Raw genomic sequence first — 60,948 nt, forward strand, 5'->3', positions numbered from 1 at the left:
ATAAGTGTGCCTTGACCTCATGAGGTAAGGAGTTGCCTTATTCTGACTTCATCAACTTCATTGACCAGGCAGAATAATATCCTCTGGAAATTAAAATCAAAATAGTCTGCTGGTTATAAACAAAGGGAGGGATAGCCTCTCTTCTGAGTCTTGGCTGGGCTAGGGAGCAGGTTTAATTCTTTCACCTTGCTAGAAATCACTTTAACATCTATTTGTCTGTGAAGAAACCCCTACACGTTTGTGACTGAATGCCAGCATGTTATTGCAGAAGATTCTAGGAAATACAAACGCCGTTCTTATGGGATGTGATCTGGTAAGAGGTGCCACCACATGGAATGAGAGTGTGCTTGAAAACAGGCCAGCTCCCACATGTCTGCGTGTTACAGTGAATCTCTCAAGGAAGTTAGTACATTACTAAGCATTACTAATGCTCATTCAGGATTCTAACACATATAAATAATGGTAATACAATGGTATAATGGTAATACAATATATATAATGGTAATACATAGGTAATACAAAGGAGGGGTAGTACCCAAATCCAAATACTCAAATCAAGCTAAAGACATTGAGTTTCTCTACACACGACATCTTATATGGGGATGCTCAAGGGAAAGATTGTTCTCCCATTGTGGATACACATCACCACTAAGGAGACAGAGTACACTTGAATATAAGACCACACCGAAAGTGAATCACTTGAGCATCCCTGTATAAGATGTCTTGTGTAGGGAGACTCCATTAAACAAAATCATTTTCATCTGCCTAATATTAAGCAGAGTAGGCAGCAGGGAAAAATTCATGGTGAGGGCACTCCATAATTGGGACACAACATTAGAAGGTCCTGTGTCTACTGGATATATACCTCACTTTTACAGGTTAAATCTTAATTTCTGGACAGCCTTATATGAGCCTGCAGATGATGGTACGGCTCACCTGTCAGAAGCTGTAACACCTAGTTACTTGGAAGCCTCCACAGTCTTCTCTGCTTGTAGTGTGTCATTGTCTGGATTGCAAAGAATGGGACAGGGTGTATGGGCTTGGTTAGTTTTGTAACTTTAAATGGGAGAAGCACTGCTATTTTTCCCCTGAAAACATTTCTGTGCTTGTATCAGTTATGTGATAGGAGTCTTGGGGTCTTCGGGGGCCCTTTTTGGGTGGAAAAGGCAGCATAGAAATGTTTTAAATAAATAAGGTGAGTAGAATTTTTTTTCCTCCCGTAATAATAGAACTTGAGGGATACTTACTGAAGTTAATGGGCAGTAGATTCAAAAGAGGAAATGTTTCTTCATTCTGAAAATAATTGACTTGTGTAATTCACTTCCATAGGATGTAGTGATGTCTATTAGTTTAGATGGCTTGAAAGGGGGATTAGATGTATTTGTGAAGGATTAGCCATGGAGCCTCCATGTTCAGAAGAAGTAACCCTTTGGATACCAGTGCTGGAGGGAGGGGCAAAAACAGAGACTCTGTATACTGCTTATAGGCCTTCCAGGCTGTCCCCTGTGTGAAATAGGATACTGGGCTAGATTAACCATTGATCTGACTATGGGCAAAGGTTGTTGCAATCTTGACACAGCCTGCCTCACAGGGTTTTTATGAGGATAAAATGGAGGACAGGAGAACAGTGTAAGCCACTTTGGATCCCCATTGGGAAGAATGGCAGGGTATAAACGAAGTAAATAAATAAAATACATAGCTGTTTTTTTAAAGGAATATGAGGACCATATGAAAGACAGACCAATCCCCAAACATAAAAATATATAAGAAAAAGACAATAAAATTCATAATTTCCAACAAAAACAAATAAAAATTAGTGTAATTTATCACCTAACTGGACACAATTTTAGCTCCAAGCTTCATAGCTGCCAGTACATAGAAAAACACCATGTAAGTTACATAAGGGTCTGTATCAGATTTTCTCCACCACTGAGCTCAATTTTAAACCAACTGAAATGGTCTCAAGAAATTTATGTCTAGTTTTGGAATATAGAGGATAGTATAAAATGTAGTGTAATAGATCCTCTAATTCTAGGGGTCCACAGATAGATAAATGCTGAGCAATAGGTATTTGAGTGTACCAACCCATTAACATAGTTGTTGGCATGGTTTGGAAACAAATTGCTATACAGACTAATCTGAGTTTATAATACTGGTCAAATAGGATGTTCTGTTATGATCCTTTCTGAATAGCTTTAAACTATCAGGAAAATCTGCAACCAGATTATTATTTGCCTGTCTAATATGGCATTGTGATTAAATATCCAATATTGAAGTATAATGCCAAACAGGAAAAAAAACCTTGAAGATACAGACGAATGAAACATCATCAAAGATTTATATTATAGCCTGCAACCAGAATAGTATCTTTTCTGCATTAAACTAAGATCTTTCTTGGCTGACTGGGATGTTCTTCTGCTTCTTTAGGCTCCATGTTTTTATGTTCTTATGTTTCTATAATGTCCAGTGTGATCTCAGATTCCTGCTTCATATGATGAGTGCATATCCCAGATCATGTAATACAGCGAACACCACATTTTCACCATTATTTTGTACTCAGCATCAAAGTTGTTAAAGCATTGGAGAAAGATAGGGTTTGATCATACACTGAATGCATGTGCGTAGTGAAATGAAAATTCTGATTAGCCATCTGAGCCAATAAGGCACTCTACATTCTTAAACAAAAGAATATACTGAAGAACACTTAATACAAATTAGTTATGCTTTAGCTATGAGCTCTTTCTTTGCAAATTTAACACACATTGGTGAGCCAAAGGGATTCTATTTTTTTATTACTGTGAAGTACTGATCTCAGCCCACTGCCCATCTCTTGAGTAGGCACTCATTTGACCCATTCCCGTGCATGTCCCCCCACCTTCAGAAATATCCTGGGTTCATTACAGGAAGCAGATAGTTTTACTTGGGGGGGGGGGGGTGGATTCGATTCCCAAACCATCAGTATCACTCTGATTATGCTCATACAACACTTGTTTAAAACTAGTAAAAGGCATTCCCTCACTATCTTTTTCACTCCTCCCAAGAAAGCACGCATAGGGTTGCAATCCCAAATCCCAGGGACTACACATGGAATAGTGTGTATAGGATTCTTCTTCCAAGTAAGTGCCTCAGAGAATTGCAGTCTTGATCCAAAGCAAGGAGAGACGGTCTTGGCCACCAAATAGCATTCATCATCATTCTCTCTCCTCCCCACCCCCATCCAGCCATAAGGTGAACCCCATTTAGGAAAAGCTCCGAGCTTTCCCATTAATCTACAGAGCCATTAAGGGCGGATAAAGCAACTTCCCACAATTTCTTCCTGCTTGTCTCAATGGCAGCGAAGCATTTTATACTGGCGCCGGCTGCTTCTTGCCATCAACAAGCCCAAGGTGTAAAGTTACTGTTTGCTGTTGCTGGTTGGGTGCTTTGTGTCACACAAACCAGTCTTTTACACAGGACAATGAATCCAATATGGGACAGAATGAGAAATACCAGTGAGACAGTGACTGTCCCTGCCAGTAACTTATGGCTGTGGATTTGGGGAAGGGCGTAAGTTCACAGAAAGCACAAGTTCCATTATAAATGCAGATCAGCTGGGAAGATGCCTTTGGTTGTTCCTGAGTTCCTATTTATGCCATAAGATGGCATGGGGGAAAAGCAGGTTGGAGAAACCAAGTGGTGAAGATGTACAAGGATAAGAAGATGGCAGAACAATAAGAAGAAAAAGATCTTTCAAATGTCCAGAGGGAATACACTCCAGTAGATAATTGATGAGCTTTGACTTAGGAGATCCAGTTCTGCTTTAGGTCCCTATTCAGGCACAAATTGACTGACTCTGTGGTCATACATGCATCATTTTTCTTCCCAGAAATGCTGAAACCAGTTTCATAAGATACATCAGACTGGGATGGTTAAGCCGCACGTCCACCTCCATCAGATGCTATATGTTTTTTATATGGTGAGCAGGTGTTTTATTAGAAAGCTGTGTTAATTGATTGTGATTTTTGTGTGTGTATTTTATCTTCTGTTGTGACCCGCCCTGAGCCCGCTTGTGGGGAGGGCGGGATATAAATATAATAAATAATAATAATAATGTCCCTCTTTGGCCCTTCTGATCTTTGTGGTGTTCATTTCAGAACCTCTTTTCTTTCAGTTGATCGCTCATCGGAAAAATCAAAAGTTTAGAAGTCAGTACGTAAGGAATGAAGGTGCAGTGTGTGGGGGGGGGGGTGGCACTTGCATGCTAGTAGCTTTACCCCGCCCCCCATGAGCCAGCTGTGCATTTCTTGCAATATTCGGCATCTGATGTGAAATCAAGCCACAGAGCAGGGCAGGTGCCTGAATAGGGATTTGAAGCAGAATTAGATCTCCTAAGTCAAAACTAATCAATTATCTATTGGAGTGTATTCCCTCTGGACATTTGAAAGATCTTTTTCTTCTCATTGTTCTTCTATCTTCTTATCCTTGTACATCTTCACCACTTGGTTTCTCCAACCTGCTTTTTGCCCATGCCATCTTATGGCATAAATAGGAACTCTGGAACAACTCTAAGCCCTGTCCAGAATTATCGTATATTGACTATATAGATACTTCTGGACAGGGCTTAGAGTTGACTGTAGGGTTGCCAGCTCCAGGTTGGGAAATTTGTGGAGATTTGGGGGTTAGACCTGGAGAGGGTGGGATTTGGGGAGGGAGGGACCTCAGCATGGCATAATTCCACCATCCAAAGCAACCATTTTCTCCAGGGGAACTGATCTCTGTGGCCTGGAGATCAGTTGTGATTCTGGGAGATCTCCAGTCACCACCTGGAGGCTGGCAACCCTACTTCACTGGGATGGGGCAAGGGGAACACTGCAGCTCCATTACCTAATATGGAGTTTTTTCTTTCATAACTTTTGAACGTGGGCATCTAAAATTAGTTAGGGTGGGTGTGTTCTATGTTATTCTTGGGCCCTGTTCTTGTGATTCTAAATTTACTGATTTTTGATATAGAGAAGGAAAAATAAATAGCTTTGAGATCTTATAATACAGACATTTTTCTGCCTACTGGAAATTTCTCCATTGGGAATGCATAGAAGGAGTGATATGGGTATGATAAATAGACGCTCTCCGGGGATATTTCAGATCAGGAGAACAGTGCAGTGGGAAAGGCTCTGTGGCCACAATCTGAATCCAACCCCTATGCATCTGGTTTCTAGAGAAAAAGAAATGCTAGAGACTCCATTCTGGTTGAGCCCATCAGTAAAGATCGGGCCCCAAGTCTTCCCAGTCCTGTCCCGATATTCTATCCACTCGTTATATTTATTAAAGCAAAATAGCAGATATCAAGATGTTATTCAGAAAGGCTTGTAGTGAGAGTTTAATAAGAAGTGTTCAACACAGGGGCCCAACCCAGACCTTGTGAATTAATCACAAACATTGCATTGTCTCTGGATGCATGCAGAGTGTTTTCCTTTATCATTAATTAATCACAATTAGGTATTATGTATTCAGGATTGTGAGACTTCCAGCCAAGCCTGTGACATGCCTGTTTAAGAAATTAATCCGTGTTCACAATAAGCTATAGGTTTTAAAAAGCAAAGCAGGAGGGATTAAGTAATTCTGCAATTTTTCAAATGCCTCTGATTGAAAATTCAGCATTTGGAAAGGTTGTTCCTGGCAGCAATGGGGTTAAAGCAGAAGTTGGCACAGTAAAGCGCTCTTTCATTGGCATGATGTGCCAGGAAGGTAACAGGAGATCAGATGTAAGGATTATATTCAGACTAGGGAAGAAGGATCAAGTAGCATTGTTTAAGGGAGATTAGTAGCAGAGGGTCTGAGCTGATCACTGCCAATTCAATGGTAGGCAAACATAAGCCTTTGAGTTTGCATGAATACACAAAGTAAAACAAGAGGTTGAATGGGAAAAAAATATACATAATTGGCCAACAGAGCTCTGTACCAACCTGATCCACAATCCAATTTTGGCTAAATTCCATTCTTAATGTTTTTTTTTTAAGTAAGTGCCACTGAAATCAGCAGGACATTGCCAAAGAGCAGTGCTTAGAATCAGGGCTTTGGTGGCAGTGCTTTGATCTAGTGATGTTTATAAAGTTCACAAATAATCACTGTATCAAATAGTAAAGTGGCTGGACCCTTTGCTACTCACAAAGACACAAAACCAGGCCACACACTGACAAAACTGGCATCTCTGCATAGACAGGGGATATAGAAATGTATGGAAACCAAGCAAAAGAAAATTGGGGGAGGGGGAGTGATATTATTCAAAAAGGCTTTTGTACTGTAGGGAGGGGCTCTCAGATGCTTCGCTAATGATGAGTTAAGGACCATAGACTTGACCACTATGTTGCCTACCTACTAACTGTTGTCTTAAATATGTGCTCCTATGAGCTACTTGTGCTTCATGTGGTCTAATGTCAGTTCTAGAATTGCTTATGATCTGTTTCAATATTTCTTCAACTCTGTATGGATCCTTACTAATGCTATGTCTTTGTAAATTGTGTTCATTTACCCTATGGCATTGTTTATGGAAATGTCCTTGAAATTGACTGTACTAATCTCATACTGTGTAATCCGCTTGAGTCTAGAAAGGCAGACTATAAATGACATAAATAAAATAAAAATAAATAAAATATCTCAGATAAGGACTGGGCATGTTCCAGGCATATGGAATGTTGAGTCAGTTAAAGGATATAGCTAAAAGGGGGAATCATTCTGCTAAGAGGTTGTAGAATAGTGAGGGGGGGGTCTTGGGGTGGAGAGATTTCCAAATTAATCCCCCCCCCTTCCTTGCAGGCTCTCTGAAGCTTGTGGGCTCATAATATGAATTTTCACTGCTTGCCATTGCAGGATTAATTTATTAGGAGTCAAGTGAAACTTGTTCAATTTGTAATTAAGAATAAGACTAATTTCAAGTGAAAGCTGTTACACTCGCATGATCAGCATTCATCAGAACAGCCAGAACAGTCAATCAAGACTTGATTACTTTTCACATTTTACAGTCTGCATGCAGAATTGTCCGTCCTTCCCAGTAGCTGAAAGTGAAAATGGCGCTGTGATTTAGAAAACAATGCCCCAGCTCCCTCTGCAGTCCAATAAGCTAATTTTCATGTAATTGTTCATGCAATTGCTTGGGCTGAGTTGCTGCATTACCGATGCAGTCCCCAACAGTTACACCCTCTGATGTTTAGGAATGCACTGTACAATTTCCATGTCACACCATAAGAAAGGACTAAAACAGTATGGGCCAATTTAGAACTCTTGGGGACAGGGAATGCAATGTTTATCAGCTGTTTGAAGAGGAAAGGGCCCAAACACAACTCAAGATGGGGGGTGGGGTTGCTCATCACCCCTTTTCTCATTTATATTTTAATTCTTGTTTTATACATGTGTATTAAAGTTGGTTTTTAATGTTTTTTTAATTTTGCCAATTTGAGGGCACAAATTGGGTGGGAAGGCAGGATACAAATGAGTGGAAAGACAGGATTTAAGACAGGGTGGCACCTTGAATCAAGGCTAACATCATAGACGTTTTTTAAAACTTGCAAGGTAGAAAAGCAAAGTAATATTGACTGTGTTTATGCTACTTTCTTCAAAATCAGATGCTTTGCAGACTTTTCCACAGAATGCCATAATCCAGTTCCCAGAGGTCAGTGCCTATGAAAGAAGCATTCTTAATACGTTCAGAGTCTCTAACAGTTCACATTCCAGAGAGGAGTCCTGGCACAGGAAACAGGCTACGTAGTGACAGTTATAATTTAGAGACGCATCCCTTTGAGGAACACAAAGGAAGGAGGTTCACAATGGATCCCTGCTGGCAAGAGTGGAGGAGTTTGGAACAGGGAAGAAAAATGTGTGGTGTAGACAGTACAGAGTGATGCGCTGGTAACTTCTCAGCAAAAAATTTGGATATAAAGTGATAGGTATGGTTTTGTGTTAAATATTTAATAATGCTTTCATTTGGGAGAAAAAAAGAGATGATTGTTGTAATTCAAATATACAATCTTAAAAGGAAGACAGAGAGAAGGAGCATACAGAGGAACTGGCTAGAAGGGAGGCGCTGCAGGCTCACATAACGAACATCAGGGAAGCTAGGAGAATACTGTTTGTTTTGCAATAAATGATTACTTTTCCTCTGGCGTATTCCTCACTTGTTTGAACCCCTCGTGTATCACAGGCTAGAAGGTGCATTCCTGGTAAATAGGCTTAATGGGAAATCAAGTTTTATTTCGTTTTTTAGAAAATGTGTGTGCCATTTCTTCAGAACCAGTCCACAATGAAAGAATAAAACCTTTCTAACAAAAAAAGTCAAACCAACAACACATTAATAGAAGTCAAGCCAGTTAAACCAGGTCAAACATAAAAGTAGAATAAAATAAAATGTTGATAAAAGAATCCTCAGACAAGCAACAGACATCTAAAAAGCTGTGTCCCCTCAGTTAAAAGTACGGGGAAAGAAAAATATTGTAGCCTGGTATCTAAAGAAAAGAAAAATAGACACCAGGTGTGTCTCAAAGTGGCAGACATTATATCAACTTCTGCATTATCTTCAAAGGCAGCCCCATGTAGAGGGCATTGCAGTAGTCTAATCTAGATGTTACCAAGGCATGCACCACAGTGACATCTTTTCAGCCTAGGAAAGACTGGAGCAAAGCTGGTGAAAGCCACCACTGCCACCTGTATCCAACAAGAAACCCATCTCCAGCAGCACCTCAAGCTACAAACTTGCTCCTTCAGGGATCTTCTTGCACCACTGACGTTATCCCCCCCTCCCAGATTTTCCAGCCACAGAGATGGTTCTTTCCTGATCTGGACTCCCCTCCCACTGTTCATCAACCTCAGTCAAGGTATGCCTCTCCAAACATTTGTTTAAACTAAACCAATTTGCACTATTACTTCAGCTCCTTCCACAAGGAGGTTTTTTTTCTCTACTTCAGTGCCCCCCACCCATGTCATCAGGGTCTAGTGGTGCTCCACTCATCCTTTCCCCATCCTTGGTAACTATTTCCCAAACCTGCTTTTCTCCAACCTTGTAGGAGAGGGAAGAGCGCAGTGCAAACGTGTTATCAGTCAGTCTGAACAGAAAGATGCTCATTATCTAAGGTACCATCCGCATCAACACCGTTTCCCTTCCACCAGCTAACATTTTATCTGCCATGTCACCAGACAACTATTTTCAAGCTTTTTAAAAAAAATTAATCATTGCTAGATCACTATGATATTTAAATGTTATGAGTGGGGGACCCTCAAGGACTTAAGAGGGGGCATTTCATTTTCCCCTCCCCACACTATTTCCTCTTTCCCATTTCTTGGCTGCTCCCATATTCTCACCTTTCCCTGCTTTCTTCTCTCCTTCCCACTCAATAACCTATTTTTTATTTGGCCCCTCATTTTAAGCTATATTTACTTGATTTATACCCCACCTTTCTCTACAGTGGGGATCCAAAGCAGCTTACATCATTCTCCTCTCATCCATTTTGCCTTACCCTGTGAGGTAGGTTAAGCTGAGAGCGGAACTACAAGTGACAAAAGGCACAGATTGGACACTTGTCAGCTTCCCTCAAGTTTTGATGGGAAAAGGCAGCTTGGCGGAATGTTGGACAAGTGACAGTTGAAAAGTCGATTGGACAGCAGTCAGAGAGCCAAGCTGCAAGACTAGGATGCCTACATTTCCCATCAAAACTTGAGGGAAGCTGACAAGTGTCCATTCTGTGCCTTTTGTCACTTGTAGTTCTGCTCTGAGAGAGTGTGACTGGCTCAAAGTCACCCTATGAGTTTCCGCAGCAGGGTAGAGATCCAAACCTGGGTCTCCCAGGTCCAAGTCTGAGACTCTAAACATTACACTGCGCTGGCTTTCATGGTGTGGCTGCAGTTGAACAGTAGCAAGCAGCTAGGCCTGAGTGAGTCATGCAAGTCATGTGGTAGCAAGTCACCAGGTGGTTGTTGTTGAGCCTGGCCCCAATGAGTCCTCCCTCAAAGGCCAAAACAGCCTGGAAAGGAGTCTGCCCCTGTCCCTCTCTTTTCAAGACAGAAACCAAGACTTTAAGGCTGGAAATAATGTAGTTGTTGCCTAGCAATGGCCTCTGAGGACATCTGTTTCTTAAAGCTCTAGGTGCTCCTTTTATCATTTGGGGGCATTTAAATCCCCAATGATTTGTTTAAAGATTTCAAATTTTTCTGCAAACCTGAGGCTTTCCTCAGGTTCGTAGAATGATCTGTCTTGTCTATACATAGCCCCAATATCTAAATTTAAGTGTCCTCAAATGGGGTCCTTTTGTGAATTAGATATATTGATGATAATGATCTATTGACACAACTACTAGGTCCTCTGAATTCCCAGCTTTTGTTTTTAAAAAGTCTCCAGTCTTTTACATCACACCTTTCCTGTTATATCTCCACAACAAAAAGAGCTGGAAATTTACTTTTAAAAAACAAAATCATGGAATTCAGAGAAGCTAGAAGATCCAGCTAATAGAGCATCGAAGTGTTGTAATGCTATAGCAATCTAGCAAATATTAGGGTTTTTAAAGCAGTAAAACAGACCCTCCAAGACTACACCTTAGTTTCCACTAACTTTCGCTAGAAACACCAAGTTTTCCTTCTCAGTTTCAATTTTTTTCATTGGCTCTAATTCTTAATATCATTATAAAGCCAATATTTTTTTAAAAAAAATCCAACTGCTGCATGTTTCTGCACTGCCCGAAAGTTACACTTAAGACCTATTTGTCTTATACATTCTTATTCTGCCCTTCCTCCAGAGAGATCAGGGCAACATACATTATATCCTGACAACGACCCTGTGGGATAGGTTAGGCTCTGAAAGTATGACTGACCTAATGTCACCCAAATCCCCATAGCAGTGTAGGGGTTCAGACCAAGGTCTCCCAGATCCTAGGTCACCACTCTGTTATTCTAGGCTATGTGTGAAATAGTGTGTAGTGCCAATGAGATTTGTAAAAAAAACAAAAGAGAGCCATGGCAGTCGTTCCTGCACTTCTGGGAACTAACAGGGCAGGAAGTTGCAATGAATCAAATGGACTGACCAGAATACTGGTGGGGCAGGGCAAGCTGTTTCACAGCATGCTCCCAAAGCAGCATGTTGAGCTGCATCAAAGCACACACTATTCCATTGTGGTGTAATAGTAGCATAAAGACCATTTATACCAAGGAAATTTGCTTCCGTTCCAGAAAAATGGGGGTGGGTGGAAATCGCAACCAATCACCTCTTAGAAAAATTGGGAATGTGATAAGGTAGGAGGCAAATGGGAGAAATGCCTATAGTTACCAGTATAACCTGGAATCACCATTATAACCATGTTGTGAAAATAGCCACACGAAAGAAACCCAACCCTCTAAACCTGCTTTAAGCACTTTCTATGAAGGAGGCTTCCAAGTCCAACTTGCAGACATATTTCAGAAGGATATAGCCAAGTTGGAACGTATCCAGAGAAGGGCAACAAAGATGGTGAGGGGTCTGGAAACCAAGTCCTATGAAGAAAGGCTGAAGGAGCTTGGTATGTTTAACTTGGAGAGGAGACTACTGAGAGGTGATATGATAACCATCTTCAAGTACTTGAAGGGCTGTCATATAGAGGATGGCGCAGAGTTGTTTTCTGCTGCCCCAGAAGGCTGGACCAGAACCAACCAGTTGAAATTAAAAAGAGTTTTCAGTTAAACATTAGGAAGAACTTCCTGACAGTTAAAGTGGTTCCTCAGTGGAACAGGCTTCCTTGGGAGGTGGTGGGCTCTCCTTCTTTGAAGGTTTTTAAGCAGAGGCTAGAGGTCCATAGCAATGCCAATTCTGTGAACCTAGGCAGATCATGAGGGGGAAGGCGGAAGGGTTACATCAGTGCTTAGTTCTCGTGGCCTCTTCTTACATGCCCAGGGTAAGGCCAATTACTACTTTGGGGTCAGGTAGCAATATTCCCCAAGCCAGTTTGGCTAGGGATCTTGATGGAATTTTACCATCTCCTGGGCATGGAGTAAGGGTCACTGTGTGGGGAGGAGGGGGTTGTTTGGGAATTTCCTGCATTTTGCAGGGGGTTGGACTAGATGATCCTAGAGGTACCTTCCAACCCTGTGACTCTATTATTCTATCTGCACCCTGCATTTAAGAGGTGAGCACTGTAAGAAGGACAGATTTAGATTAAGGCATCTGCTCAGCATCCTTATCTGCTCTCTACTACTGCATTTGTGCTGCTACATGTAGGGCTGGTCAAGGAAGACACCTGAATGTCCAAGGTGGAGCATCTAAATGGGACATTGCGCACTAATTAAAATGGCTCCCATCAACGGGAAGTTCTCCAGTACAATTTGCATTGAAATGAAATTATCTCCTGCAATTCCTGTTCAATTGGCCCTGCAGGAAAAATTCCTGGCAGATTGTGCCCAATGGACCAGATCTATCTGTTTCCCAGTCAGCTGCCCTTAATGGTTACTTGAATCCTTCACTTGAGGTGGCTGATTCACCTTGATTCATGTTAGGGCAACCACTGGTAAGCTGGTGATGGGGGGAAGGAGTACATAACTCAGTGGCAGAATACATTCCAAAGATCCAAATGTCGATGCTGAGCATCTCTAGTTAAAGCAGACCTCAAGTAGTGAAGTTGGACACACCTCTGCCCATAAGAGTAGAGAGAACTGGGCTTGAAAGATCAATTGTCAGACTCAGTATAAAGCAGCTTCATATGTGTGTTGGGAAAGACTAGGAAAGCAACCAGCTCCTGAACTTTCATGGAGGGGCATGAACTGTAGAATCATGAGATCTAGTCCCCTAATAGAAAAAAAGGAAGATCCAACACAAGATGGATTGGCTCAATAAAGGAAGCCCTGGCCTTCAGTTTGCAAGATCTGAGCAAGGCTGTCAATGATAGGCCGTTTTGGAGTCTGTTAATTCATAGGGTCACCAGAAGTAAATTGATGGCACATTTCTCTCTCACGCACACAGACACACATAGTTCCCTCTCATAGTCCCTCAGCCATTGTGTTCATTTCATCTCTAATGGCCTCCCTCAGCCTGCATTTTCTTTGCCTTTGTTGGAGTGATTTATTTATTTAGCTTTCTCTAGTAGTCCAATTTAGCTATTTTGGTGGTAGGCAGAGATACAGGCATAACCAAAGCAAAAATGAAAAAGGACCTAGCTTTGGTCTGTCAGACCTATCAGCAAACACCAGCCTTCTGAAACCAGCCTGGAATTTTAATTGAAATGGATGTTTGGTCTCAACTAAGCAAACGTAACGAACGGCCAAGATAAGGGAACACGAGATCAGACTTTAAGACGAAGAGTTTATCGGCATATTGTCTCACAGCTCAGCAAGTTAACTTAATGTGATCTACTATGCTTTGTAGTCAAAAAGTCATCGGAATTTAAACATGGGACAGCAGCCATATAGCCCCTGCCACGGGAGACCCTAACAAAGCAATCCCAAGCAGAGCCACACTCTTCTGTAAAGTCCATTGACGTCAGTGGGCATAGCTCTGATTAGTAGATCTCTCATTAAGAATACATTATAAATGCCCAAATTTATGTCTGTATAATCCTGTACCTGCCCTGACCTGGATAGCCCAGACTAGCTTGTTCTCATCACATCTTGAAAGCTAAGCAAGGCCAGCTTTGGTTAGAAATTGGATGGGAGACGTTCAAGGAAGACCAGGGTTGCTAGCAGAGGCAGGCAATGGCAAGCCACCTCTGTTAGTCTCTTGCCATGAAAGCCCCACCGGGGTCACCATGACCTAGGCCTGATCAGCAGGTTGCAATGTTCATCAGCATGTATTAAGTTTCACACACCACGTTCTGTATATGCAGCTCCACAACAGGACAAAAAGCACCTCTTCTGGGCCATTTCAGCTCAGGAAAATGTTATGGGGAGAAGGATTGAGCCTCTCCTCCCTCAGTGCTCCTCCCTCAGTCCCAATCCAAATTGTGTCCTTCAGCACTTAGGGGAGTGCAAAGTCCTTGCAGACAGCTTGTAAGAACATAATGAGAACATTGTAGGATAAGACTAAAGATCCACCCAGTCCTGTATCCTTTTTCTCACAGGGAAAACTAATGTCTCAAGGATACTCACAAGCAGGGCTTTTTTTCTGGGAAAAGAGGTGGTGGAACTCAGTGGGTTGCCCTCGAAGAAAATGGTCACATGGCTGTTGGCCCCACCCCCTGATCTCCAGACAGAGGGGAGTTGAGATTGCCCTCTGTGCCGCCGATCAGAGAGATCAGGGGGTGGGGCCAACAGCCATGTGACCATTTTCAAGAGGTTCCAGAACTCCGTTCCACCGCGTTCCTGCTGAAAAAAAGCCCTGCTCACAAGCAAGGCAAGGCAAGAAGGTAACTGGTATTGAGAAGCATCTTGCCTCTGAACATTAGCTATCATGGCTAATAGCCAACAAAAGATCTACATGAATTTGTCCAGTCTCCTTTTAAAACAACCTATGCTAGTGACCATCATGTGTGATGGTAAATCATACACCATGTGAAGAAGTATTTCATTCTACCTGTTTTGAATCTGCTCACATAAATCTCAGTGTATGCCTCCCCCTCCATGTTCTGTTACGGGAGAGAAAACAAATGTTCTCCCCATTTTCTCCACACCCTGCATAATAAAAGTATTAATAAATGCATGGTATGGGAGGAAATGAAGAGAGAAGCTGCTTCCATGCAGGGGTGGGGAAAAGCTCCTCTCCCAGGGAAGCAACAGCAGCAAGAGACATGGGGACAGGTGGCAATAGAGTCCACATGCCCCATCCCTAGGCTGGACTGTCCAAGAGCAAGGGTGGTCCCCATGTCTCAGCCCCTGCATCTCATCCACCTTATCTCTCAAATCCAAGACTCATGGATGCTGGTTCAGTGCTTATTGCAGCTTAGCCCACCTCTCCTCATTCTTTACAAAGGGAGGAAAGGGGGGCAGGAGGAAGGGGACAGTGGATGGCCTGCCTCTTTAAATCTGAGTCTCGACATCTCGTTGCTTAAGAGCTTTTTGATAAGGAAAACAAACTTGTCAAAAGGGTGAGCTGAAACATTTAAAGGAGTCGTGAGAGTTCGCAAACCCCAGGGAAGACAGGAAAGGATGCTAATGATTGTGAGACACTCTCTAGAAATAACTTTTAACACTTGCACAGATACAAACTGATGCTATCTTTTGGTATCTGATGAAAGGAGCTTTTTGACTCTTGAAAGCTTATCCCATGGAAATCTTGAAGAAGGGTCTGAAGAAGGGAGCTCTGACTCTCAAAAGCATAGACCTTGGGGGCGTGGCGTCGCAGCGGAGAGGAATGGACGCATGTTGAGAGTGCTCCAGCCCTCCCGACCCAAAACCTCGATAATAATCACTACAAAGAAAATCAATTTGGAAAAAATAATGCTCACAAACTCTACAAAGAAAAAGAAAAACAATCCGAAGGCAGTGAAAGACTTACAAACGTTTTTTGCGGCTTCAGGAAGACCGGCGGGGAAAGAACGCAGCGGAACGGAGGAGAACAAAATGGCGGAACTCACTGCAAACGAAGATATTATTAAGGTAAACCCCTCAGAAAGCTATCTAGACCCCCAACTTGCGAAATTAAGGCAAGATATTGTGGACCAAATGGCTAAATTAATCAATCCTATCACTACACAACTCACGGACATAAAAAGAGATCTACAAACGGCTAATTATAAAGCCGATAAAGCTTTGGAGGTGAGCGTGAAGACCCAACAAGATGTCGCCGACATGCAAAATATAATTATGGAACAGCAAGACAGATTAATGAAACTTGAATTAAATGCCAGGCAAAATCATGTTAAGATACGAGGGATAGATGAACAGTACACGCACAATACAGATCTTACATGTTTCATTGCTAACTGGCTAGCTAAACAATTAGAGCTTGAGGAGGGAGTTTACCCTTACATCACAAAAGCCTACCGAGTGGGACCTTATCAACAAAATAAAAATAAGGATCGCCCGAGGGATATAATTATCGAGATACCCGACCAAAGGACAAGAAAGAAAATAATGGAGACAGCTAGAACACGGGGATCATTCAAATGCGAAGGTAAACTGATATACATCTTCACTGATCTCCCAAAGGAAATACTTGCTAAAAGAAGAGATCTTAAGCCAATCTCTGAGACTCTGCAAAAAGCGAACATGAGATACAAATGGCAAGATCAATGCAAACTTATGGTCTTTCACCAAGGCAGAAGATACATGGCAACGGATATCGATACGGGACTAGAGCTACTGAATGCAATCGGACTGGAAACTCCGATGGAGACGAGCAAACAAAATCAGAAAAGAAAATCTTCGGAACTATTATCTCCCCAGAAAGGGAGCAAGATCCCAATTAGAAACACTTAAATCTTCTTATTCCGGACTCTCAGCAAGTTGGTAAAAAGAAATAACAATTAAGTGACTTGATTGAATATATGGTAGTGTGCTTGTAAATAGAAGTATAAATATAGAGGTTTTTGGGAAAGGGGGGAGGAACCCTCAACAGAGCTCACATAGTTTCTTTTAGCTCTCATAAGTGGACGAAAAGGGAGGTAGACGTCCACAACCGGTGAGTGAAGGTAACTCACCAGTTTGAGAGAGCTAAATTTGAAAAGTCTTTAAAGTATAAAGGTGATTTTTGGGTGGGAGGAAGGGTGGGAAGGGGAAGGGGTAGGGTTAGTTAGTTAGTTGCATATATTACCTAAATAGATTTATATAACGTTAATTAAATCAATAATAGAAAATAAAAAAAAAAGACAAAAGAAAATAAGAGGGTAAAAAAAAAAAAAAAATCAAAAATCAATAAAAAAATCGATATAGATAGTTATTATAGCTTATTAGCATAGAAGAGAGGAGCGGAGGGTGTAGGACAAGATAGAGGGTTAGGGTGGACATAGGGAAGGGGAGGGGGAAAAAAGAAAATTATAAAGTAGAGTAGAGATTGCAACAAGCTAAAGGAAAAAAGGAAAGGAAATAAAATAATAGCAGGAAAAGAAAGGAAGGGGAGATAGTATAATAATACAGTGTGCAAACACAGAGAGAAGCTGTGTTAATTCAAGGAGTTGAAGAGGTATAACTTGTTAACATCTGAAAAGATTGAACTCTAGGTAAGATCTATTGTGTAAGAAATAAGAGAACTCTTTAAACTTTGGTATTTGTACATAGACCTAAGGAGTGTGGTTTAAATATAGAACTCAAGAAAAAGCTTTATAAGAAATATTATTGTGATATTCTAATTATCATATTCATAGCTATATCGTAACAACTACTTAAGGAATCACAAGTTAAATTACGAAATTGGTACATTGCTTGTTTGTTACATATAGTGAATTTAGAATTTATAGAGGTAAGGGGAAAAGGAAAAAAAAAAAAGGGAGGGGAGAAAAAAAAAAAAAAAGCACAAGCAATTGTTACAATCAAAACGGAAAATGTGCTCTAAAATCAAAGTTTTAACTTTTAATGTTAGAGGTTTGGGCAACCCAATTAAACGAAGGAGAGTAATTTCAAAATTAGCCCAAACTAGATCACAAATTATATTCCTGCAAGAGACCCACCTACGATATAACAATACAGACTCATTAAAAGCTAGGTGGCTACAAACTCAATACCACGCAGCTGGAAATTCTAAATCAAGGGGAGTAGCCATATTGATTGCAAAGGATTTACAATTTCAACATACTAAAACACTCAAAGACAAAAGAGGCAGGTATGTCTTTGTTAAAGGGAAAGTAGGGGAACACACACTTACGTTGGCTGCATTATATGCCCCCAACATGAATCAATTAAACTTTATAGAAGAAGTACTGCAAAAATTGATTTCATTTCAGGAAGGATATTTAATAATTGGAGGAGACCTAAATTATATAGTGAATCACCAATTAGACAAATCAAACTTCAACAAAACACACATGACAAAAAAAAATAAACCAACAAAATTAGCAGCTATTCTACAGAAACATCACTTAATAGACACATGGAGGCATTATCATGAAGGACAAAAGGACTATACATATTTCTCACAAAGACACAACACATACACTAGAATAGACTACCTTTTAAGCTCTAGTAATATAATAGATAAAGTAGAGAAAATAGAAATAGGGAGCAATACAATTTCAGACCATGCATGGGTGGCCATGACACTCAATCTAGGCGTTAGAACACAGAACAATACTCAATGGTGCCTACCAAAACACTTATTATTCAATCAATTTGCAACTAGAGAAATTGGGAAAATAATAGAAACAGCTATTACAGACAACTTATCACAAGAAATTGAGACACACATATTCTGGGACACAATTAAAACAGTGACTAGAGGTCATATAATTGCCCTCGCAGCTAAAATTAATAGAGAAAAAATGAAACAAAAACGTGAGTTAATGAGTAATATAAAGGCATTAGAAAACAAACATAAATTGACAGGCAGTAAAAAAATATATAGGGATCTCTTAACACAAAGAAAAATTCTAGAAACCTTGGAAAGTCATACTGTATACAAAAATTTATTAGCTATCAAACAGACACATTGGAACAACACACCTAAAAATCTACGCATTCTAGCAAATAAAGCAAAACAAAAGAGAACCCAAAACAACGTCAACAGAATACATAACAGTAAGAACGTAATGCAGTACAAACCAGAATCAATTCTTAAGGTCTTTAAAGACTTTTATACACAATTATATTCCTCAAAAAATCCGGACCAAACTAAAATATCCCAATTTTTAAATTCACTAAAAAATCTTAAGAAATTAAAGGTAGAACACTGTAATCTTCTAGAAAAACCCATCACTATCCAGGAGACAACGGATGCAATTAAAGCTGCCAAAAATAACAAAGCTACAGGGCCGGACGGATTTCCGGCAGAATTTTATAAAAAGTATATGAATTTGTTAGCAACTCATCTAACTGATTTAGCCAATTCGATTCTGGATAAGAGTATAATGCCACCCACATGGGAGAGAGCTGACATCATAGTAATCCATAAACAGGGAAAAGATCCACTAAAAGCAGCATCATATCGTCCTATTTCATTGCTTAACCATGATTATAAAATCTTTGCCTCCATTATAGTAAATCGTTTAAATACATTCATATCCAAATATATACACACAGACCAATCAGGATTTATACCAAAAAGAGACATTACAGATAACATTTTCAAAACACTAAACTTAATAGACCACTGCAACCAAAACAATACGGAAGCCATCTTTTTATCGCTCGATGTCGAAAAAGCCTTCGATTCGGTAGAAACATCATACCTATTTAAAACATTGAGACATATGCAATTTGGAGAAAAATTTTTGAATATAATAAGAGCAATATACCACCGACCCATAGCAAACATCAAATTAAATGCTATGAACTCAGAAAATATTTTTATTAAAAGAGGTACAAGGCAAGGTTGTCCCCTATCCCCTCTCTTATTTGCAATAGCCCTAGAACCCCTCGCAACTGCCCTTAGAGAACACAACCAGATAAAAGGAATACATGTTGACTCCACAGAATTTAAAATTAGCTTGTTTGCAGACGACATGATGTTATATTTGACCAAACCACTTAACTCATTGTCCTATCTTTCATCTTTACTCATAAAATTTGGAGAAATATCAGGATTACTAATCAACCAAACAAAATCTTACTATCTTGCCATTAACATCCACAGCAAAATGATCCAACAAATTAATAAAATATACAGTTTCCAATGGTCCCCAACACATCTTACTTACTTAGGAGTTCAAATCACCCCCAGTTCGACAGATCTGATAAAATTGAATCATCTTAAATTAATAAATCAAATTAAACTAGATATTATCAAATGGAATAAGATAAAATTTACGTGGTATGACAGATTCCATTTAATAAAAGCATTTATATTACCAAAATTTCTTTTTATGTTCAGAGCACTCCCTCTCACTATTAACAGAACTCAAATAGTTCAATGGCAAATACTAATTAATAAATTTCTTTGGCAGAATAAACATCCGAGAATCGCATTCACCACTATGAGACGGAAATCAATAAATGGTGGTTTTAATTACCCAGATTTACATCTGTATCAATTAGCAGCAAGACTGGTTAACCTCTTGCAAATGACCTCAAACTCCCCTCAACCAGATTGGGTTAAGATCATACAACCTCCTTCACAACTCTGTGACATAAAAGATATGGTTTGGAATAAACCAAGTAACAGGCCACAAAACTTCAAAAAAAGCTTCTTGATTCCATCTATCTTAAAGACATGGGACCAAATCAAGACCAAAATCGTTCCAAAAATATCTAGATTCTCAACCTTTATTAATCAAGAATGGTTTAAGCCAGGTTGGGACCAATCACTTATCACAACTTTACAGCAAGCAAAAATGACTAGATTAATTGACATCGCCACCAAATCGGGTCTCCTAAAGAAAGTGGATATAGAGAATAAAATGAAACAGACACTACATTGGTTTAAGTACCTACAACTTTCACACATGGCAGAAAAAATAAAGCTAAGTAACATCATGAAAGAACCCTTAACAGAATTTGAACAAATCCTAAACTCATCTTCACATCAAAAAAAAGGAATGATAGCTAAACTATATAACTTACTTCTAAACACCACTGTGAACAAGAAATTAAGCTGTCAATCTAGCTGGGGCAGAGACTGTGCAATTGAACAATCCTCGGAGAACTGGAAGAAAATATGGTCGTCTAGAATATTTACCTCAAAAATCATAGTAACTAAACTACAAACATTTAAAGTGATTCACAGATGGTACCTGACACCCAAAAAGCTAGCACAAATATCAGCTAGATCATCCCCAAAATGCTGGAAAAACTGTGGAGAAGAGGGAACCTTTGCTCATTGTTGGTGGGAATGTAATGGAATTAGACAATTTTGGGAGGAGATACTAATGAAAATTAAAGACATCACTAAATATAAAATCCCCTTTGACCCGAAAATGATCTTTTTAGACCTGTGGGAAAATGTACACATCCCTAAAATCAGAAAGGAACTTGTTGCCTCATTCTTTATAGCAGCTAAGAGTGCTATAGCGACAGTATGGAAATCAAAAAGACTACCAACTATTGAGTCCTGGTTCTCTAAAGTTTGGAACCATTTTATATTAGAAAAAATAAGCAATGACATACAAAATGCAGAACACTTCATAGAAAATACTGGTTTTATTGAAAAATGGCTCCCATTTCTGGAATACATAGAAGAGAATAATCTGCAACCTAAATCAAAAATCTTACAAGTTATGACAAACAATGGATATCTCTCTTTCTACTAAATTAATAGTATAATAATGTAAACACATGGTTATATTTATGACAACTAATAAGAATACAAGAATATCTCTGTAGTGTATACTGATCTTATAATCAGTTTTGTAATGATGTTTACTGTTTGTAAGCTATTGGTTGCAACAAATGTTTCAATAAAATTTATTATATTAAAAAAAAAAAAAAAAAAAAAAGCATAGACCTTGAAAATCTTGCTGCTCTCTAAGGTGCCACTGCAGACCAACAAGGATACCCACTGAAAACTACTGTGAAAATCTTGTTGGTCTTTCAGGAGCTACTGGACTTGAATCTTGTTTTTCAACTGGAGAGCAACACAGCTATCCCCCTGAAACTAGCTATGGACTGGTAACTCTATGGAACCCTCCCAATTATTAAATCTTATTGATTAAGTATTAGAGAGCTATACTAGAGTAGAGGGAAGGTGTCCAGGCAGAGCAATACTAGCTCAGCTGCAACTGCCAGAGGCAAATCGTATGTCCAGCCGGCTCTTCTGGGTCCCATTACCCCTTCAGGGAATTTTATCAAAAGCATTTCAGCAGCGGCTAGCCTGGGAGAGGAGGAAGGTTGTCACATGACTCTCAAAAAAACGATAGGGCTAAGGAACATCCCTGTCTTCTCATTCATTCGGAATCTAAATGTTGCCTCTATGGCAGCACAGTCGATTCCCAAACGCTCAAAGCTGCAAGTTCGAGCCCACTGACGGCCATCACATGTCACCTCGAAAATATCCTATTTTCCTCATCAAAGAATACAATTATCAGGTTGTGCGAATATCCACATTTGGAGTCTGGTGGGCCGAATCAGGCCGTCTTCCTGCTACAAAAGGCCAACGATGCTGTCCAGCCCCATAAGTCCCAACACCCCTTTCTCGGTCAAAGACATTTTAAAGCTGAAACAGCAAAGCAGCTTCGCCTCACCAAGACTGCTGCGAGAGACCCCCGGCCTCCCGTTCGCACCCCCGGCTTTTATGCATAAAGACCCACCGGTTGCCTTCAGCCCCTTCGAAAGGAGAGAGGATTATCGGCGAGGGAAAGGGGGCACCGAGGAAGAGGAGCCCCAGAGGGACGGAGATGCGCGCCTAAGTAAGTGTGGGTGGCTGAAGGCTCGGGCGAGAGATCCGGGAAGCGGCGGGTTTCTAAGGTCCACATAGAAAATGAATGAAACTAGGAGCGCAGTTCAGACGCCCGAGGAGTGCAGTTCAGACGGTCGCTTTCAAAGAAATGCAAATCCTAGCCGCGATCCTCGGAGCAGTTGCTCCGAATCAGCCTCGGTTTGTGCTGCGCTTCAGTTTGCGCAAGTTTGTAAAAGGCGGCATTTCTTATTAGGCGCCTCGTACACCTTGGAACGTCTTGAAGGCTCTTTCATCTCGCACTCCTCGGGTTCCTAAAACCCTGCTCTTGCCCTAAACTCAGCGAGCCTGTTCTGGAGGGAGCGGTTCGCGCCGTCCTGTAGAGTTCGAGCCTATCGATTCCAGTGGCTACTGCGGCCCCGTTGACAGGCTTAATAGGAAGTTTTCCCCATTGAAGAAAGTCGGGCTCGCTTCTTAAGTCAAGGTGTGGGAATCTGAGCAGCGCTAGACCTGTGCAGAATTCAAGTGTGCGGAGGAAAGGGGGGGGGGTCAAACCACCTCATCTATTTTGATAAGCCTTCTGACTAAATGTGAGGACTGCCTGGGCTTCCTTCACCTGGCACGAGGACGCGCAAGGATGGGAAGATGCAATGGTAGCGTAGAATCCGTCAAAAGTCCCCCTTGATTTTAACAATCTTTTCCCAGTGGAACTTACTCACGATTGCCCCTATTTGCATACAACGCCTGGATTTCAAACAGCTGCCGCTGCCGCCGTCATAAAGACAGTTAGCACTGCAGTCCCGAGAAAATGTGACATTTTGATTCAATGGTTGACCAGTGGCACTTTTCCGAAGCAGATTCCAGACTCTGGAGCCTTAAGCTTGAACGGAAACATGTTACACTCTAGAGCATGTTAATGCTCTAGAATCCATTTGCAACTAAGACTTCGGTCCTGAGCATACTTGGGGCGCGGGATCTATTGACTACTTGGTGGGACTTACTTCCGAATGAATAGGCCTATTGGTTGGACTGCGGTTTTCGGATCGTATTTAACTTGAAAAGAAGTTCTAGCCAAAGCCAGTAGGGGAATTACTCCCTCCATATCTTTCGGAGCAGAGGCGAGCGGTTCGCTTTCTTTAGAATCCCCTTTAGGGTATGAAACGGATTTGTAGACCGCGTAGCAAGTGAATGAAATCCCGGCGACGCGCTCGGCCTTAAGCAGACGCGCAACATAATCAGCGAACGGGCCGTGAAGCCATTCGCTCTCTGGCCCGTTCCCAAATGAGGCGTGATTTGGAATTCCTAGGAAGGAAAAAGCTCGCCATCGAATCCACTCGACAAGAACGTTTCCAAACCACATTCTTACGAATTTGGGAGTTTATTAATTTTCCACATCTAGGCCCACTCTCCGATTTTGTTTCCTTCGCTGGATATTTACAGGGGTGTAACGTAGCCTAGGTTTGGAAGCGGGAGGGAGTGGTCTTTGTTGTCGATGCAGAATGCCAAAGCAATGGAAATGCGTTTTATTCCATAGTCAGTTGGCTTAGCAACAGGGCAAATCACACTCGGTGCGTGTGTTTTCGCGAGGTCCACACGCACCCCCTTTCGGGCGATCCAGACCGGCCCGTGCGGCTGCTTTGGGTGGGAGGGGGAACTGCCTCTCGCAGATGCCCCAGTGTCTCGTGTCACAACGATCAGCTGTTCAGGGGTAATAAACTCTCCTGTAAAGCCCCGACACGCAACAGGAGATTCCGCGGTAGGTCTGTCTGTCAGGCGTCCTTATTGTGCGTCCTGATTTCCCCCTACAGGGCGGGGGCTTTCGACTGGCAAAGCGGCGCAGGGAGGAGTTGGTTAGGCCATCGCTTTACAGAGTAGTACAACATCTGGCATTGCAAGCAGCAAGAATCGAGGGCCGTTTGCTTGGAGCTAGAGAGTGCACGACTTCAGGATGGCGCTGCGTGTTGGCGAGAAAGGAGGGATCTCTAGAGGGGCGAGAGGATGGATCAAGCGTTTGTGCCTGTTGTACAGGGCACGATAGTGGCTATCGACCAGTGCTGAGCCTGCCTCCAAAGCTGCTTCGGAATCTGAACTGAACTCAAGGCTAAAATCTCTCGGTTGCTTTGAACCAAAACCAACCCCCTAACAGCTGCCTTAGAGTTTGGGTTCAGGTTCGGTTCCTGTTCGCGGAGCGCCATCCTGAAGTCCTGCCCTCTCCGCGGCTGACAGCAAACGATCCTCGATTCTTGCTACTTGCAATGACCAGATTTTTTTTTACTACTCTGTAAAGCGATGGCGTGATAATAACTTCTTTTAAAGTTTGGAGCTTCGTTCTTTAATGCGACTACGCGTTTGTCTCAGTATTTACAGAGCTGCGGTGTTTTGCATACAGGAAAGAGCGAACCTCCGGAAAGTTTCAGGGCGGCCAAAGAGCCCGGAAAAGACACGAGGAACGCGGCGGGGCGGGGGGCAGTATTAAGGGCCTGTTTTGCGAGCTTGGAATCTGTCCCACTGATAACCTGCATAAAGAACAGCATATTACCAAGAGCACTCTCTTGGAAGTATAAAGATCAGTGGAATCAGCGGAACCAACTCCGGAGCAAACAGGACTTCTGACAGTCTGCCATGACTTCTTCCATACTGCACTGCTTCGAAAACACGGAGAGAAAACTCAGGAAATGGAGATTCAGAAAGAAGGAATTCCGGCGTGTCATCTGACAGCTCAATGAGCCCGGTTCGGGTCCAGCAACACTTTAAAGAGCAACTAGATTCGACTCTAGATCCTGGGAATCTAGTTGGTCTTTAAGATGCTACTGGACCCGAATCTGGCTCTTCTGCTACAGACCCACAGGGCTACCCACCTGAAACTGGCAGCTCAGTAAATCTGTTAAGGCCACTGATCACTTGGCGCAAGAGCCACACAAAGGAAGCCACGCGCAGGGCAATCCTAAAACCGTTTTTTTCTGGGAGCGGACCTGAGTAGGATTCCGAGTAAACCTGCTTAGGATTGCTCTCAGGCAGCCCCCTTGATTTTAATGGGAGGGTTAATTAGCACTCTTGCAGGGCTTCGGTTGGGACAGGGCGGCCTGAGCTCCAAGGACACTTGATGGGGTTTTCTTCAAGGTAAGTGTGCAGAGAACTGTAGCTGTGTTGAAGTGCTGAGCCCTTTGTTTGTGGGTAGTTCCATATATTCCACTAAAGCCAAAATCTTGTTATATGCAAATGCATCAAGCTTAACTGTGTTTTTTTTAAAAAACCCAGTAATTATAAATAGTTTAAAATCCATTCAAGTGAGCAAGCACAATTCAGTCAACACTGAGTATGTCTATTTCTCTGGGATAATGAAGAAATAATGAGGTTCAAAATATCATGATCATTATTCATGAGAGAGGTCAAGTGTTAAAAAAAAGGGAGGGAAGTTTGTAGAGGAGAATGTGTGATGCTGAGATGAGGGTGCAGACTTTCGAGGGGTGAGGCTCTGGGCCACCTCTGGAAAGGTCTGGAGTGTTCATTCAGGAGAACTTAGAATCATAAGTTGAAAGGGATCTCTAGGGTCATCTAGACCAACCTCCTGCACAATGCAGGAAATTCACAAATACCTCCCCTCCCCTACAAACACACACAGTGAGCCTTACTCTATGCCCAGAAGATGGAAAATTGATGGAGTGAGTGTAAATAATGCAGTGGAATTACGCTGTGCTGATTAGAGAGGCAAAAAAAGTTTTATTTGAGGAAGTTACATACTTGATAGTAAAGAGGAGAGAGATCCTTGCTATCTGACTACATCTTGCAGAGAGAGAGAAGAAGTGTGGCAGGAGAGAGAAGAAGCAGGATATTGCCCTGTTTAGCCCAATAGGAGACAAGACAAGGAAATGACCCCCAGGAAACAAGAGAGGTGCTGCTCTCACTGTCCTAACTAAGTGATCCTTGCTGCCCCCTGCATGGTAGGCTCTTCTTCCTTCTTGCTGCTGCAGTACACCAGACATTGCTATTTCCAACAAAAATCACCATCAGGATCCCTAGCCAAACTGGCCTGGGGGAAATTCTGGCAGCTTGGAAACTCATCCTAAATCATCAGGCTTTACGGGGACTGGGCTTGGCTAGTGCATAGCAAAAAATCATTGTCCCTCCTTACAGTTTTATATACACTACTCATCTAACTTTGCCAGTTCATCTGCAGTTGAAAGTGGTCCACATCCATTCTAACCAGGATCCTTTATTCTTGCCTCTGGATCTTGTTTTCACTGCAGGATCCTGGAAGACTTCCATGTCTTGGAATCTTGGCTCTTTAGTCTTCCTCTCCCTTCTGTTCCTATGTATTTCCATGTGCTAGCTGCATGCAACATTTAATGCATCTGATGATGCAGGCTCACGAAACCTTTACCACAATAAATGTTAGACTTTAGGGTGACACAAGACTCTTGTTGTTTGGTTGCAGTTTGGGGTACCAACTTCCTGGAGGGGGGGAATTCTCTCTCTTTAATAGAGGCTTAAGGAGGTGCTATTAACCAGGTGAAGATAATTGTATTTATTTATTTTATGTATTTATGTTATTTGTAGTTTGCCTTTCTCACTGAGACACAAGGTAATTTACACTGTGTGAGTCAGTACAATCAGTTTCAAACACATTTAAATGAAAAATACAAATTTGCAGACTTTTAAAACTGACAAGAATCCAATACAGAGTTGAAGAAATGCTAAAACAGAGCATATGCAATTTTAAACAATACAGAAACTATCCAGTAGGATCATACTTTCAGCAGCAAACAGTACATAGTAGTAAAGTCTATGGTCCCTGTCCCTTTACTTATGCAACTATTTGAGACCACTTTCTTACAGTACATGGAAAAGCTATGGAAAAACTTCAGCAGAACATTTCCACACATTAAGCCTGTATTAAAAGGACAGAATATTTTCCTTCAATGTGTCAGCAAGATCCTGCCTGCACCAGAGCAAAACAGTTAAAACCACCTTCACCACCCCCAACTCCTAGGGATTTCAGCATAATACTTTCACTTTTTGCAAAAACAGCTTCTCTGCATCTTGTTTGCATTCCCCACCCCCACCCCCGCATGATGGACTTCCAAGAATATGCCATTTGGTTCTAGTTGTGAGTACCTTTGCAATCATACTTTTTATACAGTAATTTAAATGAGATATAAATTCCCTCAGTTGCACAATCAATCCAAATAATTAGTAGTAGTAGTAGTCGTCCAGAATTAGCCACATTTGAATCATATTTATTTTAGTGGGGATGTGAACCATAAACTATAGATGGGACTGAGGGATGTGTCTGAAATGAGTGTATCTAAAGAAGAAGGGATGCAGCTACATGGTCAACTGTACTGCATAGGATTGTTTTTCTTACTTTCACTGCTGTATGTTAGGAACTACTGCATTCTGCAATGGCACAAAAGACAGGCCCACTGTAATTGTGATGCCAATATCTAGCACTTTAGTTTTTTGTTTGATGCAGGGTTAAGAGTGGCAGGACTCTAATCGGGAGAGCCAGGTTTGATTCCCCACTCCTCCACTTGAAATGAGCTGGGTCACCTTGGGTCAGTCATAGCTCTCTCAGAGCTCTCTCAGCTCCACCCTCCTCACAGGGTGATTGTTGTTGCGGGGATAATAATAAAATACTTTGTACACCGCTCTGAGTGGTGTTAAGTTGTCCTGAAGAGCGGTATATAAATTGAATGTTGATATTATTATTATTATTATTATTATTATTATTATTATTATTATTTGTCCTGTCTCTCATATCCTCAAGGCCATTGACCTTCCCTAATGACATTTTAAACAGAGCTTTCAGAAGCTTCAACTAGTTATTAACATTTGTTTCTCTTTTTGCTTTTTTATCCATTATTCATGCTGGATCTCTACTGATGCTGTTTATAGTTCTACATAACTGTTAGTTTTAACTATTTCCCTGGTATGTTGCCTTGTGGATCAGTTCAGTCAAAAAGTCAGAGCCCAGGCCTTTCGATAAATGAAATAAAAACCGCATCATGCGGCCCCATGAAGCCTCCTGTGCATTTTAACTCTGCTTCTTCTCTTTGCAGGCAGTCAGGTGACCGTGGGATCCATGGAAGGCAGCCATTCAGAGGGCCTCCCTGACTGCCCCAGGCCAAGGCAGCACAGGAAGCCCCGGGTTTTGTTTTCCCAGGTGCAGGTATTTGAGCTAGAGAGACACTTCAAGCAGCAGAAGTACTTGTCTGCCCCTGAGAGGGACCATCTGGCCAGCCTCTTGAAACTCACCTCCACCCAAGTCAAGATCTGGTTCCAAAACAGGAGGTACAAAAGCAAGAGGCAGTGCCAGGATAACACCTGGAAGCTCTCGGCTCCTCCTCTTTCTCATTCCCTCCCACCCCGAAAGGTGGCTGTCCCTGTCCTGGTAAGGGATGGCAGGCCATGCCTTGGGGATTGCCAGGCTTACTCAGCCCCATCCAGCCTGGCAGTCAGCCCTTATGCCAGCTACCTCAGTGCCTGCAGCAATTTGCCCTGCAGTGCTAACTACAGCTGTAGTTACCCCATGGGATCCTCTTTGCTGTGAGCATCAGCCCAGCCTCTCACATCATGAACATGAGTTTTGCAATGGCTAGCAGTGTTATTTTTAAAAAGACTGGTAACATGCTACAAATTATTAACACAAGCAAGGGACAAATATTTCCAGTGGACTAATAACTCTTGTGGACTTATTTATAAGGAGACACTTTTGGGATACTGTAACCCACCCTTCTGAGAAAGAAAAAGCCATTTGTGTGTCTCATTGATTCTCAAAGCCCATCATGTAGGCCATGATGTGAATTGTTAAAAACATCCCATTTGTTATCAGCCGCTTCCTTTTGGCCCTTGGCTGAGTTACCGAATGCTTCTGGTGATATTTTCATGGTAAGTCTGGAGTTGCACAAAGAACTTTTGTATCCCTGGAGAGTTCTGGGCAGCCCGAAAATGTGTAACATTGACAGTTTTGACACCTGTAACCTGAGTCACTCTTGTCTTATTTGCTAACCTCCATTCATTCCGGTTTTCCCAAATGAGGTAAGCAGAAAGGAGCACAAGTTCTGGCAAACCAAATGTAAGTTGATGGGAAGGCAAGCAAAAAGAGAATTTGAGGAGCGGATCGCTAATACATTAAGACAAACAATCAGCATTTCTTCAAACATATCAGGAGCAGGAAAGCGGCAAGGGGGGCAGCTTTTGGATGGCAAAAGGATTGCTTAAGGACAATAGGCAGAGAAACTGAATGAAATCTTTATGTTGGTTTTCACTGTAGAGAAAGTGGGGGAATAGCCATGCCAGAGCCACTGCTTTTGGGAAGGGTGTCTGACGAACTGAGTCAAATTGAGGTGACAAGAGGTGACACTCGAGACCTACTAGGCCAACTAAAAACCATTCAGTCTCTAGGTCTAGATGACACACACCTGAGGGTTCCTAAGGCACTCAGATTTTAAAGTGTTGGTCAGCTACTTAAATCAGCCTCTGTACTGGAGGAGTGAAAAGTAGCAAATGTTGCATTTTTTAAAAAAAAGGGAGGGGGTCCAGATAGGATGCAAAAAATTGCAGGCCAGTTAGCTTAACATCTGTTCCAGGGCCAAACTACATGTATCTGGCAGTGCTGTATGGCTGTGGGGAAAGTGAGTTAGGCCAAGCGTTTCTCAGTCTAAATTGGGTCCCTGTGGCACTTGGGAATGGAGTTTCCACAGGGAACCTGCAACTGTCATCTGACTGCATCATCTTCAAAAACCGTTGTGCAAGGACAGACCAAGAGGACAAAATTTTGACTTTTTACTTCAGTGAGAAGTATAAACAACAGTCATTTTAAAATATCATTGGCAGGAAGAAGTGAATATTTATGGAAATGTGACTCATTGTGGGGAGCTCCATAGTGAACATTTAAATACCTCCATTTTGTATTCTGCATTTGTCAGCTTGGTTGTGGAGAGAAGTCGAGGAGCAAGGATAAGATGAAATAATTTAATGCAATAAATAAACCAGTTTCCCATTAGTGAAATGTAGATTTGGAAGGGGCATGTCTGTCATTTTCAGGTTATGATATTCATTTTAAACCATGTTCTATAAAATGAGTAATACGTTTATAGTTTTAATAACATTAATCCTGCGTCTACTGGTGTTGCAGTTGTTGCTTCGTCATGCTTCTGTGTATGACTTGGTGTTAAATTGGTTGGATATAAAACTTTTGCTCACTGAGGGGCAACATATATGAAGCACTTTGAATGCTCAAAGGTATTATATAAATTCTGAATACATAGAAGACTGGGGAGCTAACAGAAGACTGGGGAGCTAACAGCCCATTAGGTTTATGTAGCATTTACCTTGAGGTATCAGCCTGAATAATTATTTAAATCCTCCTCAAACCCATTGTGTCAAAAGGAAAGCATGTGGCATCTCCAATGCTCAGAAATGGTAGATTTCAAGCGATTGATGGTGTAATGCACCTCCTGGCCATTAAGAGGCAGTCATGCAGAGAATGTTCTGTACCTGAAGCAGAAAGTTCCTGTGGGCTTCCTGTAGCTTGTGCTAAATTGGGCAGAATATGCAGGGCTAGGCACCAACGATGGCTCCAGACTACAACAGCATTCCATTGAAGACAATAGTAAACCCCCTTTTGAAATATGCACATGCTCGAGCTGGCCTTTTGTATGAATTGAAGTGTAAATTATTCTCAGGCCCACCCCCCTCCCGCAACATGCTTCAATGATCTGGACAGCCCAAAATGAAGCCCACATGCCACCTTCCACCCCCCCCCCCCACTAATTTCTGCGGTGTGCTGATAATGGCCAAAAGATGAAGATGCCTTCACTGAAGGCAGGATAGAGTTGGGATATTCCTGGAGATTTGGGGGTGGAACCTGGGGAGGACGGGGTTTGGGGAGGAGAAAGACCTTGAAAGGATATAATGTCATAAAGTCCACCCTCCAAAGCTGCCATTTTTCCAGGGAAACTGATCTCTGTAGACTAGAGACTCATTCCAGGAGAGGCCCCACCCACTGCTTAGCAACCCTAAGAGAGGAGCCTGTCTATAAAAGTGGGGCACTAGATGAATAGTCACAGTTTCTTTTCCCCCACCTTGAGAATCCTGGAAATTGAACTTTGGATCTCTTTTACAAGATCTCTCCCAACCCCAAACTACAATTCCCAAAGTTCCCTAGTAGGGACTGGTTTACTTATGTTGGTCAGATGTGCCCATTATAGCCAAGCATTTCTGCTCTGGAAGCACTTGCTACAGGGTTAATCTCTTTAAAAGAGAACTGCTTCATATTTCAGCCTTCTGTCCTGGGAGTTCTGTCCCCACCCAAGTGACATACCCTGAGACAAAGAGCATTATTGGGCTCTACCTGCACATGCATGTGTACACACACACACTCTCTCTCTCTCTCTCTCCTTTTGCATGCATACAAAGAAAATGCACTGAGCTGTGTCCTACATCTCTGCTCAGCGAACAGTGAAAGCTTTCCATGCCAAAGGAACACACCACCATCAGCTGAGCACAGAGGCAGAAGACAGACTATTATTTCAAAATTGTGACCGTATATAACTGCATTGCACGTCTTCTCTTCCCTCCCTTCCCCTGCCCGCAGCAAGATTTCAATAAATGCACCCTGTTCAAAATCATGTGTGTATTTAACATTATTTACATTTATTTGCATGCTGCTCTCAGCTCTTTTGACTTATTCAACATAAAAGAGTACAGATCTTTTATTTGCTCTTTTTGTGTTAGCAAACACACGTCCTACCAGGATCTACTGTTCTTACACATTCCTCTCTATTGGATCAGATAAAAAACCATTTTGATCATTCTTGACTCATAGTAGTTTTTTTACCGATTTAATCTTATCCACTATGAGAAAAATGTCAAGAAATTGTATTTGGGGTATATTCATTACCCCAAGCCAAATTCAAATTGCCACAAAGCAAATCTGTTGTGGCAAAAATAAGCATTTCACAATACCCAGACATTGAACCCAAGATATTAGAAAACCAACACACGCCTTCCCCCATGCTAAATGGCCCTATTTGCCCCATAGGGAGTAAGCATGTGTAACTCATCATTACACAGGAAAACCCACCCACCCCACCCCAATAGGGCAAATAATGCTGCTGGGGCCATTTTGGGCTAGGAAGACAGCACTGGTGGGGAGGCTGAAGCCCCCACTACCCCCGTGCCACTTTTTCATTCCAAATCAGGCCCCGGTGTGTTTGGGGACTGAGCTCCTACGGGAAACTTGCGGCCGTTTTCACACTGCTTACCAGCTATGGAACATCGTGCTGAGCTCCCAGAACGACAGCGTCGTCCTGGCACGATTTCGCTGCTGTTCTCATGCGAAATCACGCCAGGAAGACGCTGTCATTCCGGGAGCTCAGCACGATGTTCAGTGGCTGGTAAGCAGTGTGAAAATGGCCTGCATCTGCTGTCTGACTGGAAGTCCCTGGGGCATGTCATGTTAACCACAGTGTCTAGCTTGGACCTTGCAGGACCATCCTAAGCAAAGTTACACCCCTTCTAATTGCCTAATTCCAATTATACCCAATTAGGTTCAATGGACTTAGAAGGGTGTAACTCTGCTTATGACTACATTTGTAAACTATGCGGTACCTATGCCAAGTGGGTAGTTATCTTATGTATTGCATTACTATCACATCCTCCTTCCAAGAGCTCAGGGTGGTATTTTTAGCCTCACAACAACCTAATGAGGTAGGTTAGGAGACAGACTTCTCCCTTTACTGGCAGGTACTTAGAAATGTGTAGCTGAGGAGAGCTGGTAACGCTTTGTGATAAGGAGCTAAAGGCGATTAACTCTGTGTGGTTATCACAAAGCTCCTGGTGAATCTGTCTGGAGCATCTTCCAGAGACATGGAGGAACAAACACTGAGTTGCCAATGAATGGATGACCCAATGAATGGAACAAAGATGAAATTATCTTAAATTTCCTACCTGTACTCCCTCTGTCAGGGTGGGGTAAGGGTCTCAAAGCAGGAGATGAGAGGTATTTCTTTCTTACTGGAATGTTGTGCCAGCCTAGTTTCCCCTCTGGAATGGATCCATCTTGGGCAAGCAGTAATGCTAGCATCCTTGTTTCACTCCAACAAAGTTGGATGGATGGCTGTAGCTGCAGCCGGTCTCCAGTTACTCACATCAGCTTCCCAAGTCCCAAACTCACAATCCTGGCAGGGTGTGAGAAGGTCACTTCCCCCAGCCCTAAAACAAACATTTGCCATGTGCATTACAGGAGAACAAGTGCAGTTAAGCTGTTGAGCACATTGGCAAGACAGCATCGTGTAGCCCACCCAGTTTGTACTTCATCTAATCGTTTTGGCAGCCAGCAACAGGTCTTAATTGGCTCTCCAGAAGCTGGGGTGGGGGAAAGGGTTGGGATAGCTTCATGGTAAAGTCCACTCCAAATAATACTGTTGGTTTCCTATTGCTTCATAAATCTTTCCTTTGCGGCTGCTAAGGGGTGGGGATGGAGTCAAAGTTATTATTCACTCCTGAAGTTTCTGAAACATGTTGCTCAGAATGCAAAACTGATGGTCAGGGGAGAGAAATCCACATGAACTTGTTAGGGAGGTATTATGGACAGAGTCCGTTCATAATAGAAACTGATACAAGCCAGAAAAAGCCAGTGTGGTTGTGCGGTAAGAGTGTCAGATTAGGGTCTAAGAGATCCAAATAGGAATCTCCGCTCTACTGCTGAAGCTTGTCGCATGACTTCAGTGTAACTTATCTTACAGGATTGTCATGAGGATAAAATGGAGAAAACAACGGTGTACGATTTGGGTTCTCATTGGGGAGCAAGCAGTGTATAAATGAAGCAAATAAATACATCTCCAGTTCAAGCTAGCTGGAACCGTTTTGCAAAGCTATATTGACATCAATGGACTTAGGCCAACTGATGCTTGCTGTGATTCCCAAAGCACGGGAGGTGGATTGCAGATCACTGGAACCAAAACGCCAACTCTTCAGTCAGCCTGAGCCTCTTCAAGTGCATCACAAATAACAGTGGAAAATCTCAGTCTGCTCATCTGCTCACTCCCACAATGAAACTCCCTCAATCAAATTCATAGCCAGCAACCATGCATGCATATTTTTATTTGACTTCATCTGTACCTGGCCTTTCTCCCAATTGGCACCGAAAGCAGCTTACATCATTCTCCTCTCCTCCATTTTTTCCTCGCAACAGCCCTGTGGGGTAGGTTAGGTTGAAAGTACTCCCCTGGCCCAAGGTCACCCAGCAAGCTTCCTAGGCAGAGCAGGGAATTTCTGTATCCCAAGAATCACGTTCAGAAGTGACTCATACTGAACGAAAAGGCAGCCACTTTTGTCAGTCACATTTATAATTAGGAATGGACCTGTACCTATTAGTCAGAAACAATCAACGGAGAAGGGGTGCTGCCTTCATGTCACAATTGTGAGTAACCAGCCGATCACTTCGAAAGGAGGGTTCTTGATGAACTCAGGGGTCCAATCCAGCAGAGTTCTTATATTCACGACAATGATACTTTTTTTGGGTGAGTGCCACATTTGTTGCTGGGCTAGATCAAACGCAATAGCACCTGTCCTGCAATCAAACCAGTCTTGTTTGGTACACCTCATTGTCTCCAAGCCAAAGGTGCAGTCTATAGGGGTCTATAGGGGGCCCTTTGGTGGTAACATTCACGTCTAATGCAAAGGTACAGCCTGCTTTGGGGACTCTGCTGCTGAGCCTGTGAACCAGACCCCTGGACCTCCGCCCCAAACGGCAGGCACCACTGCCCCAGACTTGCCAATGGGCTGGTTCGAAATTCAAAAAAACAGGAAGCTGAAGAAAATTTCAGCCGGTTCCTTTTGCAACTTAGGCTGCTTCCACATGGCAGAGCAGAACAGCCCCCCCCACACACACACACACATACCGAGGAAGCCGCAGCGAGCGGGGTGAAGTGGCTGGACGTATGTCCACACGTGCTATGGGGCATTATAGATTTACAGGGTGGTTGTAAGGGTAACTAGAACGCGTGCTGAAGTGCTTTGAAAAATGGAAGTGCTGTGTAAACATCAAGCATCATGTTCACTGCTGAGCATGCAGTACATGTTTTTGATATGGCCCATTTGACAAGAGGACTGTCACGATTCGGTTCCTTAGCGAATACTTGAGAGCCCATCTCTGAACTGACACTGGCCTGCAGTCCTGCCTTCTCTCTTTGGAGAGGTTTTTTGTTTTCAAGGCGACTTTTTGGAGGGAAGTACTCCCAGCCTCCTTGGAGTCACGCATCGTCCCAAAAGCGCACACTGGGCAGTCCGCAGGGCCTCCTCTCAAGTAGACGTCCACAGCAAGATCGCCGCCGCGAGCTTCCGACATCCAGCGCGCAACGGGGCCGGAGCGCCGGCTGGCTGGGTCTCCGACAGGCCGGCTTCGCAGGAGGCCGGAAGGCGTTCCCGGCGCCCGAGGCACCAATGCCGAGCCAGGGGGGCAGCCTCCCCCTCCGCCGGGCTTTATATGCGGCGCTCCCGCCTCCGAAGAAGCAAGACACCGGGCCAAACTTCTCCGGAGCGCCGGGCGCACAGCGCGCCCCCTTCTGGGAACGCGGCGTAAAAACCCCTGCCGGAGCCCATGCAGGCGGCCGCTCCGCGCATCCCCGTCGGCGGCCCGCGGCGCTTGTGGGCCAGTCCTGCCGCCGCCGCCGCCTCCAAGCAGCTGACCTCTTTTCTCATCCGAGACATTTTGCGCCATGGAGGCGCTGGGGAGGCGCGGGCTGCCGAGGGGCCTCCCGGCTCCCGACTGGAGGAAGCAAGAAGAGCGGCGGAGGAGCAGCGACAGGAGGCTTCGCCCTTGGACGCAGCCCAGAGGGATCTTCTTCCTGCCGGACCCGGCCAGGCGCTGGAGAAGCCCTGCGAGATGGAGGAGGCCGCAGGTAAAGGGCTACGGGCGGGTGGCGAGCTGGCTCACAACTTGGCGCCTGCAGTAAGGCAAAAAAAGTTTTCTCCAGTAGCAACTCACGGGGGATCGGATGTTCCTGTGGCAGTCGACCAGAGCGACAGCGTCTGGCACAGGCAGGCAGGGTGCGGGCTGCACCTCTGGGGTCTGCAAGTGACGGATCCCAGCTTTGGATGTTCCTTTGCCTCTGTGTAAATAGCAAACTAGCCTAGCACAGAGAGATGTGGTGCCAGGGAGGACTTTGCACAAGCTGCACTCAGACAGCATCTGGTTCAAACTGGGCTGCCCCTACTTGTACCAATGCCATCTGTTTGCTCCCCTAACCAAGAGCAAGATTCGGGTCCAGTAGCACCTTAGCAGCCAACTAGATTTCTAAGGTATGTGCTTTTGAGAGGCAGAGCTCCCTTCGTCAGATACCCTAACCAAAAACATCAGAAAAACCGAGTCTGAAGTATTATGGGGAGCAAAGAGGTTCCTAGCAATGGGCTCAGTAATAGTGTCCTGGCGATGCACTGAGGTCTGACAGCTGAGCCAGGGGAGACTTCTCTCCACTGTTAGGAAGGTGTTTCTTTAAGTCGTCCAGCATCAAAAGTGTTTCTTTGAATTCTTTTTTAAAGGCCCCATTATGTAATATTTCACTGGAATTATTTTTCAGGGTGCTAAGGAAAGAAGGGGCCCCATGGCGCAGAGTGGTAAGCTGCAGTACTGCAGCCCAAGTTCTGCTCACAATCTGAGAGCCAAGCTACAAGTGACGAAATACACTTGCCTGGCAAGTGAACAGACTCACGTGTATTCCTCCCTCACGTAGTGATCAAGTGGAGGGCAAGTGAACAGGGAGGAATACACATGAGTCTGTTCACTTGCCAGGCAAGTGTAATTTGTCACTTGTAGCTTGGCTATCAGTTCAGTCCTGGCGGAAGCCGGGTTCAAATAGCCGGCTCAAGGCTGACTCAGCCTTCTATCCTTCTGAGGTCGGTAAAATGAGTACCCAGTAAATGTAAAGCGTAAATGACTGGGGAAGGCAATGGCAAACCACCCCATAACAAAAGTCTGCCAAGAAAACATTTTGATGTGACATCCCCCCATGGGTCAGTAATGACTCGGTGCTTGCACAGGGGACTACCTCTACCTTTACCTTTTTAAGGAAAGCAACCTGGAATAGCTATCTGAAAGGCTTAAGCTGGCCTTTACTGCAAATACAGCATGGATTTGGAGAATACTTGTCCCCTATAAACCATAGTGAAACTATGTCCTATGCATGTTTACTTTGTTCAGTGGGATTTACACTCAAGTAAATGGGCAGAGAATGCTTTCAAACTGGGCTATGGGGGACTTTGGGACTCCTTGAAAAGTAAAGCCTTTTCTTTGTAACAGGGGCACAAACATCCCTCAAGGAAGCTTGTCTGACCATATTGTTCTTTCCCTTAAAATATATAGCCAAGAGAAAATGTAAGGTATGGTTTGGGAAGCATGTAAAGCTGCCCTATGCAAATCAGACCATTGGGTCCATGATCTTGGCCAGGTGCCTCCCTAAGGTCTGCTTTACACGTGCAATAGAATGAGATGGTAGAACGCTTTGTGCCACTTCATTCTACAGGTGAAGAATTACATTTTTAAAAATTTATTGCAAGTTAAAAACAAGCAGAGGATGCAGAGGGCTGGACTAGAATCTTACTCTCTGATGTGCTAATTGTTTTTTTATTTGCAGAGAGTTTTTATAGGGGGAGGTATTAAAATGTGATGGTTCCACACCAATAGTCAGAACTGGCAAAGCCCATCTTGTCTCTTGGCCTGAAATTCTGATCCATCTCTAGAGGCAGGGGCGGCAAATAACACATCAGAAGTTCCAGTCATGGAACCCCATCAACATGTGTTTAATTTGGGTTTACACTAACATGGGTTGACAGCAAGAGTCAATAAGCTCAGTCACTACAGAGGATATGCGTGGCCATGCCCAAGGTAACTTTGGCAATACACTGGGCTTCCAGGGCAGCTGCTTAATGACGCTGCAGCAGAATTGTCTTTGTGGATATTCTCTGAAGGCAGGGAGTCTAAAAACCACCACTGTAGGCCAGTCAGCTGCTGAGTCATGCTGAATCAGAATTTCAGGCAAAGAGACTTGAGGTAAATATACTGGGATTCCTTTCTTTAAAAACATATATAACGAATTGTGCAAATTACCCAAGAAGCAGCCCATACAATTTTGATTTCCTTCCCACTTTCCTTTGGATAATGAGGAGTCACATCTAAAATATTTGCTTTGAGTGGACTCTGTTTTCTTCATAGTCAAAAACCTCACTGCCGTGTTTCAGGGCCAAGGAGACAATCAGGCAAGTAATACTGGGAAGCTGTGTGTTGGGGGGGGGGGGGTTCTGTGTGGCTAGGGTGAACTTGGCAGAAGTCATCTAGATTTTATTATTTGTTTATTGATAATGATCTGCATGGTCCTTTACAGAGTACAAGATCCATCCTTTCCTCAAGGAGCTTACAATATGAAAATTAAGACAAGGAAGATGGCAAAGAGAAGAGAGGGAGGGAGGAATGAATGGGGGGAGGATATGAGCAGTGGCTGAGTTCTAAACAGAGGCGAGGGACCCAAGGTGTGATAAATGAAGACTAGAGAGGTTGCAGAAACCAAATCCAGAGATGGTAGGAGCTTGATCTAGATGAGCCATTCTGCCCATGACACGAGCTGTTAGAGGGACAGAAGGTTTCCAGGGTGGGGGGAGTGATAACCTGGGTCCAAATCCTGCAATTAAGTTTGCTGGGTGACCTCAAGCCTGTCTCAACCTAACCTACTTCACAGGTTTGTTGTGAGGAAAAAAGAGGTGAAACAATGATTGTGTATGAAGGAAAGGCAGATAAGATACACCAGATACATGAACAAGACTTTCAAATGCCTCTGCTACTTTGGGTTCCCTGAAACAATTGGCAATGTTGCTGTTAAGAATGTTATTTTCACTCTTTGTACCTCCTAGATCCACCTGCTGAGGCCTGCCTGCCAACCCCTTCCAAATCCCTCCCGAACCACCTGAGGCCCCTGAAGCAGCAGAAGCGCTCCCGTGCTGCCTTTTCTCACACTCAGGTCATAGAGTTGGAAAGGAAGTTCAGTCACCAGAAGTACCTGTCTGCCCCAGAGCGAGCCCACCTGGCCAAGAACCTGAAGTTGACCGAAACCCAGGTGAAAATTTGGTTCCAGAACCGACGGTATAAGACCAAGAGGAAGCAGCTGGCCTCCGAACTCAGCGGACTGGATAAGAACTCTGTTATGCCAGCCTTGAAAGACCGTGACTTGTCCAGGGCTTCCTTTGCCCTCTCTGTGTATCACAGCTACCAGTACAATCCATATCTATACTGCCTGAATGGCTGGAGTCCCATCTTCTGGTAACTAGCATGATTTAAAAAATACTCAGTGCATCAGTGCCTAAGGAGTGGCTGTGCTATGGTGGAATAGGTGGGCACTCTGACTTGCCAGGGGCACTTGGTATCCCACACCCACACCCGTGCCTTCACACGTCAAGGGAAAGTGCCTGGTGCTTTAGATCTCTGAAGATTTTGGCCACCATGATGGTTGATGCTGTGCACAAAGGAAGGACTTTGCCCATAATTAGCTTTTAATGCAAATAGCTATGCAGTATGCAGCCATTATGTGAGCATAGGGCAACTGCCTTGAGTTATTGGACAGGACTGTGTTCTTTGTTACAGCCACGTGTTCTTTCCTAGGGGCCATTGACCGACAATTGTCTGTCTTTTATGTGACTGATCAATTACGTTTCAATAAATGTGTACATTTCTGAAAACCTCAACAGAGGTGCCTTTTCTGAATTACTGAAGGAAGTGTGTGAGTGAAAGCTCTAATGCAATAAACGGTTACCTTTAGTATTTTCTGTTCCATTGCTTATTGACATACTCACTGGAATTAAAACAGTCTTAAAATGAATAAAGAAGTGCATCCTTATCCTCATTAATTCTTTTCCATTTTCATTCCTTCTTTCCTCCAACCCTTCCTCCAGTCCCAACAACAATCCTGTGGGGTAGGTCAGGCTGAGATAAAGACTGGCCCAAAGTCCCCCAGTGAGCTTCAAGTGGCCCACAGTGAATAATTAACCTCAAAAACTGGGAGAGGTCCTTATTGAGATCATTTGTGGCAGGGAATCTTCCCTCTGCAATGTACAGCCACTATTTAGGGTGTTTTATATTCAAGTATGAAGTTGTCGTATAACAAGTCAAATCACTAATCCGTTTATTCTACTCTGACCTGCAGTAGCTTTTCACACTTTCTAGTCTTTCCCATCACCTGTTACCTGTGGTCATTTGATTATACCAGATTTTGAACCTGGGATTTTCTGCCTCTAAAGCACATACGCTACCTCTGCAACAATGCCCCTCGCCATATTGGAGGGGCAGGCTTGGTCATTCCTTTGCTGAACTTAACATGTATGCCAAGAACATGCCACAAAATACGATCCCATACAACATGCTGAGATTTATCTGAAGACAGGGAAACTTCTCCAAAGGCAGAAAGGTTGAAAATAATTAAACAGACGTTTTGGTGACTGACCATGCAGTTCTAAGCAGAGTCGCACAGGTAGAATTCCACTGTTAGTTACCAACCTTGAGTTCTAGTTAGTTGGGAGAAAGGAGGGTTTATAAATGTTTCAGGTAAAATAATTACTGTTAAAATTTGTGGACGAATTGTGTGTGTTCTACGATAATTCCATTTTCAGAATTCTATGTAGTTTTTAAATAAAGGTATGATTTAAGACTAAAATTTGTGTGGCACTGAGGATCTTTGATCGTATCTCCAAACATGTGTTTTAGTTGCATAATAAAGCAGCCAGGGTGGAAGATTGTAGATCAGGGTCATGATTCTGGGAAGAGGTATTTAACCTCCTCCTTCCTAAGCCATTTCTCTGATTGGCAACCATCATACACACACCCCAACACAACTGCAAAGGAGTAGCTATGTTTGTCTGTTACAGCAAAATAAAACAAAAGCCCTGTGGTACCTTAAAGACAGGCAACATTTATTTCAATATGCTTCATGAGTTCTGGCTCAGAAACAGTAATGATATGTTTCTTTTTTTCCCTGTTGGGACTCAAAGCAGTGTGGGGGGCCATTTTTGATCGAAAAAATGACTTGGGGCAAAAAGACCCACCCTCTTTTCCTAGTACTACAGCTGCCAGTCAATATTGATCCAGGTTTTTTGCAATTAATTGACACAGCTGCAGACTTGCATAATTTGGCTCCAAAGTAATGTCTATACCAACATCTTTATTAAACCATTTTCGTAGAATTTCCTGGCAAAAGGGACTTTCTTTTTTCGCTCTCCAGAATACTGACTCCTGCCTGCTTCTGGATAGTTTGTTCCCCAATCAATAATTTCAAAAAAGGGGACACACATGTTCCACGAATGATGTCTGTCCTAAGTTCAATAATTTGGGGAATCAGGTTTCCTGCTTCCCCACAGCATCATGGTGTGTTCATACCCCTCCAGGGTATCCCTGGCTTTTCTACAATCTTTTTCAAGCCTGTTTTAATCTGAAGTTGTGGACATATTGCAGTAAAGGCTGAAGGCTGTTGTATGGTTGGTAAATTTGGGTTCTCTGGCCCATATGGCAGCCATTTTCCCAGACTCTGTCCTGGGGTTGCCAGCCTCCAGGTAGTGACTGGAGATCTCCAAGAATTACAAGTGATCTCCAGGCAACATAGATCAGTTCCCCTGGAGAAAATGAATGCTTTGTATGGTGAACTCTTTGGGATTATACCCTATTGAGGTCCTTCCTCTCCCCAAATCCCACCATCTCCAGACTCCACCCCCCAAATCTCCAGGAATTTCCTAAACTGGAGCTGGCAACGCTACTCTGTCCCTACGGCAGCCATTTTCTACCCTACCACCAGGGGGCTTTTTATTCTCTAAATTCCCAGCTTTCATTTTTTAAAAGTTTCTATCCCCTTCTGGTGAGGAGATATATGGAAAAGAATGTATCTTTGTGAGGGAAACGATTAGAAACTTTTTTAAAAAATGAAAGTTGGGAATTCCAAGAACAAGCTACACCTATTGTTACAACTGTATATCAATATAATGATATGTTTGCACCATTTTTTTTTAACTGCAAAAGCCTTCATGGTCCAGAAGGGGAAGTGACCATTTCTGGTGGACTGGGGCAGGGAAACTGCGGGGAAATTTGCCATGTGAAGGATCCATTGCCGCTGTGCTTCATTTGCAGTTGTACCAGCAACAGGGAAACCACAAAATCCTGTCCCCTTGTGGAAGACACCTAACTATCCGCTTGGTATCCCGGTGGCTTGGAACATCAATAAAGGATAATTAAAATGATCAAGGATTTAGCATGTTTTCCTGGTAAAGAAAAGTTGGAGGGGGAGTTTCTAATTTAGGGGGGAAAGACTTATCAAGAGAAGACAGGACACAGAGAGGGAGAGTCTCTCATAACTACAGAACTCATAAAACACCAAACACCCAATGAAATTTATTGGCAGTCAGTTTGGAGCAGACAAATGAAAGTAATTCTTCATAAAATAAATGTATAGTAACTACCACAAGATGTGGCAATGCAATAAACTTTAGAAAAGATCAGACACATTCATAAGACCCCACTTATCCATTACCTATTTAAAGATATTTTAAAATTACATCTAAAAATGTAAACTGCAGATAGCTGCTTAAAACTCACATGTGGAGTGTACATCAAGTATATTCATCATCACAGGGCTGGCTCTAGCTCACTGGTGGAAATCTGCATTTGTTGCTGTATATTGTTTGGAATGACCCATTGAGGGATAGACGTGTCAACAGCTGTTATCCATGTTCATTTTATGGAACCTCCAGTACATCTCTGACTCCAAGCAACAGAATAGGGTAATCATCTTCACACTCTGTTTAAGAACAAACCCAGAACTACACCAGGACACAATCCTGGTCTCAGCTTGGGAGGAGAGCTTTAGTGAGTTCCAGCTCACCTAGGCATGAATTGTTGGCACACTAAGCAAGCCATAGTCCATGAATGCTGCAGCAAATTGGAATTCAAGTCCGGTTAAATTATATCTGAATGTAGTCAGAGTCAAACAAGATGTGACAAGAGGATCTATGGACACTTATTCACGTGTCATTCCATGCATGTGCAAGACAAGAAGTAGGAAGGTCCATTTTTAGCTCAAAACAGAGCAGAACATGGCTAAAAGAAGTTAAACCTTGTGCTCCCTTTCTCCCTCGTCTTACCTTGAGGTACACTCTTGCTTTAATTTTGTCCTTGCCTGGCTACAAAATGATCCAGGTTAGAGTGCCAGGAGGCAAGATAAGGAAAGGAATATGGTATTACTCTCCTCTCCTGTGTACTTCATTTTCACCTACACACACCTTTATTTTATAAGTAAACAGGCATGTTTTGGCTTTAAAAAGAGATTAGACAGAGTCATGGAAGATACTACCAGTGGCTACTAGACATGGTAAGTAAAGGGAACCTCCATATTCAGAGGCACTGAACCTCTGAATACCAGTGGCAGGAGGCAACTTCAGGGCAAGGCCTTAGCCTCTATGTCCTGTTGTTAGCCCTCCAGAGAAACTGGTTGGCTGCTGTGTGAGACAGGATGCTGGAATAGATAGATCAATGGTCTGATTGAACAGCGCTATTGACCCTATTGTTCTGTGCATAGAATAGAACTTCTATGCACAGAGGCAATCTACCTCTAAAGACCAGAGGATAGGCCATAAACAAAAGGACAGAGCTATTGCTTTCATGCTTCATTGCTAAGCTTCCCAGAAGTCAGAAAATTGGCCACTACTGGGGACAAAATGCTAGATCTGGGTTGATCCTGCAGACCAGCTGTTGCCATCTTTATATGAAGCACTCCATCCTCATAGTAACGTAGGTTGAATGCAGCACACACTTGTGTTATAATGAGAAATTAGGAGGATCCTTCCAGATTCCACAAAGAACTGATCCCAGCCAGCTGTCACGGGACAGAAAAGTTTTTATTTCCAAATATACATGCTGGAGCCTAAAGTCCCTGTGCAGTAACTCAAGCAGCTATCTTAACAACCACAACACAGCTTTTTCTGTCTCAAACACCACCTGGAGGCAGGTGGACTCTCCTCCAAACATTAACTCTTCCTTAACTGTATCATTCTTTACTACAATTTGGAACCGGGCATGGATCTTACGCTTGTTCTCCCATTGTGGATGCACATGCACTGCTAGGGAGACAGAGGACACTTGAATACAAGACCACACAGAAAGTAAGTCACTTGAGCGTCCCCATGTAAGATGTCTTGTGTAGAAAGACTCTACACATGTCACTGAAGGCAGAGAAAAAAAGCTTTGTGTGGAGTTCATTGTGAACAGTCTATAAAGAAACAATTGTTGTTTTCTAGCATGCCTCAGTGTAACTTATCCTATCTCCTATTAAGTTTTTCCCAGTTCTTGTATCTTGTTATTTAAAGCCCCATTTATGCTGACAGCCAGCCCCCACACTTCATCGGTATTAAGAGGAGAAGGTCATCTCCAAACAGTTAGCAAAATGTGTCAAAGCCAAGCCTGCTGCTTATCCACTTTCTGAAACGTGATCATGTAGTTCAGAGCCAAAAAGTTTCTTAATAAGCCTTCCACATAAATGATTGTATCTTAAATGCAAGGAGCTATGAGATCAGGCTCAAGGCAGAAATTTATTTGGCCAGATACTTACTTCCTGGAATTCCTATAGCAGGGAAAGGTGTGTGCATTAGACTCAACCAGGTTAGAAAGCTAAATTCCCCATCTAGCAGATGATTAACTACCAGCAGGCATATAATTTTTCATCTTAAAAAGTCCTCCACAAAATCATTGCTACACGCTTCCTCCATCACTATGGAAAAAAGAATGAGCTTTCATATAAGGCTTCAAAAGTTACTAGCTCTCAGTGTTACTTCGCCATCTATTCATAGTCATTTATAGCATATTGTCAGTTTGAAAGAACAAGTCTTCTTCTAATTTATCTGATCTTTTCAGGAATGTGAAGGCAATTGTCACTCACTACAGGAGATCAGATAAACATTTATTTAAAAACATATGACAGTGTTTTAAACACATTATTCATTTTATCCAAGCAATTCTAAATTGTGGTCTTGAATAATTTTAAGTTTTAGGTGGGTAACCACATTGGTCTGCAGTAGAAGAGCAAGATTTGAGTCAAGTAGCTCCTTAAAGGCCAACAAGATTTCCAGGGTATAAGCTTTTGAGAGTCAAGCTCCCTTCACTTGTATCTGAAAAAGGCAGCTTGACTGATTCCACTCTCCTGTGAGCATCATGTTCATTTACATCTACACTGTTAATTAGAGGGAATGAGAGAGACTGATTTGCAACACAGCCAATGGCAAGGGCAACTCGACTTTGTCTCTTGGCCTTATAACAACCATCAGGCCATCTAGCTCAGGGCCAATTTATAGGTTATGAAGTTTACATCTCCCTCTTGTGGACTCAACAGATGTGTTCCATGAGTTCCTCCCTGGGGACTTTGTTCTCAGGCATACATGAGCCTGATTCAAATTGGGACCACGGTGTCTTGATAAAAGGGGGTTAAGCCTCCCCTGGAACCATTTCCCTGACCTAAAATGACATCTGGGAGCCATTATGTCTCCGTTGCCTACACATAAGTTTCTACAGTGGGGCAACTAGTGGCTCCAATCCTCACGGACATTTCTGGTTGAGAAAATGGTGCAAAAGTAAGACCTAAGCCCCTGTGGTTCCAATCCAAATCCCCTCCTCTGGTGCACTTGGGAAATGAGTTTCCAGCACAGAATTTCAGGTACACATCTGACCCAAAGTTCTTGTGGCAACCATGCTGGTCTATTTTCAGATTTGCAAGGATGCAATGTTATCTAGACTTTCTTCAGAGTACATCCCATTGCATTCAATGGGATTTCCAAATACACATAGCAGAATCTGGTTGACTGGAACCTGGCTGATCTTGCCAAGGCCAAATCCAGTTGATCAGAAGTGAGCAATGACAGAATGTGAAGTTTACAGGCTTTTTCAGTTCCACTGCTTGCTAACTAACAAGACAGTTTGGCTGACCAGCTGCTTGGCCACCTGTGCTTAAACTGTAACAAAAAATGTATCCAGCTTCAGACTGGCTAAGGAGTATTTCCTTTTTGGCTAGGCCTGCCTCCAGTCCCTTGTGTCTTTTGGAAAATGGTGGTGAGAGAAATGCATTCTGGAAATACTTAGAATTACCACCTTCTTTTATCACAATGTCCCAAGTTCCAGGGCTTTGGAAAAGATTCAGAAGTTGAATCCCACCTCGTATTAACCATTTTGTTAATCTTAGCCCACCTTTTCCCCAAGAGGTCATTAAAATGTTGGTGTATGGTTCCAACAAAATCCTTACAAATGGCGAAACTCTACAAGTGAACAAATCAGCAAGGAAGATAGCAGAGTAACAGGCGAGCCAGGCACGGAGCTTGACCAGGATAAATTATGGGAAAAGTTAATTTTCAAGAATTAATTTCCAGGTTATTTGGCCTATGCTGCTCTACCAAAGACTTTTCTTGACTTATAAATGTGCCTACTAAGGGATGTAGTATTTTGCTGACCTTTCTATTGCAAGATTTGAAAATCCAAGCGCATTCCTATGTAAGAGAACAAAGTACCCAGTTCAAATTGATATTCTCCTGGGTGTATAAATTGGAGAAAATAGTTTCTCTAGATTTTTTAATGCATTGGAAGGAAGGTTGCCAACCTCCAGGTAGGGCCTAGAGATCTCCTGGAATTACATCTGATCTCTAGACCGCAAAGATTAGTTTCCCTGGAGAAAATGGCTGCGTTGGAGGGTGGACTGTATGGCATTATATCCCTCCCCAAACTGCTCTCTCCTCAGGTTGCACCTCCAAATCTCAAGGAATTTTCCAGCCCAGAGAGAGCAATTTTAATAGCTAGATGCTTGCTTAAACAAACACTGATGGCTTTTATCACTTGTAGCTCCTAGCTATTGGAGCACCCTAGCTGGAGAGAAATAATTTGGCAACTGAAACACAATAATGGAGAATCAAGCATCAGTTTCACAGCTACCTTGCAAGAAAAAAGGGGTTCTAGAATAAGCTATTGTTTTGGAGGGAGAAGTGGATGGTGCTTTTCTGACCATAGTCATCTGCCTGAATGCTTGCCTGATTCCACAGGTTCTATCTGTAGTGTTGTAGATAAAAAATACCAAAATCTCGAGAACCTTGTGAAGAAAATAACAATGCAACATTTAATTGATTAAGCAGTTACATTAACCAATTAAACACTAATTTATCAATTAAACAGGACCCCTGATTAATAAGGAATCCAATTTGTAAGCAATGTAAAATTATATTTTTATTATATTATTATTTTGCAAAATACAATGCTACAGTACAATTGAGCATACTTTGAATGTATTAACAACTTTAGTTAAGCAGTATAAGAAGATAGCACTCATGCTTGATGAGACCAAAGGCCCCTCGAGTCCAGCATTCTGATTCTCACAACAGCCAAATGTGCCTCAGAAGCCCACCAGCAAGGAACTGCAGCCAAATTTTTCCTCAGTTATTTTTCCACAGCAAAAGGTGCTTCAGAATGTAGGTTTAATCATCATGAATAATAGCCATGAATTTATCTAATCCCCTTGGGCCACCACTGCATCTTGTGGCAGTGAGTTCCACAAGTTAATTCTAAACTGTTGTGAGAAAGTACTTTCTTCTCTCTGTCTTGAATTTACTGCCCATCAACTTCCTTGGATGTCCCTAAGTTTTATTACCTTAGGAGGAAAAGCAGCCTTTATCTATTTTCTTCACACTGCATAATTTTATAACCACATACAGATTTAACAATTTATCAATTAAAAACGCTATAATTAATTAAACAGAATATATTTAATTGGACAATAGATCCAGGGGAACTGACTGTTTAAAAAGCAGCCCTTAGATTTCCTCCTGGTTGTGGAAGCAGGGAGTGTGAAATGATCTTTTAATCACGAAGGACAAGCGTAAAGCTGGGAGGAGTTTACATCACAAAAAGAGGCTTGTGCTTTGATAGATAAATCATCCTGAAGAGTTAATCAAGGCATCAATCGCAACAATGAGAATGGAAAGGCGAACTGTTGCCGTGAGTGATCTACTTCCCCCTGATTAGCAATGTACAAAAGGAAAACCGCCCCTAAGATGGAGGGAGATGTGAAAGCTTTAATCGGCTGCAAGACAACAGAGTCCTATTTATGTGCTACTGGAAACGGGGGGCATCATTTAACGTCTGTCAGTGAGCGTTACACTCCATTGCCAACGTCTCTATCAAGATGAAATGGTGTCAAAGGCTGACATAACATTTACACTTGTTCCTGCCAAATCGTTTATTTCAAGCTGCAGAAGGGGAAAAAAATCTGGCTGCTTTTGGATAACGTTCGACTAACATTTGCATGCAATCATCCACATACTTGGCAGCCAGGCTGAGCAGCAGAGCCAAGTAAAAGCTCGTACTTGACCTAAGGAACTCTTGTGGAAAAAGAGGGATGGGACCAAGTTAATAGGAATTAGGTTAAAATGATTCCTCAACCTCCTTGGCACCCTACAGTGGGTCCACAGTGCCTACAGGACTAGGATCTCAGGGAACAATCTCTGCCACCAAGTAGAACTTCTGCTTCTTTCACAGAAGTGACAGTCATCATCAACAATCAACAATTGGGACACCTCAGTCCCAACAGTGTGTTTTTGTAACATCACAGAAACTAAGCCAATGGTCTGAGAAGTCCCTTTTGTTGAAGCTAACAGGCAGTGGATCTGATCAGAGCTTGAATGGGAGACCCCTGGGAGACCCATATAAGTGGATTGGAATTTCCAACTTGGATATGTGGGTGTGTGCCGTCAAGTCACAACTGACTTATGGCAACCCCAGCAAGGGGCTGTCAAGGCAGGTGAGAAGCAGAGATGGTTTGCCATTGCCTTCCTCTGCAGAGTCTTCCTTGGTGGTCACCTATTCAAGTACTAACCCTGTTTAGCTTCCAAGATCTGATGATATCAGGCAATACCATACTGCCTTCCTCCCTTCCAGCAAGGAAACAAAAATAATAATAGCTTTCAGACAGGAGAACATTGTCACTATATAGGAATTATAAAGAGGTAACCGTACATCTGGTTACCATTTGGAATATACAAGTTCAAGGTTGAGGCCAGGTGTTGGCGAGTGAAGTCCAGCTGCCAGCTTCTTTTGCCAACCTCTTGGTGAAGTTGAGCCCAGGAGGGACCCTTGGCAATGCTTTTAAAATGCCCTTCAGACCTAGAGGAACTGCAAGAGCTTGCAGAATTTCTACAATACTATAACAGAGAGCACCATTCATATGTGCTGTTGCTGTTATGCAGTGCTTACCTATATAAACAGTGCTTTGTCATCCCTTTTTCAAGCTTTCTGAACATACTTGCTGGAGCTCTCTTTGGACCATGGATGAGACTCCTGTTGTGTTCTGCCTTGACTTCTGTGGGAGCTACCTGTTGCTATGGACTGTTCAACATCTTTGGAAAACAATTTGTCATCTACTATTGTCCTGATAAAGTAGCTATGCTCCAAAGAAAGGTGGAAGAGAACAGAAGTTCCTTGTTTTAATTCTTGTTGTTTCTGAGGCCATTCCCTATGAGCCCAAATCAATTTCTGAATCTCAAATCTACCATCTTGAACATCACCGTGGCTCTGTTTTTCATCTCTGTTTTCATAGGTCTCATGCCATATAACTTCATCAGTGTCCAGACAGGTTCAATCCTTTCACAGATCACCTCCCTCAATGCCATTTTCTCCTGGACCACTTTATTCAAGATGCTAGCTATAGCCATGGTGGCATTAATTCCTTCAAGTCTGAGGCATACAAGGAGTTACAGCAGGGGAAACAATGTGGAAATTCCACAGAAAAAGATTTCCAAAATTTCCCCCAAATCTGCCTCTTCTGAGGGCCAAACTACAAGTGACGAATGACACAGGTTGGACACTTGTCAGCTTCCCTCAAGTTTTGATGGGAAATGTAGGCAGCTTGGTTGAATGTTGGACAAGTGACAGTTGAAAAGTCCATTGGACAGCAGTCGGAGAGCCAAGCTGCAAGACCAGGACGCCCACATTTCCCATCAAAACTTGAGGTAAACTGACAAGTGTCCAACCTGTGTCAGGCGTAGCTTGCCCCTGAGGAGCTTGAGCAGGTTAATTTCCCCTCCATCCTCCCCCCCCCTTCCTTTAAACTGATTATGTACTCATAGCATATATTCAGTCCCCATCAAACTATTTTTCAGTGGTATTCCTTTTATTTTGGTTAGTACAAAGTCATTTACAAAGTCATACTGCAGAATCCCCCACATAGGCAGAGACTTCAAGTTTGTTTGTGTGGATGGTCTTGAATTTCTTGCTTTTGTGGTAGACAAAGGGGGCCAAGTTATTTCACTATTAGATGTTGTGATTTGAAAGAAGCCTCCGGCATACTCTAGATCCTCTGAAGGAATTGGTCAGTTTTTCACTTTGACCTATGGTTGCCAACAACCCTGGAGGAAAATGTCCTTTCCATTTAATAGACAATGTGTCAAAACGGGCACGCTGATGCTTTTTGCAGCTTAGAAGTAAGCAACATCATTTAGTAATTAACATCTCATGAAGTTTCATTAAGGACATTTTTTCATCATGAAGTTGACAACCCTACTCTTCTTGACCTCAGACAGCAAAGATTTTTTAATTGCTTTACTTGCCCTTTAAAGTTTAAGTAGTTTGTTGGATGGAAGCCAGTCACCTCAACGCTTCACACCATCAACCCCCAAAGTGCTGGAGCAGATCAGATGCATAGCAAAGGTCTACTCTAGCTTTGACCTAACAATTTCCCTCTGATAAGTCAGAAAGTATGTGTGGGGGAGAGTTTCCTACATCTTTTTGGGGCGGGGGGTGGTGGTTATTGCTCAGAAAAAAACTTACTGAATTTTTTACTAAGCTACAATTTACTGAGGGTGACTGATCAAGAGGGGACATTCCTTCATGCTTTAACTAATGAATATAGCATGAGAAGTGAACAAGAATGTTTACTTACTTAACAAGAATAACCCCAAAGAAGATTGCAAATACATCCAGCTATAACAGATATAGAAACCTGAAGAAAAACATTAATGAAAATACAGTCTTTCAACATCAGCAACAATGCAAAGTGTTGCAAACTATCAACAATGCTATCTTCACCAGCAAGAACCCCAACCAGCGGATACAACCAAGAGTTGCAAATATACAAAATTACTTTGGGTGAAAAAATGTGCTCCAGTTCTATGTAACTTCTTTTTATTACAGCTTAGTCTCCAGATGACACAAATCAGCTTTGCTAGCAACTCCTACAGTCAGGCTTTTGACAATGCTGCAGTATCTTCCACTTTCAAACAAAGGCCGGCACTAACAAGCAACAGAGATATTAGCCATGTGTCCAAATGAAATACTAAAAGACTGTTGTAGATACTGGTAAGGATAGCCTGGTTCAAGCTTTGGTCCTGAGGTTTCATGGTTTATTCTCAGGGCCTCAGAGTAGCAGGTTGAAATTTGTTAGTCCATCTATTTGATTTCTAAGACTCATGTGCAAAAATCTGGATGACTTAATAAGCCACCTGGCCCAAAGCTGCTCAGTGCTGGAAATCCAAAGCTAGACAATTCCAGATGGGTGACTGTTCAGCCTCTACTTTGTCTAATAAAGAAGTCTCTTCCTTCCCAAAGAATTAGTTCAATTGTTCTTGTAGGCTACCCTGCCCTACGGGATCTTTGGATGTTGAGGGATCTGTGCGATATGTACACTATTGCATTTTTACTGAGTTGTATCATTGTAGATTTTATTGTTATACTACCCGTTTTTATTTTTTTATATTGTGTTTATTGATGTGATCCGCTCCGAGCCTGTTCACAGGGAGAGTGAACTATAAATATAATTAAATAAATACATCTTGCCATTTGGAAGTTTCTCCTAATGTTTACCTAAAATCAACCTTCTTGGACATTAACCTTATTAGATCCAATTTCAGCCTCTCCAGCAGCAGAGAACAAGCATTTGACCTCTTCTCTGTGCCAACCCTTAACAGAGATGAAGAATGCTGCTAACTACTGCATGTTTCAATTGGACATGGGAGGTATTCAATATGAATTTCAGCCAATTCAGAATGAAAGAAGAGGCAGAGCATTGTCAGCAATGGCATGGCTACCTGTCTTTGGAGCTACCTTGCCAGATATTCACTTGATTTTTGATATCTAAATGTTGTCATTTAGATATGAGGTGAAGTCCATTTTATTCTCTCAGCAGGGATGAAAGTAACTCAGTTTTTTCTTATTGGCACCATTTCTCTCTGAGGGCTTCAAGCAGAAGAAGGCAGAGACCACTTACCAACTCAACTTACTTTCACTCCTGTTACCCCTTCAAAAGGGGTAACTTTTCTGAGATGAGGGGGTACGTGAAGAAGAAACTGAAAGGGAAAGTAAAAAAGGTCAAAACACTTGGGGAATCTTGGAGACTATTTAAAACTACAATCCTGGAAGCTCAAATTAAATATATACCGCTGGTTAGGAAAGGCACAAATAGGTTTAGGAAAAGGCCAGCATGGTTAACAAGCAATGTAATAGAAGCTGTAAAAGGTAAAAAGGATTCTTTTAGGCAGTGGAAAACTAGTCGGAGTGAGGTTGATAAAAAGGAGCATAAGCTGTGGCAAAAAAAGTGCAAGTCTGTGATCAGACAGGCAAAAAGGGAATATGAGGAGCATATTGCAAAGAACAAAGAAAAACAATAAACAATTCTTTAAATATATTAGAAGTAGGAAACCAGCTAGGGAGGCAGTGGGGCCCTTGGATGACCAAGGCGTAAAAGGATTACTAAAGGGTGATAGGGAAATGGCAGAGAAGCTGAATGCGTTCTTTGCTTCTGTCTTCACTGTGGAAGATAAGAAGTGCATGCCCACTCCGGAAGCACTGACTTTGGGAGGGGTTTTGAAAGACCTGAGTCACATTGAGGTGACGAGAGAGGAGGTTATGCGACTGCTAGATAATTTAAAAACTGATAAATCACCGGGCCCAGATGGCATACATCCAAGAGTTCTGAAAGAACTCAAGTGTGTAGATCTCCTCACAAAAATATGTAATCTGTCATTAAACTCTGCATCTGTTCCTGAGGACTGGAAGGTAGCTAATGTTGTCCCCATCGTTAAAAAAGGTTCCAGGGGAGATCCGGGAAATTACAGGCCAGTCAGCCTGACGTCAATACCGGGTAAGTTTCTAGCCACTGTGTGTGACAGAATGTTGGACTGGATGGGCCACTGGCCTGATCCAACATGGCTTTGCTTATGTTCTTATGTTCTTATGTTCTCTGGCATTTGCTTTTGATCATCTGGCCTCTATCACTTTCAACAGTTGCTGTGGAAGTTGTCATTCTTGTTGCATTTGATTTTGTTCTTAAAATAATATATACCACTAAGTATTAATGGAAGAACAGGGGGAGGGTAGGAATTTTAAATCCTGCTTGTTACCTTCACTTATCCAACTTTACTGCCCTCAGCCACCTGAAAGCCTCCTGCTCTCTTAAAAGAATACCCTCGTCATCCCTTTTTGCATCATCTGTGAAGTCTTTGGCTTAAAGCTAATCCTCAAATAAAATAACCACTTAGTATATATAACTTTATTTGCCCAGCGTTATCTCTTGGAATGCTTGGCTTTCCATCTCCTCTCTGATGCCTAAATTAAGATTGCAAGCTGCTCTGGGCTGGAACCTTTCATTGGTTCATAGTCATCTAGTAATACTATTCAGTTAAAAATCCTTCCCCCTACTCTGCCCAGGCAGGTCAACAGCACTTGTAACTGTGCTCACAAACACAGATCTGACCTGTTAGGCAGCACTCGAGGAGGAGCCTGGAGCAATTCAGGTTTTACTGGCCCTTTTATTGCCTTGATGAGTAGCTGGACCCAAGTGCCAAAAAACTCGACAGACTAATGAAATATTAGTTAGGCAAGAACCTTGACATCTGCTGTTTTTTCCATGCACCAATCTTCTGCTGTTGGAAGACTGACTATGCTGCCATGATTCAGGTCTTGGTGGCTTCTATGTAAGGCTACTGCAATGTGAACTCCATTGGGGCTGCCCTAGAAGACAGTTTCCTGTCCTATCTGTTGATGCGTCTAGGCTGATAAAAACATCACACCTGTTCTAGAACATTGCTTACAGTTATATTGCACTGATTACAATTTGTGTCCAGATCTTATAATAATGATGATGATGATGATAAATGTACTTATGTGCCACTCCGTGCCCCAGTGAACAACATCAGTTGGGGATCTGGGGATACAGCTGGGGATCTGAGGCTGAAAGGAGTGGTTTACCCAAGGCCGCCTGCTGAGTTCATGGCAGTAGTGGGATATGAACCAACAGGGTGCCGGTTCACAACCCAACCACTTAACCACTATGCTACAGCAGCTTTTTCAAGATGTTGGTTTTGACTTCTACAACCCTATGCTATCTGTGTCCCACATATCTTAAACAATTCCTTCTCCTATGCAAAGCCCCACCCCCACCAATTCCCCTAGTGAGGTCATGCTTCAAGTTTCTTCTTTTAAACATTCTTACCACCAATTGTTGCTTTTAAAATGCCTTCTTAAGAGCACTTATGGTAGGCAGCATATACATTTTTAAAAATCAATGAACTAGTTAATTATGTAGAGATGTATGTTATTGCTTAGAAGGCAAACGGCCTTTTCTGTGGTGGCTCTGGAGTTATGGAATGCTCTCTTCTCCAAAAAGTCAAGTTCAGTGCTTGGGAAGTGAGGAAAATTTTCACTATGCTGATGGTGTATTAAACACTCGTTTTGATTATTTTTGTTGTACTGGGGCCTCCCCCAATTCTGTATGAATGGTTTTTATTAGTGCCTTTAACTTGCTGTAAATGAACTTGCGAACGTTTTTCTGAAGAAATGCAGCCAGTACGTATTTTTTTAACGACTGCAAGCAGCTTTAAATCAACTTGGTGAAAAAGAAGAAGGTTTTCCACACTAATCTTACATGGCAAATCTCTCACCATTAGTATTTCTTTTCTTCCCTGTCGGTATGAAATAAACAAATGTGAGGTTATCAGTAGCTGTAGGCCAGTGAGATAATACTGAACTTTTTTTCTAGTGACTCAGCAGCTACTCATCCAAAGCTTCATTTATCTTCTGCTAGGTGTTGCCACATAGAAGGAGGGTATCACACAGAATCTTTGTCCACCGCCCCTCCCCCCCCGCACCATATAATTTTTAATGTGGAAACCGTTTTTAACACATACCAAGCATCGTTTTACCCCTGGAAGGGATGTGTAGTAGAGTAACATTTTTTATGTAACTCTTCCACTCAGAGCATAGCAGAAAATAAAACTGACTCTTCTTTTAGTAAATATCATTATTCTCATAATCACTTAATAATTAGTTTGACAGTTCATACATGAATTACGCACTCTGCATTAACAACAGGCAAGCAAAAGACTCCCTTATTATGTGAAAATAGGAGGAGAGAGATTTTCTGCATTAGAAGTGAGAAGTCTGACTTCCCTTGCTATTTTCTAAATGGACCCATAGATGGAAATAAAATGAAGAGCTTCTAATTCTTCAGAAGGCTCATCTTCAAAAATCCAGGAGTGACTACATCTTCTTAGGAACGTCATTCCTTCAGACTTTGAACCAGTGAAATGGGTCTCCTGAAACAAAAACTGATCCACAATCCCATTTCCCTCCTGGAGAAGGTGCCCTACATAGCCCTAGTGGTGGGACAGCTGCTCCTGGGCTGCTCTACGAAACGTCTACCATCACATGGACAACCTTATTAGGGTCCTTCCTTACCTGACAGGCACCCAAAAGAGACTTATGGAATATTTTTTGTTCCAAGGAAATTACAAGATGGTCCACTGGACAAGGAAGCAAGGAAAGTCAGAAAGAGATTTAGGCAAGGACAGGGATAAAAGCAGGCTTGGCTCCTGAAGTTGCCCATCGCCTAGTGGGGCCTGGAGCTCTCCTAAAGTCACAACTGATCTCTGGATTACAGAGATCAATTCCCTTGGACAGAATGATGGCTTTGGAGGCAGAGTCTGTGGCATCACATCCCTGCTGAGCACCATCCCCTCCCTGAACTCCTCCCTCCCCAGGCACTGTCCCCAAAGCTCCAGGACTTTTCCAAGCTGGAGTTGGCAACCCGATTTTAGACATACAACACAACAGTGATCCAAGACTAGCAGCAAGCCTGTGGAAAGTATCTGAATAAACAGGATTTATTTGTAATGAGGAGGTGTTCTGGTATAGTTCTTCCCTCCTGTGTTAAGGTAGTCTATGGTTAGAGATCTAATCTCAACTTTGAATTGCGTTTTTATTTTTTTAAAAAATAGCTGACCAACGTCATGTTCTTTATAACGTAAGCTGCAATCGCAGTGGAACTTCAAGTAGACATGTTCAGGATCAGACTAAGGCTCCAACTAGTACAGCCTCGCAATGTGGCAAAAACCTCCCTATAGGTCCATTTTTGGGTTTTTCCCTCCCCCTTTTGTAGGAGAAGTGACAAGAGCACTTCAGGACTGTAGCGGACTTTTGTTTCTATCACTATATATTTAAGACTATATTTAAGAGGTGAAGGTTGGCATTCACCCCGAAGAGGCAGAGCACAATGATTCACAGGTAGCTGCATTGGTAATGGTATCTAAAATGGTCTTATCTGCACCTAGACAGACTTGACGCAAGGCAGTTCTGAAAGTTTGTTATGGGAAAAGCTGTTATCAGTATCTGATCCAGGCTAATAGCAACAACAGTCAGGGGAGACCGACCTAGAAGAAGATTGCTTATCCCTCCTTTTCTTTCAGATGGACATATTTCTGTATGCTGTCAGGCTGCAGAACTGGCAGTTCACTTTACACAAACAAAAATCCACTTTGGAAAAATTAATTAGGGCCCCAAACAGGAAGAACAAACTTTATCACATGTACAAGAGAACCTCCCACCATCACACACATCAATATGATTAAAAACCCCAACTAAACTTTGCTTAGTATTAATTAAGGTCGCCAACTTTTTAACTAGCCTGCACTAATGTGCCTTTAACTGCTGCATGATTTACAGATATTAGCAGATGATCACACTTATCTCTAAAAGAACTGTTTATCTTTACATTGTTACATTTACATAACTATTTTTACATTACTGTATGGTTTTACATTTTTTCATTAAGGGACAAGAGCCTGCTTTTGTTCCCTGGTCAGTTGGCAATCCTGTCCCACTAATGAAATTCATTGTAATCCTACCAGAAAAGATAACTATTCTACAGGATTCACATGAGCACACAGGAAGCTACCTTTTCAGACCAGTGACTTGACACAAGTCAGTACGGTCTACTCGGACTGGCAGTGTCTCTCCAGAATCACAGGTCATGGTGTTTCAGAATACCTATTACCTGATGCTTTTAGTTGGACATGCCAGGGATTGGGAAGTTCTGGGGGCAAAGCAGATGTTCTACCACTGAGAGCCAAGCTACAAGTGACGCCTGAGACAGGTTGGACTCTTGTCAGCTTACCTCAAGTTTTGATGGGAAATGTAGGCATCCTGGTCTTACAGCTTGGCTCTTCATTTAATTGAAGTTTATATAACCCCGCCGCCCCACACCCAGCAGAGGGGAAGGGGGGCACCCAGCAAGAGCCCGATGCCTGCACTCCCCTCCCGACCACATGTTCTCCCTCCCATAGACTGCCTCTCTGTAAACTTCAATTAAAGGGAGAGCCATATGCCTACATTTCCCATCAAAACTTGAGGTAAGTTGACAAGTGTCCAACCTGTGTCAGGCGTCACTTGTAGCTTGGCTCTGAGTCATAGAATCATAGGGTTGGAAGGGAACTCCAGGGTCATCTAGTCCAACCCGCTGCCCAATGCGGGAAATTCATGACTTCACACACACACACACACACACACACACACAGTGACTCCTGCTCCATCTTTGCCCCCACTCCCCTCCTGCTCCAGAGACTTTGCTGTAAAAGATTCTTGGAGGGGAAACTGATTTCTGAAGGACAAATCTAGCAACTAGCATAAAACTTGTTAACAAGGCATTCCGAGAAGGCAAAAATAAGAACAGAGATCTTGCCAGGGATGGGAACCAGAAAACAGTTGGACTGTATGGGATCAGCGGCACACTATCAAAAAGTTGCCCCTGGTTCCACTGTTCTCAGATTGGTGAAGGTGTCTCTGGAGCCAGCCTTCTTCAATGACTCTTATTCCCAAAGGAAACTGGAAGAGGCGTAAGGATAGCCCTGCAAATCACTCTCTGCTAACAACAGTCATTGATGGCATAAGAACAGTGTACATACATGCAGAGTCCAGTGTTTTTGCAGGTTTGGGGAAAGCAGAGTTGTTTGTAAGCAGAATTTTCCTACATGCCATCCCCTCTTTAGGACTCCTCTGAAGATCTGTCACCTCCTTTGTTTCATGAATCAGCACATCTACATGTAGGGCACCCAGGTTACTAATAATTGTGAGGTTTCCACAGCCTTCCTTTTTACAATGTCTGTCTAAATCCTTTTATGATCACAAAACTATCTCCTCCATGGCACTGGAGGGGAACATTTTGATCCCTGACCTGTTCCAATTCAGTTTCTATTCTCATACACTTCTACAAAACTTCTGCCTGTATTTGACAAACTAACAGGATTCTTCCCCTCCCTTTTGAATGGCCTTTTGCTGGGTATTGACAATGTGTCAAAGCCTTCTTGTCCTGTATTTGTGCCGCTGAACAGAGGAATTACTGTATTTGTCTAATAAAATCACTTTCAGCAGGTGACTGTTCACCTTATTTGCACAACTGACCTAGGTACACTGATCAACTTTGACTCCTCTATGCACACCTTAATAAAAGTGATACATGGAAAAGGAACATTAAATTACATATACAATACATCAGTGCACTCTTATACAGAGTTACTCCAGTCTAAATATCTTGGAGATCACTGAGACTGTACTGCATGAGGTGGAAAAGATTAAAATCTAAGAGGCCTTTCCAGGACCAATTGTTTTTAAGCAATTAAACAGGCTTAAGTAGTTTTAGGAAAGCATATTAAAGACAAAAAAAGCACCTTTGCTTTAAAAAGGCGATTGATGGCTTGACTTGTTTTCATTGTGTTTCCATAGACAGAAGTACCCATAAGAAATGTTCTTAATATACACTGGTTTTGAACTAATGAAGACTTTTGAAGACATGCAGGGAGGGGAAATCTCATCCCCCATTTTGGTTCCACTTCATCACGTTTTCCACACCTCCATCTTTGCCCCCACTCCCCTCCAAGAAAAGCATGATTTGGCCACAGTGATCCATATTTCCAGATTAGATTGCTATAATGACCTTTACATGGGGTCACCTTTGTAAACTGTGCAGAAACTTCTGTTGGTCCAAAAGACAACAGCCAGGATACAACATCTACTCCCCTTCCTATGACAGCTGCCCACCACTGTTCTTAAGCTGCTGCTATATTCAACTGTACTGTTGCACTATTTGTAATTAACTGTATTGCCGCCATCAAGAAAAAGAGTGTTTCTATTTTTTTATATTTTTGTACGATGCTTTTAAATGTTTTATATGGAATGTTTTAAATGTTTTGATGATGTTTCTACCCTGTGCCTGCTTGCGGGGAGGGCGGAATACAAATATGATAAAATAATAATAAAATAATCATTGTTTGAACAATTTGCACTGGCTAGCTGTCTGCTTCTGAGGAGGTGCAATTCAAAGTGCTGGTTCCGCAGCTTTTATTAAATGGCAGTAGTAAATGGTACTGAGTGCTGGCACCTTTTTTGGGGGGAGTTCACTGGTGGAAATCCGTGCAATCTTATATATGAGTTCCAGTACCTTTTTAATAACAACGACAATAAAGCACTGGCTGGTTCTAACTATTGTTCAGCCTATGACTAAGAGCCTTTGCCCAAGCTCTGCTCTCCATACTCCCCACTTGCAAAGATGAAGTGGATGGGGTTATCACGTGATGGGAGGGCATGGCTGCCTGAAGATTTCCATGCTGGGAGAGACAATATGGCTTTGATTAACAGCTGGAGATGCAACTCCAGCTGACAAATCACTCTGGATAAGGAGGGATCGTGAGTTTGCCCACTTGTGCTCCGTTTGACAGTGCTGCTGAACATCTTACTGCCCAGGTTTGTCCTGGGTGGTGGCTGAAAATGGAGGTGTCTGGAGACCGGGAGAAAACATCTACTCACAGCTGCAATTGGAGTTCAAAGGCAAGCCTACCCTCAAGTCTTAAATCTAAGAACTTCAAAGAATTAACCAACTCTACAACAATTATTTACGGTGTGGTGAGATAATACTCTGCTTTCCTGGACTTACTCTTTTTTTCATTTCCTTTTAATTGAGATAAGAAGATTGATGATACAACATTAGCAGAAAGCTCTTAAACTACATATAAGAAGGAAAGATTTAATGGACTAAGGGAAACCAAAAAGCTTATTGTTTATTTTTCTCTGTAATTTGTGGATTTATATTGGGAGCAAGTGTTTTGGCCAGACTGATTAAAATAAAACTGTGTAGAAGCAGCTAAGATTGAAGCAATGGCCTTGAAACTCAGGACTGGAATGTAAACAAAGTGGACAGTAAACAACACTATCTGTAAAAAGGCTTCACAGATTATTCATAGAGAAACAG

General features: G+C 42.5%; 2 protein-coding genes and 1 pseudogene across 2 annotated transcripts; all 3 read left to right on the forward strand.

Moving 5' to 3' along the window:
• The first annotated feature begins 22,093 nt into the window (after positions 1-22,093).
• On the forward strand, positions 22,094-28,880 carry NKX2-6 (NK2 homeobox 6). Its single transcript, XM_054998067.1, has 3 exons — positions 22,094-22,343; positions 23,550-23,628; positions 28,436-28,880. The coding sequence occupies exons 1-3, from the start codon at positions 22,094-22,096 to the stop codon at positions 28,878-28,880; spliced, it is 774 nt and encodes a 257-aa protein (XP_054854042.1).
• Positions 28,881-35,863: 6,983 nt separating this feature from the next.
• Positions 35,864-40,139, forward strand: NKX3-1 (NK3 homeobox 1). Its single transcript, XM_054997132.1, has 2 exons — positions 35,864-36,237; positions 39,239-40,139. Exons 1-2 carry the CDS (start codon positions 35,937-35,939, stop codon positions 39,646-39,648), a joined length of 711 nt encoding a protein of 236 aa, XP_054853107.1. The 5' UTR covers positions 35,864-35,936; the 3' UTR covers positions 39,649-40,139.
• Positions 40,140-49,520: 9,381 nt separating this feature from the next.
• On the forward strand, positions 49,521-52,512 carry LOC129342360 (transmembrane protein 41A-like; annotated as a pseudogene).
• The last annotated feature ends 8,436 nt before the right edge of the window (positions 52,513-60,948 follow it).

This window comes from Eublepharis macularius, chromosome 14, assembly GCF_028583425.1.
Source record: "Eublepharis macularius isolate TG4126 chromosome 14, MPM_Emac_v1.0, whole genome shotgun sequence".
In the NCBI taxonomy this organism is placed as follows: Eukaryota; Metazoa; Chordata; class Lepidosauria; order Squamata; family Eublepharidae; genus Eublepharis; species Eublepharis macularius.

Bases quoted from the DNA above. Each gene is read 5' to 3' on its own strand.
- NKX2-6 (XM_054998067.1), top strand. From the start codon at position 22,094: ATGCTGTCCAGCCCCATAAGTCCCAACACCCCTTTCTCGGTCAAAGAC. The intron at 22,344-23,549 runs GTAAGTGTGGGT...CTCGGCCTTAAG, and splicing joins GGACGGAGATGCGCGCCTAA to CAGACGCGCAACATAATCAG. The intron at 23,629-28,435 runs ATTCCTAGGAAG...CCATTCAGAGGG, and splicing joins CAAATGAGGCGTGATTTGGA to CCTCCCTGACTGCCCCAGGC.
- NKX3-1 (XM_054997132.1), top strand. From the start codon at position 35,937: ATGCAGGCGGCCGCTCCGCGCATCCCCGTCGGCGGCCCGCGGCGCTTG. The intron at 36,238-39,238 runs GTAAAGGGCTAC...TGTACCTCCTAG, and splicing joins CGAGATGGAGGAGGCCGCAG to ATCCACCTGCTGAGGCCTGC.